Genomic DNA, 69,315 nt, shown 5'->3' with positions numbered 1-69,315 from the left:
GCCACAAGTCCTTGTTGTCAGAGACTAAAACACTATTAGCTTTAAAGTTTGACCATAAATAATTCCTTTTCTTATTTAACCATTTTGAGTATGAATCAAAATATTTTACACGCGAATATGCAAATTATGAATCAACATAATTTAATTTTTTTTAATCAGAATTTTAGGATTAGAAATAGAGAGAAGAGGAACCCCATGAGAGAGAGAAAGAGAGTCAGGAGGGAGGGAAACAGTCACGGTAAGTTTGGACTTCGGAGAGAGAAGGAGCAAGTCATGAGAAACCCTTCGTTAGAGTATATTTTGTATTTCGAAATTTCGGTTTTTAAGTAAAGTGTAAAGGACATCCGTCTAAGAGCGGGGCTGTATATATATATAATTCTAAGTCGTTCAAATTAATAATACTAACAACAAAAAAACATCAATAAATATAAAACTATGAACAAATTTCAACTTTATTATCAATAAATTATTGTGCATAATGTGTTGGAACCACACTTCACCAATATGGAATAATTGAACAACACAAAACTTTCTAGATAACAGTATGAATGAAGAAGATGATGTTTCACAGAATAAAACAAATAACAATAAAAGAAATTACTCTTGATGATTGAGGCTTGCAATTAGGGGTGATAATTTGGCCCTCAGGTTCTCAACCCGCCCCGACCCGCCTCTCAAAATTACATGTTCAAGCCCTCAAAAGTTGGCCCTCCCAAATTTGAGGGGCGGGCTAGGGCCTAGGTTCTGAAGCATGAGCCCGGCCTTCATTGAGCCCTCACTTGGCCCTCATACGTTTACTTGTTATTTTATATTATATTTATCTATTATACTCTAATTATCTAAGTTGTATAAAAAAAATCACTAAATTAGTTTTCAATAGGGGATAAATTATAATATAACATAATACATGCATTTTTTGTAATTGATTTAATGATATGTATATAAGTCATACATAAAAGCAAATCCAACCTAACAAGTAACAACATAGTTAAGTATGAAAAATATAGATGTTTTAAAAATATCATCTCTTCCACCATCTCTATCTATTATTATTTTTTTCTAAAGACATAACAATTAGTTTTGTATACTTAGTTAAAATTGATATACATAATCAAAGTATGATAAAATAATAATAATAATAATAATAAATAAAATAAACTAGTCAAATATAATTAGATCAGGACCCGACCCTCATTTGGCCTTAAAAAATGAGGGTCGAGGGGCGGGTTAAGGGCTTGAATTTTCATGTTTGACCCGGCCCTCAATACAAAATAGGGGCGGGCTGACCCCGCACTCAATTACGAGGGCTTTTATGGTTTGAGGAGCGGGCTAGCCCGGCCCGGCCCTTTTATCACCCCTACTTGCAAATGCAATGTCCTAAAGACGAATTTCACCCCTATCCGAATACTCACAGTTTTTCAGGTGTCGTCTTCCCAGGATACAACAATCAGTTACTTCGAAATCATAACACCACAACTTCAAAGCCTTAGCGAACCTTTTAATAGATTTTTGTACTCTCAGACAAGGAGAAAAGACATGGACAGTTTTGGTCACTCTCAAAAGTTCTTTTATTTTATTCAGAGATTTTTTTCAAACATTCTTTAAATGAACAAGATAGGGGTTTAAATAAAACGAAAGCGTCTCTTCAAACAACCACAATGTCTATTCCAAGAGTTACTTTGTCTCTTCAAGCATGTCTTTCCAATATAATGTTTAAAGAGTTTTATAACAAAGATAAAAGAGAATGACAATTATAAAAAAAAAATAACCGTCAGTAACTTCTTGATAACTGTCTATGACATCCGAAAATAAAAACTAAGTCCCAACCATACAAGTCAAGTCCAAGACCCCAAGGCCCAATCATAGATCATAGAATATTTAATATATTCTATGTCTATTTTGTTCGGATCCAACTTGGATTCTAAAATGTGTACCACTAGGCCAACTTCTTAAAATTGTTCAAGCACATCATCTTTCATACATGTAACTACTTTCTATTCACATTTAGATTTTCCAATATAATGTTGTGATGAATGTTGTATCACATAATTCTGAACGAGTTAGAACTTTATATTTATATAATAGGAATCGTGATGAATTAGAAAGAATCGTGAAGAATTGGAAAAAATTTACATGCACTTCAGGCTTACGTTCGCTTCATCGGCTAGTCGCCTCGCCGCGCATTTGTCAGTCTCGTCATCTCATGTTCTGTGTAGGTCCAGAAAACCAAACGGTCTTAGACCCAAATCAACTTTAAAATTGACAATTTTTGGAATTGCTAAATCAAGCCGAGAATTACTGACTAGATGGTTATACAGGTACTACCTTTATATTCGCCAACTTGGATTGAAAAAAATTAATGAATAATATAGATCCAAATTTATCAGAGTTACAATATAATATAGACCTCAGGTATAGGCAATGGGAAACAATGAGAAGTGATCTGAACACCAACGTTGAAATGCATCCACCAATTGGCAGCAACAGATTACGCATAACCCAAGACCTGAGACCTCCCTTCCATTCAAGTATCTTCCATGCATCCCTAATCCCTTATTAAAATGTAGAGTTGAAATTGCAAGAAAATGTTTCCCTCCGAGAGATTATAGAATTCCGGAACTCAGCGTGGCATCTGTCCGTCAGTCAGGAAGGACAGGAAGTTGCACTGAACAATTGGTTTGGTGTGACTGAATTGGTCAATGCTTTCCTTTGATCAGGGTCTAGACTCGGGGTTACGAAATAGCCTATAGTTGTGCACTTAGAAGTTCGTTCCAAGTATCAGGAATCCCAGGCAGGCACCAGTGCAAGCAATCCTGCATACCCTCTGTGGGTCTAATGGTGTACTTTGACAAGTGGCCTTCATCTCTCAGCTGAGAAATAGCAGTAATATCCAAGATCTTAACCTTCGAACCCTTTACGGCACTCTCAATAACAGGGTCACTAGATTCATCTTGCAGGACCTCACTTCCACCAGCCAACGGAATGCTATTATCACATGTCCCCCCAGTGTTCCAATCCCCATTAAAAAAATGCCTAGGTGAGATTGTCCGGAAGAAAGCTTTGAGTTGTGGCTGCTGAAGAAGCTGTGAATCCAACCACTTAACAACACTATGAACTGTAAAAAATTTTGCATTCGCCATTTCTGCCAGCTTCTTATCATTGTTAGGCCTGCCATCAACATACATCACCCAACGGTTGCCTACTAGCTTACCTCTATTCCAATGATGCCCTGTATTAAGTACCAAGACATCAAACCTGTGCAGATAGTCTCGCAAGAATGCTGTTGGACGATCGAGATGCATGGCATACTCAGTTTTTGGATCAGTAATGTTAAGGGGCTCCAGGTCGCAAAGAGTTGCAGACCAGTAATAAAGAATGGTTGTATTGCTGCTCGGGAACCGATAAGCCCAACCATCAGGACGAATGGCACCACGAGCTTTGACGAGGCCATAGTGGCTTCCAATATTGTGTACATCTGGGATCTCTTCACCCCCAGTAACCATACATATAAGTGACTGAAACTGTTGCCTTCCCAAAGAATCCCCTACAAAAGCAATAGTTTTGTCCTGCATCCTAGCATCCAAAATCTCCATTAGGAAAACTCACCAATATAATTAGTCAGAATTCTGGAAAAGTAAATTGTTTGACCAGAAAATGAGTACACAAGAATAAGTAGCTTTTCTCCTACAAAGTGAAAAACTTGAACAACAAAACAGTGATGCATACCTTCTCAAGAATGTTGTCTTTTCAAATTCAGGCATCCTGCAATTTTCAGGCTGCCATTTGAAGGTCTCATAGGAAAAATCTGTCCGCTGGGTGAGCCTACAAGCCCACATCTCTGACAGCCACTGCTTACACCCAAACCCAGAGTACAATGGCCTCCTGCTGTCGGCAACCCATCTGCCCTTTGCATAATTACAATCTGTGGGGGTAAACAATCATAAATCATGAAAAAATATTCAGCATAAAATAAAAATATTCCGATTTTTAAGGGCAACGGGAACGTTACCAAATATGCCCATGCTTGTTTGATTTAAAAAGTAATTGGCAGCTATAACATTATTTTTGGTTACTACAGTTTCTTTTGATGACACAAGAAGGATATAACAACTTGTTCACTTCAAAAAGAATGTGGTAGAACAGGGATAGTTTTATTTTATAACCACTCAGACACCCTTACTAGTTTAACTTGCTGAGCTTAATTATAATAGCAGAAGACGTCAATGAGAACTTTAGTTATAGTTCGCATCATACATTATCAATCAAGCAGTACAATGAAACAAAATAAAGAAATGAATGCCCAATCGATCTTGTACCTTCTGTAATTGACGAACCCTAAAACTAATCAACATCTATATAAACGGGACTATTTGCAAAATATTGACTAGTGATGACTGACCGCAACTTTAAGTCTATATGCAAGATGATTGAGAAAAATTGCCTATCGAATAGCTCATTTCCAGTGAAGTAATAAAATAACCATCAGAAAAACAGTTATAAGAATCATACAAACACTCTACCTTTACTATCAACAAGATAGTCCCTGTCATCATTTCTCCCTTCAGTAGAAAGCGTGGTAGAAAAATTGGTTGGTGCATATAAACCTTCTGCAGTCTGCTCTTTTCTTGTTTCCCCCATCGTGAATGAATCTGAAAAGACTTTTTCAGTGTGCACCTTTGAGTTTACTGATGATAATGGGTCCATGGGATCACCCATTAGAATCTCTACACCACAGCGAAATAATTCAAAATGTGAACCAATCAAATGTATCATAGATATATCTAAACAAAGAGAGAGAGAGAGAGAGAGAAAAAAAAATATATATATATATATATATATATGGGGAGGGATAGAGGCACCTTCATTATGCGCACATTATAGTCACATTGTAAATTAATTCAAGCAAAATCATGGACTTAAAAATTGAATTAAGGGTTGATTTTTTGTAGATATGATATCCCCACCATGGAGAACATGCTCACAAAAATTTAGCTCATTCAAGGAAGTCTAACATTAGAACATGCTCACAAAAATTTAGCTCATTCAAAGAAGTCTATATATATATATATTTCACTAGGGCACTGCAATCAATATATGGACAAGTGCATATGCTTTGAAAAGAGCTTGACTCCAAAAAACCTTCACTGGTAAAGATTCTTGAGTGTATAAAACATGGGAGATTTGATTCTGGGGACATTAAGATAAGATTAGGATGGATTAATTCTCTGGACCTGTTTTTAGATGTTAGATATAGAACAAAGACGCATTTGCCCACTTAGCCGTTTGAGTGGCAAATTTATATGAGTTTAATTATATAACAGGCCAAATGAGACTCCCCGAGAATTGTTAATTGCACATGTTGACCAAAAACTACTTACTCTCTTCATAGTTCCATTACTTCACAACTCTAGGTAAAGTGGCAACATTGAGAAACTACAGCTGATCTCCTTGAAATGACATCATTGTGTAATATCATTTAAAAGTCAAACATGTTTAAAGCAAATAAACTGCACACGGCACATTGAGTGGAGTTCGGTTTGAAAGTAGTTGAGTGTAATGAAAATTAAGTAAATAGGCAAAGGAACACAGAGTAAACGAGTAATTCCAACCATAAGAATGTCCTAGCAAAGCACCTAAATTCCAAGGCTTGCAAATTGGAAAAGAGTATTCAAACTTAAACGAAGTAAATCATTGAAGCGTTGGTGAGCAGAAAGAAAAACAGTATAGACACACGTAGAGTTACTCGAGTATTAAAAGTGAATGGCGTAATGTGATGGGCCGAATACGCGTACAGTGGCACGGCGATCAGGAGATGTAAAAGCACATTCATTTCGAGGCAATACTATCAAAACCAGTGCTAGTAAGAAAGAACGAATAGTGTCATGGTGACGCTGTCAAGCATATGCATACCAGCACAAAAAATCAAACATTTTCAAGGGCATAATGTACCAAGTACGGTACGGACAACTAATCCATTTTCATTCCTCCAGGTTCAGCTTCTAAAACCACATTTTCAATTATAACATGCTAGAATTATTAAATTATAATAAAGAGGTGAATGAAAAACCTGAAGAAGGCATTACAAACTGATCTTGAGCAGACATCAATGAAATAACAAGTGGGGTTTTCTCCAGAGCCCAAAGAAGAACAGTTGTACCAATAAGGACAACTAGAAAGATACTAAACTTCTTAGCTCTCCTCCTGTACACGTTGCTACCACCTTTCATTCCTCCTCCCATATACACAACCTTAAACTACATTCATTAATAACCTTAAAAGTGTGGTACTGAAACCTTAAAAGTGATGGACAACCTCTGTATTCTTTGATTGATTTTGATTTATTGGCTGATTAAGAGAGAGAGAGAAAAGGTGTGGGGTCGGGTCAGTGTTTTGGTTTCGATATCTGAGTGAAGTGGTTAGTTATTGGATTTGTTTGTTTTATATACATTTGACCAGATTTGATTGCTTTGACCCAATTCGGTTCATTAAAAATTGCTAATGGAGCACTAGAGGACGTTGTCGGTGAGAGCCACACTCGATATTCTGTTGAATGAAGAATCACACACCCGATATTTCGCGCACGAAGAATACGCAGGGGCAGTTTCGTCAGTTTGAACTTTGACTTTTCCATTATGCGCAAGTTCAAGAGGTATAATTTTTTTTTAATTTTTTTTATTCAAATAGAAATTCTATTAAGACAAAAGTGTTTTCCAAATAATTAAGACAAACGTGCAACAAGCTGTACCGCAAGTCTTTTCCGAATGACAAATTTTATCATCCTAAATACAAACTCGTTAGAACCAGTTATCATTACGTTACAGTTCATAACTTTCTACAATCTCTTAAGGAGCTCAACAGATTATTGTGCCAAGAAACCAAAAATGTCAAAATTAAACGGAATGAAACAATGTTGGTTAGCTTTACAAGTTTCTTTGTGTTTCTCAAGAGACTGTCATTTTTTATTTTTTTTATGAAGTGAAAAATTTTATTGATAATGATAATGAGTTTTACAAATAATTAAGACAAACGTGCAACAAGCTGGGCCGCAAGTCCTTTCTGAATGGCAAATCCTATCCTCCTAAATACAAACCAGCTGTCATTACGTTGCAGTCCATAACTTTCTGCAATCTCTTAAGGAGCTCAACAGACTATTGTGTGCCAAGAAACAAAAAATGTCAAAACTGAATGGAATTAAATAATGTTGGTTAGCCCTACAAGCCTCCTCATGTTTCTCAATCTTTTCTGCCGCTGCTCTATTAGCTGCGTCACCCACCTCAAAGACTCCATTCCCAATCCCTACCAACGGAGAGTCTCCAGTTACATCAACACACGCATGCCTCCCCTCAGACCAACTGTAGATCAATACATTCGCAGGTCGAAGTGTCGATCTTTCCTCATTCGGATCAGTGAGAAAATTGACGGGAGCCTCCTTCTTTACTTGTACCTCAGCCCTCCAAAATACATCACATAAAATGTCTCTAACATGATCATGTCGATATTTGAAACCTAAAAAGTGTCGACAATGTGATGCATGGTCTCCGAAAGCATCTAGTCTACTATTTTTGCAAACAGGGCATAGACCACCGTCAGAGTACAAAGGAATCATGAGACGGTATTGGAGAATAAAACGATACTCCACCGGCGACATACGCTGTCCAAGTCCCTCTATCGGAATAACAAGTAGAAAATCATTTGCGTGTTCTGACTGCAAGCATCCAATGACTTTTTTTTTTTTTTTTTTTTTTTCAAGTGAAAATTTTATTGACAATGATAACAAGTTTTACAAATAATTAGGATAAACATGCAACAAGTTGCGCCACAAGTCCTTTCTGAATGGAAAATTTTATCATCCTAAATACAAACTCGTTCGAACCAGCTGTCATTACGTTGACAGTCTATAACTTTCTGCAATTTCTTAAAGAACTCAACAGATTATTGTATCAAGAAACCAAAAGTGTCAAAACGGAACGTAATGAAACAATGATGGTTAGCTCTACAAGTCTTATTGTGTTTCTCAATCTTCTATGCCGTTGCTTTATTAGCTGTTTCTCCTACCTCAAAGACTCCATTCCCAAGCCTATCAACTGAGATTTTTTTTTTTTTATTTTTTTATTATTTTTTTTATTTTTTTATCAATGAAGTGGCATAGTTTGTTGTGGGTTTGGGATTCCGGAATTTTGAAAAATCCAAAAACGAAATTCCGAATCCATGAGTAGATGCAGTTAGCAAGAGACCAAGACGTCAAGAACAACACATCAAATGCTAGAGGTCACTAGATACCAATGCTTAATTTTTCAAGGGAAACAGTTATCATACAGTTCCTACTGCAGCCAAAGCTACAGCCAAACATTACAATTGAACCATTGCATGTATGCGATATACTAGTTCAGGCTGCCTGGTTCCATACTTCCACTCGATTCAGAATCGGGAGTTTGGTACTTAACTTGTATTGTCCAAATGCACTATAATCATGTCCCTGATGCGTATCGAGCAATCCACACTTGATCCATAAAATATTTCATAAAATCACTTGAACATTGCTTGGTTTAGATCCACACCACTTGAAAGAACGAAGGAACAGAAGAGCAAGAAATGCAGCACCCATCAATCAGAAAATGAATTGGCGATCCCATGACACGCATTTATAATAAACTTGGGACTTGTTTACAATGAAGACATGCTTTTATAGCAAAAACAATTGAATGACCCCGAGTACAATCCTTGCTTTTGTACAAGGTCTAGATGGTAGAAATGCATAAAAAGAATTTGTAAGAGCTACTCTACAGGTATCATCTTACGCCTCATGAATAGCAAGCTCATACACCTATGTTTTGCAGCTTCATTCAGTTAAATGGATGTTGGGATCAACTCTGCAGTCCAGCCTAGAGAAGGGCAGTCCAGCCTAGAGAAGGAATGCAAAAAGGGCATGGAAGATGGATTTTGGGGTTCGCCACTTCTCCAAGGGATGATGATTTTCTTCACCCGCTCTTAACAAATTTTGCCTTTGGCCTACTTTCCTTCCCTGAAGAGAAGTAGAAGACGAACAATAACAAAATTGTAAATTAAGCATCTCACTCAAGGGACTTCAAACACAAAATCAATACAACTCCGATTTGAACTCTAAGCCAGGAGAATGTACCAGTATGCATGCTGTTTAATTCTTACCTGTGCAGCATCTTTGAGGGCCCCCCAACACTCTACGCGATTGTACTTGTTTGAACTAGAATGAAAATACACCAAAACGAGAGCCTCCATCAGCTCGGGATGTTCTTTGAAAAGTTTTGAATCACCATATAGAACAGCTTTAAGTACCTACTTTGCATAACAACAATGTCGTGACCATCATTGCAATCAACTCAAGCGAAGCCAACAGTATTGCTGAAAGAGAAACACTGCCTCCCCAATCTCTTAAGCTCATGTATTATTTTTAAGTATAATTGAACCTCTCCTAAGTCATAACCATTATTCCGTCAATTATAAGTTTCTATTTTGACTGAAGCCAAGGTGATATACGTCATGTCTAGCACAATCACATTATGTGATGCAGATATTGAAACTTGAAAGTAGCATAACCTTGTACAGCTGGGAGTTCCTATAGAACATTATCATAGAAAAGGAACTCACCAAAGGCAATTCCTTGGTGAAGATATGGTATCTGAACTCGGCTAAGAGGTCTGTCATAACATTGGGACCGCTTACATGACAGTGAACGTGAAGACACGTCTCCTCGTTGACACTATTCCACTCAGCCACAACATCGTCCCTGTTGTACCACCCTCTCAACTGCCACAAAAACATACATAGTTAAAACCAATAAAAAAAATTCCAGACTTTCTTATGCAACAGAAAGAGAGGAATCATATACTAATATGAGAGACTCTGAGTATTCCCATATTCTCATCGATCTAGTTCAAAACCATCCGATAAAAAACCATGGTCTAGCACTCTAGCATGCACCAGTTAAATACAATACATCAAGCACGCATTGTGTATGTAAACTTCATAGAGTATGAACATTCACCTGATCGAGGTTGATGACGTTGGAGATGGCTAAGGTCAGATTTGCTGTGAGGTCACAGTGCGAAAGAGCGTAGGTTCGTGGGATGATCCCAGTACCTTTATGCATCTCATCTTCCATGAAAACCACCTTGAGCTTTGAGGACTCAAATCTTGCAGGTGGTCCCAAGAGCTTAGCAGCCTAAGAACAAGTATATATTAGCAAGTCATCCAATTTTGCAACTCTATGGCATTGTATAGGCTACATTGGCATGGCTCGGTTTTGAGATCCTTTTACCATAAGAGTGCATAGCATATACTGCAATATGCAAATCTGCATTTCAGTTTGGCTATGTGTAAGTTTTATTCTTAGTAAGCTGTTAAAGAAGCCCTTCAGCTACTTCCTTTTCGAGAGAGAAGTTTAGACACGAAAACTATAGCATTGGAGATTGTATGCTGTTAAAGAAGGTACTCAATCTAAAAATGCCAAACAGAATCTTGAGTTTGACCAGAATTTTCTGTCATGTTGAGATAGCACCACTTGAGTCAAACTCCAAAAGGAATGAAACTAGTTTATATAAAGAACCTATGCTTCCCATGGGGGATAAAATGGAGTAATATAGTTCAATACTCACTTACTGGTATTATATTCTCTGGAACATATTACATTATTACATCCAACTTATATAGATGAAGATGAACTAATTCTCCAATTATTAAGTTTAGCATTGCAACTTAAATCCAATTTCATTTTTCATGAAACAAGATAAAAATAAATAAATAAATAAAAATAGTAGAGTGAACTAGTGAAGCACCTGGAAAACAAGGGGATTGTAAGAGACCTTTCTCTCTGCCAGAGAACAAACCAATACTTTCTGTGGTCTTCTGGTTGAAGTAAGAAAATTCTTGTTGCTAATGAAGTAACTCCTATTAGGTGAAGAAGAAGCCATCAAAACATATCAAACTCTTCCTTCTCTTTCTCATACTTCACACTTCTTTACTAAAACTCCCTCTCCATTCCATCTCTTCTCCATTGAGTCTATTTTTTGTGTGTCTTACAACAAAATGGTAATGGTGGAATTGTTGTGGATACTAATTTTTTAGAATTTCACAATTTTTGAGTTCATTTGTGGACTCAATTCAAAGACCATATAAAAGTATAAAACTACAAAATCTGTTGAAAAAATATACACTTTATACACACCACACAATCACACATGTTTGAATGTCCTTTTCCCTATGTTTCACTTCTGTTTTCTTTCTTTGAGTGTATGCGAGACATGCAGCTTATGACACGTCATTCATTTTGGCTGAGTTTAGATGAGTTGAGGATAATGTTATACGCATGACGTGGCAACACATCCTCCATCTTGGCTCATCTGAGATAACATGGACTATTATAATTGGACTAGCCATCATGGCGGGGATTGTTTATTTAATATTGAAAAAATTTGTTTATTATTTGTTTTTTTTATTGGAATTCATATTTTTATTAATAACTCTTATATTATATAACAAACATTAGAAATGGATAACAATAAAACTATTGATAAACATATATAGACATTTGAAATGAAAAGTTATACTCTACAAAACATTCAAACAGTATCGAGTAACTAACAAAGTTTACCAAAACCAAATAAACTAAAAGTTAAGCAAATGCGGAAATCCTACTATTTGGTTCTAAAAATGGCTAATAAAAAACTTATCTCTATATATACTACAACTACCATTTTGGAATGAAAAGTTGTTGGTAACAACATCAGGATTTCAATCATATGTCAATCAATATCATTACTTGCAACAACTATCACGACACGACACGACACTTCTGTCATAAACTTTCATATATAATCGTCGTCCGAGAATAAAATTGTATTGTCCAATGCTCAGACCTAGCTCCTATCCGCGTTCACATTTCAAAAGTCATTGATAATTAGATTTACATGTTTCCTGAGACACCTGGAATAAAAAAGAACATTTTTCGTTATTAGATTAATGCTCAAAACATTTGAGATCCTAAACTGAAACCGAGTGACTAGTTTATGTTCAATGATAAGGTACTAATTTTCATGTGTGCTAAACAACATAGCTCTAATTAAAATATTACACAATAATTCTTTCCATTATGCTAAGCAAGTTTACATAAAAATCTTTTCCATTACCTGAAATAGTTTAAACAATATGCTAAGCAGTAAAATTCTCAAACACTTTCGATCTTATTTGCCACATGGAGAAGCGTCAGTCATACAGATGGTACTTTACCACTTTATCTCTGAAATACAAAATAAACCCATAAAAATAAAATTCAGGATGGTACTTAACACTCAATATATATAATTCAGGAAAGAAGAAAGTAAGATAAAAATAAAAATTCACTTACATGATTTGAAGAAAGACATTTAAGATGAAAGCCAACAAAAAAGCCTCCGCTCAGTCTTTGGCCTGCTGAAGAAGAAAGTAATGATAACTTTGAGATCAGCTTTGAGTACGTAGTCTTTTTGCACTTACGATTCAAGACTCATGGGTAAAAAAAAAAAACTAAAATAATGACATGCATGATTTAGTTTTTCTCATTATCAAAACATGACAACTATACTTCATTCATGCTAGTACAAATGGTAGCCTGAAATTCATGACACCTTAAATAACCAACTTACCATTTCAAAGGAAATATCATTTGTAGCTATACCATTAGGTATAGTAACATTCTGAAGAAGGAATTTGTCTTTGCAATTCAAATCTGATGGTGTCTCCTTTTGTGCTTGCATCGTCACTAAAACAACAACGTAACAACAACTTATAAACTGCAACTCCAAGCATAAAAACGGATCAACACATCAATCTAAGTCAATTCCCTATTTGGTCATAATTTGACAAAATTGTCCAACCAAAATCAGAGCAACACACTACAAAATGGCAAACTTTGTATCAATCACAAACGAATTCCAAAGGATTTTCACCTTCATGTGTATAATGATTTTATTGTAAAATACTGAAATCTATCAAAGCAAAACCTAAACCATCTAAAACAACCATGTCCAATGTTCTAACCTAATTATCCTAGACAAAACCACTTTTAACAAAAGATCAAATCTAACGAAGCTAACCTTAGCTAATATGAGGTCCTTTAATTGGAGAGGTTTGAGTTGAGATAAATCCAGCGTTGCCTCCAAAACTTTACTGGTAAACCACACTTTAAAAATAATACGACAATAGAATTAAAAAAATCTTTAACAGTGTCCCATATAAGATATGTCCACTATCTAATGTAGTGACTATATACAAAAAAATATACATATAAAATTACTCTGCGTTCATATCTGAAGCCTAAGCTCATAAGCACATACGAAGGTATCCTTCCATACTACATGTTAACAGTAACCATGACAAGGAGTTCCTGTAGGATTGAACATGTTGCCATTTTGTTCTAAAGTTTATCACTAAGAATTTACTTTGCAGATGAATAAGAATTTTAATAATGGTTTAATTTAAGCATAACGACACACACATATCTCAATTAGTAGAAAATGAAAAATAATGAAATCTATCAAGTGTCCTAGAAAGTATTTAGACGGACTTTTGTAATGAATCCAATACCATAAAGAGCTTCATATTGCTCATGATAACTTTTTAGTTAGACTTCTTACCTGAGATCATTACAAAAATGTAACTCATCGCCCACTAGATCACCTAAGATCGCGATCAATCCCTTGAAACATCAAAAAATTAGTTAAGGAAAAAAAAGTATATTACTCATCGAATTTCTTGTTAAGTCAATGTCATGGTGTGTCTTGCTAATTCAAGGACATAATGAAGATAGATTATCTATAAACTATCAACTCTATGCATTAAAAGAAATCGGATATCTATTTCTAGAAAAAGTTCAATTAAAGCTAATTGCTAGTGATGATCTAACATTACTTATATACACCTGAAATTTAGTTTTAGCAACAAAATCAATCAATTATTAGTTGTTCGTAGCTACCTGGAATTCAGATGTAGGAGCATATGGTTCTCATAATCCGTGCTCTTGATCAAAATCTAGGAATAAAATAAGTGAATAAAAACTAAGAAAAAATATCTAGTGTGTGCGTCGCCAATATAACTAAATATACCTTTAGAACAATGCAACATGTAGGCATGTAGCTCTTTCCCGTAGTCATGTTCAACATATGAGAGCATAAAATTGTGCAATATAAACCCTTAGCTGTAATAGACTCTGAAACCCACCTATATCAAACTTCTTGCGGTCAATGTCAACACCAATGACACGTGAAGCACCAGCTGCTTTTGCACTTTATGCAATCTATTGAATTACAACCAAACAAATAAATAAAGAATAAATAATGAAATACTAACTGTAGCCTATGTAGAATTAGAAGGTAATATGAAACAGTCTAAAATTGACTTACTGCAAGACCAACGGTATCAAGACCAAGCACAGCCACAATGGAACCTGCATTCATCCATTATATTCTTGTGCGATGAAGATATGGATGCAAGTCCCAAACTAATAGGTCAAATAAAAACATATGAGAAATTGATATGGTCTTTTAATGCTATTTGTGCTATTTTAAACCTCTAATACTAATTGTGATATTGAGGTGGATCTATTGACAGTGACAACATTGTGTTGCTCTCACCTTTGTTTGAATTCAGTTTTCATCTTGCATCATATCATTAAAAAAATTCTTACTTGATTGAACTGTCTAGAACAACCTTTGGTGCCTTCTTCTTCATTGTGATTGGGGGTTTCCTTTTTCTGTTAAGAAGAAGAAGAAAAGTTACATTCTTTATAGTTTTGATTTGAATAGATTTCAAAATGTTAAAAAATAAATACTAAAATAAACTTACAAATCAATGGACTGCAAAATGTATAAATATATTTCGTTGATGATATATATATATATATATATATATATATATATATATATATATATATATATATATATATATATATATATATATATATATATATCGATCAATTTGGTGTGCTACTAAAACAGAAGATATAACTATCAAAACGTAAACCCACTGGGTGTCTCCATTCAAGGCTTTAATCACGACTGTTGCTGCTACTTCCTATTAATACCTCCTGGTTTTGTAAGGCATAGCCTACATATTAATCGAATTAATTCATGCAATTAGTTTATGATATACAAAAGGTGAAGGGTTAAATATTGTCTCCTACTTTTCATAAAACTTACATATTAGAGTAAAAATTGTTTTTGGTATTTAACAAACACTATAAAAGAGCAAAAATATTTACCTGAAAAAATCCTCGCCAATGGATCTCAACACGGTCCCCCGAATGTAATTAGTCTAAAAAATCCAAGGCATGAATATTATGAGGGGGAATGTCTATTGGTGGTGCTCTTATCCTATCCCAGTGCACACATTTCTCTATCACTGGTGCTGTGAATAATGAGATGGATATCTGAAAACAGAGCAAACATCCAATGAACAAAATAAGTTCCAGAAGGTACATACACCCACTCAAATGAGCTAAAGATTTACTGAAAAGTGTCTATAGTGCTAGTGCTAGCATTTTGGTCATTTTCTATCCATCATTCTATAGCTTGAAACAATTAGATGTTTTGAGGCTTTAAATTTTAAAATTGATGTTGAATTAGAATAATAACAACATGAAATCAACTGTTGTGAAAACGAAAATGTAGGATAAACTTTAATACCTTGCTTGAAAGGTGTTTGAAGCAATCATAGCGAAGTTCCGCATCATAACATGACAACATATACTGAACATGCCCATTTTGAAATGAAAAGACGGAAAGAAGAACCTAAATTTCAGTCATTTTAAAACCATAACCGTCAGACGTTGAAACTCATAAACCATTCATTACAAATCAAGAGTCAACCATTGTATTGTGATAAGTGAATCAAAACTAAAAATTAAAATAAGAAAGAAACAAAGGTTGAAGAGAAAGGGAGTTTGACAAAAATGGTCATTGTCGATTTGAGAAGATAGATTGGATTGAGGACGACGATGGTTTCATCCATTACCCAAAACAAATCATACAAAAAGAAATCTCTAACCAAAAAATACGAAAAGAATAACTCAAAATTTAATATAGATCTCAATTTCTTGAAAGAATAGTGGAAAAATAAGATTGGGTGTTGATTGAGATAGAGAGAAGATAGTTGATGAAGGCTCCTCCGAGGTTTTGTAGGAGTTTAATTATGAAGAGTTTCAAAATATATGAAACTTGTCGGCTATTTGGGTTTTTAGGTTTCGTAGTTTAAAGTAGAATGGCGTTTTTTTTGTTTTTTGAATCAATTTTGTTGTTTTTACAATTCGTAGATATATCACGAATCCTTTTTTAATGTGGCGTGTAATTGTTTTCTCATAATTTTATGGATCTCGAAAACACATAACCAATCTCGAGCAAATCCAATGTCTGGTGTAATTTTTAGTAGGAACTGACTTGCAAATAATCAAAATATTGTCCTGATTTTTAATTAATTTTGGATACCTACTTAAAATTTTTGCTGACGTGGCTCACTATGAGCATCCTCAAAGAACCGATATTAATTAATGTAGATAGGATATGTGATTGAACATTAGACAGCGTTGCATCGTGACTCTTTAATGCATTGCACTGACGCACAGGGCAGGGCAGCACCAGCACCAGCACCAGCGTGACCTATTTAATTACTTAGCTTTTTTCTACAGCACTTGCACATTCCAAACATTAAGAACAAGTGTTCAGTTAAAAACTTAAAGTACATAATTCCAATTCAATATATTTTTCAAGAATAGGAAAATAACTTCATTGCATACATTACATTATCCAGAGAAATGAAATTTTTATTAATTAGTATAAACAAATCCCCCCCCAATACAAGAACAAAACAAAAATAAAATAAAAATTTTGCTTTCCAAAAAATCGATGGAAAGGAGGGGCAGGGGGGTATTTTAAATGCTATCTCCTAAAAAAATAAGCCTAATTTGCCTGATTGAATGGGCACCATCTAGCAAGACACAGAGGAAGTGGAGTTTCGAAGAGATGCCCTTGCAGCACAGACCCACTGCCTTGGAGTATCAATGTCATCGGTAGTGACCATTGGTATATGCCAATTGCCTCTTTCCGACTCCTGCATTTTAAATACTTTTCAATTAATAAACATACCACAGGCACATGTAATGTAAATAATAGAACTTTTTTATTATGTAGCCGAGACACAAGAAAATATTGATCAATTACCTGTATAACCATGGAATACAGTGGGGGCATTTGAAGTGATACACCTTCTCTAGACGCTGTGTATCGAACCTGCCAAGATCAATATATGAATTGGCTTAGAACAATAGTACTGCAGAGTATGTTCCAGTTAGAGATTTATATTAAAAGTTCAAAAAGTATTTACACAAGGGCACATGGCTTGAATGTAGTAGATGGGCACTCAGAGGGATTTGAGGATTTTTTTTTTTGGAATTTTCGGTGGGGGGCTCATGCCTAAACACCTCCTTCAATGCCGATATCAAAGTTTACTTGCAAAGGGTGGAGACGGGGAGTGTGAGTTCTGACAGCCCGGGAAATAGTTAATCATGAGAACATTGAAAAGGAATCAAAGGTCTACTATACAGCCTTGATCTGCTAAAGTATAGAACACACAAAACCATATAGATTTCAGGACAAATCATTAAAAAAAAGTACCTGGTGTTTTTCTTTCCATCTAGGGAAAAAGCTAGTCCCAAGCAGTTGGAACAAATGGTCCCTCATCTCATCATTTGTGACTAGCAAACACTTGGAACTAACAGCTGCATAAAGCCAATACCTAAAGTAGTATAATTAAAAGCTTATGCAGACCAATACACATATTAAAGAGTAAATTGTATAAGTGAAAAACAAAATGTAGCGCAAATGTAGAACATTATATTTCTGTTTTCTGTTTCCTGTTTCTTTTGCTTAGATTTTTTTTTAAAGTCAGAATATACGAATCATACCAATCATCATTTGATCCCGTAGGGGTAGTATAAAGTACCCCAGATCTTCGCCATTTCTCTAAAAGCTTCTTGTTGTTTGGGTTGTTGGCAGGACCACCAACTACACGGCTATTATGCAAAATAATAAGTGGTAATCTCTTTGTTGGACTTAACCTTTTCACCCGTTCAACAACAGAATTTAGCTGCCACAGACATGAAAAGATATAAAATACAAATTCCGCTACAAAAGCAAATAAACAAATTTAATAAATTATGATCATTAATCATTTACCTGGAAAAAGCTGAACGAATGAGAGTTGTTAAGACTCACGTTGGCACCATCTATAACAGCGTCAAACGGACCATTTCGTCTAATCCAATCCTGAATTAAGTTGACCTTCTCATTACTCAAGATGTCACTGACAATCTTCTAAATAATAGCTGCCTAAATCATGGAGGAGCACAAATTGACACCAAGCACTAAATGACTGAAAATGTCAATCTTTCTTTATTTCCTAGCGCAACTGAATTTGCTAGTAAAGAAAATGGGGTAGGTTAAGACTAAAGCAGAAAGTATAAGTTCTGTAAGGCAACCCTCTCACCAAATGTTTGATATAAAGGCCAGATGTTCTCAACAACTCACGCTCTAAGCAGGAATGAGAAATTAGTGTCTTTCAAGTTTCAAGTTGCATGTCAAATTCCCAACTGGAGAGCAGCCATGTCAATTTACTCTCGAAGTGTACAACCCAACAGCCAAGAACTCTCGTTCAGTGCTAAACTTACAAGATAATAAGCAGCTATTACAGATTGTAAGTTGTAGCATTTGCATTTGAGGTTTCTTTGCCATGCTATAGGCAACAAGAACTTGTCACTTTCTTGACTATACCTGTATTATATACATCAAGATATGGACTCTCCCCAAAACACTTAAAATGACACATTTTAGACACAACACACAAGGTTCCTGAAAACACCTGGACAATCTTTGGTGAGTTTCACTCTAAGACAAGATAACTATGTGTAAAACTTTAGCTATAAAGTACCTAACAGCCCATGCATTGTTTATTCAATAGACAAGTGTATTCTGTGCCTCTTTAACATCCCAAAAGCTTAATACTGTTGTCTAAATAAGATTTTCACATATGAAATAAAAAAAGATGACCAAATACGGTAACTACAAACCTCAAAACTGTTGAAGTTAGCTTGCACTTCTTTCTGACAAGCTAAGCGAGACAATTCTTTAGCAAAGTTTTCTGTCTCCAAAGGATCAATATCAACACACACAAGTGTCTCCCCGCAACACCCACAAACACCATTCTCGTCCATCTCGGATTTAACCACCTTCCATTCACCCTTCCCCAACCATCCTTGCCCATGCCACCCACCTCCACCCTTCACAATCCCTTCCTTCACCTTCTCCACATCCCAACTCTCCAACCCAACCTCCGTAGCTGCTCTAGACTTAAACCACTCTTGAACAATCTCAGCAGTAGATTCCGATACCTGCCTCACTGAACTCCTCAGACGGTGTAGCATCTCATACACCTTTTCCGCCTTCCCAACATCTACACTAACCCTCAACAACGCAGCTAGTTCCTGCTCCTCTGGACATATTCCAGAAGCCAACATATGAGCATCAACTTCATAAGCCTTATCTGCTTCCCCTTTCTTACAAAACCCAAGTAAAGCAGGCTCATAAGACCTTAACCTCGGCGGTATATTCACACTCATCATCTTCTTCACCAACTCAAAAGCCATTTCAGGGTCTTCTTTCATTGCAGCTAACCTAGCTACACTAGTAAATGTAGCTTCATTTGGAGCTATCCCATCAATACCCATTTGCTTAAAAATCTCAAAACCCCTACTTAAACCCAGTTTCTCATCACTTACACTATTTTCTAAACTACCCGAAGTATTCGAACAAGAACAAAGATAAAGCAATGAGTTATAATGAGGCTTACTTATCAAAATTCTTTCCCTTCTAGCTTCGTCATAAAGGCGTAAAGCTTCCACAAGGTCTCCGTGTTTAGAACACATATCAAGCTTTAAATGAAGAACTCCTTCAGGCGATTGTCGATATGCTTTGTTCTGCGCTTTCTTCGACATTGTTCTACCAATGGGCATGGGCATTGTTGCACATTGTACTGAAGTGGATAGACTGTGGTTTTGATTCATGGGCAAGTTGAAAATAGTGTTTGGAGAAAAGAAAGATGGGTATTGCAGGAAATGAAGAAAAACACGATTAGTGTTGTGGTTGGAGAGGAAATAAGGTGTTCTGGTGAACAAGTTGAATAAAGTTGAGTTTTTTAACAGATAAGAAGGTGAGATATGGGTTGAAAATGCCATTTTAAAATTTGAAAGTATGTAGTAGTTTTAATGTATTGAAAGTGTTTGAATGATTTTGGGAGCTGTGTGTGAATCATCTTCCATTGAAGGGGAATTTTGGAGGCTGTTTCTTTCTTCCCCCCCAAATCCAAAGAGTGGTTTACCGAATGGCATTCGGAAGGGCCCAAAAGTGGGCCTGGAGTCTGGACTGCCCGTTGGGATTGAGTTACTGAATTTCGAATCTGGATCGATGTAATTAGAATAGGGCCTTTTCCATGACATAGAGTATTTTTCATTTATGGCACAGATTTTTGGATGCTTATTGTGGGAATGTGAATATGAGAAGAGTTCATCACAGTTCACAGATTTAACAAGTAAAAGCATCACTAGGTGGTGGTAGTATCACCTGTATGTTTGAAGCTGAAATTCGAGGTAAGTATCTGTAAAATTTGACCAATTTTAGGTGGAGGCAAATAACAGTTGCAAACTTGGAATAGGATTTACCTTGTGATATTGATACTGTCGCGCGACATTCCCACTGTTGCCCCAGGTTAAAAAAAAAACACACCCCACACGACATTCCCACTGTTACACTAAATTGAAAAAAGTAAAAAAATAACTCGCGTGACATTGTCACTGATGCACCACGTCTGCATCTGAAAGACTGAAACCGCAAATTTGCATCCAAGATGCGGCTAGACAGGTGATATCTCCACATTTGCCTCCACCTAGAGATGATTTTTTACAAAATTCCGATGGTGGAGGAAAATATGTAAGTGATACCTCCGCTAGAGATATGCCTCTAACATCCCACTCCAAAGTACTAAACATTTTCAGATAAAATCTCACACTCATGCCCAGCACAAATGCCGGTACCCGTGAGATTGAAGATAAGTGGCCCGAGGCAAAGCTGTTAGCTGTGTGCATGTTTCGTGCATGAATGCTCATAGGTCATACTAGCATATATCGCGATATTTGGGAGGGGATATCTATCGAGATTTTAGTGAAATACATATAAATATCACGATATGTTCGGAGATATATACAACTGCAAAAATCAGTGATATTTCGATGATATTTGGCGATATTATAACAATTTTATTTAATATCTACAATTATATTTCAAATGAATATAAATAATCTATCATGATAGATAAAAAAAAATCTACAATATTCATAATATTTGTTGATATTTTGGATATATCTACGATATTTGCTTGTAAAACAATATCAAATATTCCCAAAAAAAAATAATATATCTACAATATATATCAAGAAATTAAATATCGATAAATACCTATATATTAATATTTTGTACTATGCATATTAGTACCCGAAACAGAAAAAAAAACACGTGACCGTCGTAGTCCCATATTAGTAATAGTACCGTACCAGAAACAAAACATGTGGCAACTAGTGCTACTTATCAATCACGTATTTTACTATTAATAACATCATCATTTCCCTATCTGAAAACACTACTTCTTTCTCTCATAACAACGACCTTTTTATTCTTTCCCACTCCTCTCTCTTTTTCTCCAACTTCAACCCACACACCTTCGTAGAACAAAACTCAGATCCATTATCTAGTACACTTGTTCTTACTCTACTAATGTTTCTCAGGTATTAATCTCAGATCTTTGCTTTAACTTTTCTTCATGCACTTTCGAGCTACTTCATTTACTTGACTAATAAATATATTATATCATGATGTAAACTTGATCTTTAGCTTCATTTTATAATTAGTATATACCGCAATGCCGTTTTGACGGAGAATGGAGGAAGATAATGAAGTAAGCATGCTGGCCCTATAATATGTCAACGCCTCACTAAAATTATTCAAAACAAGGACAGGAATTCAAGTACAAATGAAATTTGCACGAAATGTGAAATATCGACGTAAATAAATATCGACTGAGTTGAGCATAATGCATTAGCAATTTCCACTTGCTCAGCATATTGTATAGCGTGCTTTATCAATATGAATCTTGCTGGAATTCAGTATATTTGTTTTACTCGACTAATTTTAACTTATACCAGAATTTTATATCACTGTTCCATTTATGTCCAAGGATCAGATAATCAAGTTTGTGATTATTTGATTTTTAGCCTGCCCTACAGGTGACAGGTGTACACTTTTGAGGAGAATTTTACTGGGAAACGGAATGGCTTTAGGGAGAAATTTGAAAATGGAAGGTAGGAGGTCACTCACCTCTTACTACACAGCCCCTGTAGTAGCTATTTTTGTTGCTCTTGGCATAGTTGGTGTTTGGATGATGACGTCTTCATCCACAGTTTCTATGCAAGAGTTTTCACCTGAAGGAAAATTGACGGAGAAACAAGCTATATCTGGGGGTAAAAATCAACCAGTCAAAACTAATACTCGTGATTTACCTGAAGAAACAGTGGAAGGAGACACCAACACGAGCACTAATCTAGATGGAAGCGACACTGAAGACAAGCAAAGTGAAAATTTATCGGACAAACCGACTCAAAATAAAAATAGTGATAATGGAAACCCTGAGGAAATATTTGAGGCTGAAGATAAAGCGGGTGGGAAGGGCAAGGGAGAGGATTCAAAGACGGGAGATGGCCCAGATGAGGAGTCAAGTTCATATTCTGGAGAAATAAAAAAGCAAGGTGCTCCTAGTGTTAGTGGAAAGATAGAACCAGATGATGATTCTAAAACACACAAGTCTGATACAGTGGAGGGCCAGGTAGGAGCAAATGACCAGACAAAAGATCAGCTTTCAAATGAGGCTTTTCCTGACGGTGCCCAGTCGGAAATTTTGAATGAAGCTAGCCCTCAAAATGGGGCATGGTTGACACAAGCTATAAAGTCAAATAATGAAAATGAAGAGCGACAGTCGTCTGTGATAAATACCAGCGGCGCTCATGGGTACAATTGGAAAGTTTGTAATGTCACTGCTGGTCCAGATTACATCCCCTGCCTTGACAATTTGGAAGCTATACGGAAGCTTCGCACTACTAAGCACTATGAACATCGAGAGAGGCACTGCCCTGAAGATGGACCGACCTGCCTTGTTCCTCTCCCTAAAGGATATAAACAGCCAATTGAATGGCCACAAAGCAGAGAACAGGTACAATTCATTTCTGCATTCACATACAAATTAGAATTATTTCAGTATTTTAGTTAATAATTCTAGTTGTGCGTGTCAAATGAAAAAGGAAATTCCAAGTATTGCTGGGAGAAAAAAGAAAAGAAAAAAGAGCTTTGATTGGTGTGTTGGTTGCAGATATGGTACTACAATGTTCCCCATACCAAGCTTGTGGAGGTAAAGGGTCATCAAAATTGGGTAAAAGTTTCTGGCGAGTATCTTACTTTTCCTGGTGGTGGAACTCAGTTTAAACGTGGCGCCCTGCATTATATCGACTTCATCGAAGAGGTGAGTACTCAACATTTTCCATAACCTTGGTCTATTGTTGTCGTGCAATAACAATTTCCTTATAACATCAACAGGCATACTTGATCAGTTTTGCGCAGAATGTTTGTTTCCTAACTTTCCTTTTGTCTTATTCCCCTTGTAATAGTAGTATTCTATGACCCTTTGTTAATTTTCTCCTTGCTTTTTATTCCCATGATATATTCTTAGCTGTGTTTATACTTCAACTTATTTAAAACATTCATCTTCGTGTAGATTGCACCTGATATAGCATGGGGAAAACATACTCGAGTTGTATTGGATGTTGGATGTGGAGTGGCGAGCTTTGGAGGATTTCTCTTTGAAAAAGACGTGCTTACTATGTCACTTGCGCCAAAGGATGAACATGAAGCCCAAATACAATTTGCACTTGAAAGGGGAATTCCAGCTATATCGGCTGTTATGGGCACTAAGAGATTACCCTTCCCTGCCAGGGTATTTGATGCTGTTCATTGTGCGCGCTGTAGGGTCCCCTGGCACATTGAAGGTATTGCAAGCTGACAATCTCTTTTTTATGCCGTTTGAATATAATAAATATATGATGAAAGCTTTTTCCTTCTAACAACTTATTGGGAAATTACAATCTGCAGGTGGTAAGCTTCTTTTAGAACTAAATCGTTTGTTGCGACCTGGTGGTTACTTTGTATGGTCTGCTACTCCAATTTACCAAAAACAACAAGAAGATATTGAAATCTGGAGAGGTAGATATCTTCGTTACCTTTTTACTTGAGTGAGAAAAGGTAAGCCAATTTTAACTGATCCAGTTTCTGTCAAAATTGACTCCAGAAATGTCTAGACTCACAAAGAGCATGTGCTGGGAAGTAGTGGTGATTAAGAAGGATAAAGTGAATCGTGTAGGAGTAGCAATATACAGGAAGACGTCTTCCAATGAGTGCTATGAGAAGAGAAAAGAAAATGAACCTCCTCTCTGCCAAAACTCTGATGATCCTAACGCAGCCTGGTATGTATTAGTGGATTTTTTGTTTATATTTTTGGATTAGTAATTGATCATTTTCGAGAATTTTTATGCATGTTTTCGCCAGTGCAGGAATTTGCTGTTGCAGGCATGTATTCACAAGGTGCCTAAGCGTGGGTCCCACTGGCCAGAACAATGGCCAGAAAGGATGAAAATACCACCATACTGGTTGAAGAGTACTCAGCTCGGCGTCTATGGCAAAGCTGCACCAGAAGACTTCTCAGCAGATTATGAGCACTGGAAGCATGTGATTTCAAAGTCATATATGAATGGCATGGGAATTAGTTGGTCTTCTGTGAGGAATGTCATGGATATGAGATCTGTCTATGGAGGGTAAGAAAAATGAGTTAGCTGTTATCTGTCTCCTCAGTATTCACGGTGTCAGTGATCTATGTACGATGAATGGAAGAAATTGCCCTTAAAGTCAAGCCCTCGCCTGCATGTGCGATTAGGTCTTGTCTGCAAACTACGTTTGACTGGTTAACAGGCATCAGTGTAGTGGTACAATAGTGGTATTCTGCCAAGTAGGACCCCTGTTTTCGATGGATTCTCATGCTAGATAATTGGGCTCAAGCATAGGGATGTAAAAAATACCCATGGGGACGGGGATCCATGGAGACCCGACCCTAATGGGGAGGGTATGGAGAAGTGCTAAATGGGGATGGGGGCGGGTATGGGGAATCCCCGACTCCTTGCAAGCGGGGATGGGGCGGGTACGGAGAATGGGGTCCCCTACCCAACCCCGCCCCAATTAAGTATATAGTGTGTAATTTCTATATATTATGCATATTTGTAAAACTATTGCAATAGTAAAAATCAAACTTGATACCTCATTCTTGAAACTATAATCATCTTTCCATTAGGCTAATGCCAAATTTATAAAGTGTATATAATTATAGGCGAAAAATAGTTTATTTAGGTGAGTATAAATAAGGAGAATTTTTTTGTTAAGTTGGTTAACGGGGAGTGGGGCGGGTATGGGGAATCCGGTACCTAGGTGGGGCTGGTATAGGGAATCCCCGACTGCTTCTAAAGTGGGGATGGGGCGGGTATGGGGAACGAAAATAAAATCGGGGATGGGGATGGGGATGGGGAAGGCAAACCCGCCCCCGACCTGCCCCATTTACCTCCCTACTCAAGCATGTATCTGACATGTTGAAACTTGACAGAAGAAGAAATTGCTATTGTTTCTTTCTGCTCCACTTTTTGTTATATTACCGAAATGATTGATTTTAAGTTCTCCATCTATCATGACCTCTTATTCTGATAGTGCGTTTCCATTTCTATATTTGAAGCTTTGCTGCTGCTTTGAAAGACTTAAAAGTGTGGGTCATGAATGTTGTTCCTGTCGATTCACCGGACACACTTCCCATTATTTATGAAAGGGGTTTATTTGGAATCTATCACGATTGGTGTGAATCGTTTAGTACCTACCCTAGATCCTATGACCTTCTTCATGCGGACCATCTCTTCTCCAAGCTCAAACAGAGGTTTGCTGTCCTTTCAGGCTTTTACAATATCAAGCCTCCATATGAGGATCACCCATACTAACTGATGATTATTCTATAGCTGTTCTTATTCATGTTTTTTTTTTTCTTTCTGGCTTTAGGTGTAACCTAATATCCGTGATTGCCGAAGTCGACAGGATATTAAGGCCAGGGGGGAAATTAATTGTACGGGACAACTTTGAAACCATCAGTGAGGTGGAGAACATATTCAAATCAATGCACTGGGAGATCCGTTTGACTTATTCAAAGGAAAAAGAAGGATTGCTTTGTGGTGTGAAGACTATGTGGCAGCCTAAAGAGGTAGAAACAATTACATATGCCATTCAGTAGTCTGTTGTGTTTCTACCATTCTTTCTTCTTTTCCAATTTCAGTTTTGATAGCTCTAATTTTGTACTTTGATCAATCATTCCCCATCATCCGAAAAAGAAAGAAGAAAGTAGACAATTCTTAACTTTAAAAGGGGAAACTATATATTTACATTACTAAATACGATAACAAATTGCTACATGTGTGAAGTTGTACCATTCTTTCAAATGTAAAACTAGTTCTAACTGAAATCACTGAAAATCTAGCAATGTGATATCTACAAATCACAGCTCTTGAACCCTTTATTTGTTTATATGTGTCATTTTGTGTTTGAGATAATTTCATTGAGAAGGCAGTAGACACCCGAACCAGTGTTTTGATCGCAAAATCAAAAAGACCACCGCCAGAATCTCAAGCTACCAGATTATGTGCCCCAGGATCAAGGAGCATGACTAAAGCCTGGGTATCAGTCGATAGTTCTTGTCTGTTTAGTAAGATACCCAGAACAAAACCAGCTTAATATATCTATTGGGGGGCATGGCTAAAGCCCAGGTATCAGTGGACAGTTGTTACCAGACCACCTTAATGGCTTAATCCTTCATGTCGGGTTACAGTTTTTATATCAGATCTACATTTTGGAGAATTGGAATCACACTGGCTAGAATCTGCAGAGTGTCCAATGGTTTCAAATTTTCATTGTATAAAAATAGTCAATTGCCGGGGGGGGTTGGTTTGTCATCCCTAACTAACCCTATTTTTTATCTGCCTAGATGTTTCCGTACTTGGTTAGATTTACTGAAGATCATGTGTCTATTTCTATCCAGGTTGGTAATTAATAAAAAAAAAAATCCCCCCATACATTCCAAAGCTTAATCAGTTGGGTATGAGCATCTTAGGGTTTGAAAGGTTGCATTCAGGAGTTGTATTAAGAAAGACATGAGTGGGAAGTGATACCTATATTTGTGACTTAATAGAATTGAACTTCTTTTCCTCTACAGCCATCTCCCCCCCTCTGTAACTGAAAGGCGTTTCTACGAAAACTTTTGGAGATTGTGTGTTTATGCTAAGTCCAATGGTGCAATGGTGTGGCAAAACACCAAATATGACGGGAATTGTGATATAATGGTGTGTCAAAACGCTAACCTGCCAACGCTATTGGTATAACTTTACCTATATATACCGCCCGTTTTAACGATATAGCGTATGGTCTACACGCCAATACGAGTGGCAGCCAGAAGAAATCGAATCTACACGCCATACTATGTGGCGGCTGGAATTTTGGTTCCGTAGCAAAAGAGGGAGATAGAGTTGAGAGAAAGGGTAAAATGGGGAGGGGGTTTGAAACAGAAAAATCTACACGCCATTACCAATTGGGGATACAAAGCAAAAATTTTTTTTCCACCCGCCACTACACCCCTATGCCACTGGCAGGTAAAAAAAACAAACCATTGGATTCGCTTATCCCGCTAACCCTATCCACTGTTGTATTGTGGCTTGGTGTTTTAGCGCTCCAAACCATTGGACTAGGCCTCAGAAAACCAAGCAGACTTACACAGGATAGTCCGTGCTCGGATCGTCCAATGTTATGCACACAGGTCAATATTGATCATTTTTCAGTATAAACACAGAGTTAGAATAATTTCTATGTGAAATTAATGCTTAAATTTTATTTATTAATGGTCCCAGTCACTTAGAGCTTAGGGGTGCAAATGTGCAATGTATACTTAGTTACTTACCAACTCATTAGCCAGACACCCCTATAAAGATAACATATCTTTTATCCGACAAGACTACAACTTCAACAATAATGGAGAATATCTCACTTCACCTGACACAACTGATGAACACAATCTTATTTCTTTAAGAGTTGGCCGTGTTCTTTGTTGGGTTAAATGTATACAAAGTGCAGAGGTTCTTCTTACTTTTTCTTGACTTCACTTTGAATGCTCGCCTGGCTTGTTTCACATTTTAAAACAATCACCAATACCTTTCCTCTGGTTTGAATGATTGGATATTCTAAAGTGATGTTTTAGTTAATATCTTTTTAAGTGCCTGCGAGAATTTAGTTAAACTGTGCCCTCTGCCCATGCATGTTGACATGTTGTTATCCATGTATCAAAGAGATTAGAGATTGTCTACCCACAAACACAAAATAAAAGTACATAATTAGTTAAAAAAATTAAGGAGACACGATTAGTAAGAATTTTATGATCATTCTAGCTAGTGCAAGATCATATATTAAGGTTTTCAAGTTGCACTAAGACCAAAACTCGTAGTAAATAAACCAATTATGGTGGTTAATAGATTAAGCAAAGTCCCTGAAATTCATACACTTTAGACTCCCATCCCTAGTAGGTAATAAGAGCAACAGCATGTGTTGCTAATACTTTCCACTTTTTAATTATCCTCTTGTCTGCCACTGTTACATCTTTACTTGAGGGAACTGGTTGGCAACCATTCATAGATTAATCAAACTGTCTACTTCTGCACGAACTCAAGGAGCTATCTAAAGCTACCTTTAAATGCTTGAGGAGTCTTCTGACAGTCTGAGTGCAGAAAATGTTTTGTTCATGGTGGTACAAGGGCTTGGTGTTGAGTCTCCTTGCTTTCATAGTTCTTTCAGAGTCATCCAGATTGCCCAAGGCAGTCTGGGAACAAATGTTGCCCAAATATATTCCTTCACCCCCGTCAGCACCTTCAAGAGGCTCCAATTCTGTATCAGCATCACATTCTACAACTTTGAAAGTGGATCGACACCTCCCTTCAAAGAAAGTAAAGGTTTGATAACATCTTCATTAGGGACTTCTACTGTTCTAGGTTCATGCTCCTACATGACTGCAACACTTTAGAGTCGAGATATTTGACACGATATTTCCTGAAGTCGCCCCTATTTTTGACGCATCACTGTCCAAGTGTTGTTCGTAAATTGGATTCACTCCTTGGGTTGTCAGATAGCAAAGGGGCGCCAGAAAATCATCTTTTCATGGTCCCTGAAGGCGCCTCTTGTAACATAATTGGGTAGTGCTGCACTATGTAATACTCACCATTTTTATTAACACATCACTGAAGAAAAACCATCCTTGTAGTCTTGCATCTATATCTTTATACTGACTCTCCTATGTGATTCATAGAAATATAAAGAAAACTCATCAGATTACGGTGAATAATGATAATGTTGGGTGTTTACACTCCTATTGTATGTCATCTTCCCTCATATATCTCTTATTTTTCGTTTATTTCCTGAAGTAGAAATGAGTTTGTACACGTACACCAATCAATACTTGCAGCTCACATTCAAGTAAGTAACTACGCAGACAGTGTTTTTTTTTTGTGATAATAAGACAATCTTGTAAGAGGTTAGAGTAATACCATAAATAAGTTTTAAGAGCATTGCCCGTCCTGGGCATGTTTTAGGAACCAAAACCTGATAAGATGCCGTACAACAGTGTGAGCTCTACACTAAGAACTTGTCCGAGTATGGCTTTGAATTTCGGCGTAGTATTTCCATATGGGCTCCACTATGGTGAGTCCTTATTTTGGGCTTTCGTGTTCTCATGGTTGGGCTTAGACTGCTTATGCGGGGTTTTCTTTTTGGGCATGTTTGGCAGTACGAATGGGCCAACGTCTAGATGGGTTAGGGTGCGGTCCTGATTTTTTTGTTTGGTTCTTTTTTATTAGATCTTATACTGTGGACCTTACGTTACTAATTGGCTGGCCTAACCCCAAAAATGTGTATATTGGTATCAGACTGATTGGCTACGATTCACTAACGTGTATAGTGGGAAGGAGGAGAGAGAAAAACAAAACCATAAATTGTTTGTCTTCTTCTCTCGTTTTTGGTCTCTCCTTCTTCACTCGGCCCATATAGTCGATCTCCACTTCCAACTCCCAGATAATCTTCCATTTTCCTCTCGCTCTCTCTTCCCTTCTCTCCCTCCTAAGCAAACATCCCCTCCCTTATGAAGTTCTTATGTTCCTCCCTTTGATATGGTTTCCATCATCAGCTCTATAATACCAAGAGACCTTTCAAACATTGTCCTCTATTAATGGCTAAAACCATTTTTGTTTAAGAACCTTTAGAAATCCCATGATTTAGATAATCAAAGAAAGGATGATATATGTCAATAATTTCGGAAAAAAAATAGTTTTTTTTTTAGAATTCAATTTGAATTGACAATTTCCTACGAAGTTATAGTTAATTATAATATGTAATCAAGAACTTCCCCTCGATTTGTTTAGGCTATGGATGTTGTTTGCGGATTTTGAATTTTTTTTTATGTCAGTTTCTTTCATTAGCAGTAAATGTTATAAGCTCCAACCAAACATTCATACAAGCTATTTGTATGACAGTACAATTGTGCAAATGACAACCAAACACTTGTTGGACTAATTGTTCTAGAGTGCATTTCAATAGACTTTGGTGACGTTGAACTACTACCAAACGTTTTGGTGCAAAACAGAGCCTTTAGCACTTCCCAATTCCCATTTTAGTTTTGCACTTTTGCTAGAATCACACACACAGTAAACTGTAAACCTGTTTGGCAGCAATCGCAGCATGAACAAAGAGTCACTATCCATGAATAGGTGATGTGGTGGACGTGTTTAAGTTGTTTAAGTGTTTGGTTGGCCAAAAACGTGAACACCTTATATAACCCGCAGAATTGCGGGATCACAAAAACGGGAATAGACAAATGCCCACAAGGAAGATACGGTAAAACACATTTTTGGGAACAAGTAATTAGGAGAGAGAAAGAGATAATAAAAAAAGAAATACAAATTAATTTGCTCGGAAAACACTTCGTCCTCACCCTCTAATCTATCTTTCTCCAGATCTTATCAGTGTAGCACGCAGAAGGGATGCTAGGCATGCTTGTCATCTCCATTTCTACAATTGAATTGTATTGTATTAAAACAGATGTCATTAGAAAATTAAAAGGAGCGGAAGACTGTTGGTCAGACACTCACACTATACCATTGTAGTTGAATGTATATGAGAAAATAATAGTAAAACAAAATCTACATTTTTAGAAACTTACAGCACTATGGCTTTATCTCAATTTTAAAAACCATGAGACTTAACAAAGCTCTATGACACATGAGTTGATGGATCTGATTGTTCAAAATGTTCCAACAGAAGCAGCCCCACAATGGTGCCATTGCTGCCACTTTGGTTATCTTTTTCGGTATAGTGACAAAGATGTTGATTGGACGATTACAAAACACTGTAACTCTAGCAATGGTGTTGTATTTTGTTCTTGTGATCTTTTTTTTTTGGTAAAGATAGAGATATATATTTCTTGTGATCTTTTATTTAACTATTTTTTCAACAAGAGACAAATTTATGTTGGAACTCGAAATTAGATTTTAGCTGGTTATGGTGACTTTGCCACCTTTGAGGAAAGTTGAAAGAGTACTCAAGTTGAAATCTTTTAAAGGGCAGAGGAATCTGCCTTGGTTTGGTTACATATTCGCAAGGCGATAGACGTTAAATAAGTCCAAACGAATTTATATAAGTAACTATAAAAGGATGACAGAAAAAATCTGCCTAGATCGAAGACTAAAAACACACAGCAAAGTTTTAGTAGTTTTTTTGTAATTATCTTGGAACAAATATTGCCCTCCAGCTAGTACATGAGGATGCATATCAACTGGTTCATTCATTAGGTTTGAGGTGTTGTGCGTCGTAGGATCCACACATACCAAATATCTGATATTTTCGCTGATTTTCAATCTACTGTATTTTCACGCAAAATGTCCTTGAATCCATATGCTTGAAGGGTGTAAATTATTAATACGAACATCTTCAATTTCCCTTGTCAGAAAACTAAGAATGTAACTATCTTCTATGTAATAAAAAGGGTCGGGCAGCGTCTCATTTGGCGGCTAACATTGTATTTCATAATTTATGACAAGATATTTTAAGTGAGCTTAAATAGTGTGATGGTTAGCTAAAAGTTGTTGGATGACAATGGATCAGACTTATAAGTCAACAAATATTTGTTGGGCCTATGGGAAAAAGGCTTAAAGGGTATGGGCTTCTATTTGTTCATCGCCGGGCCGTAAACTATGAATGATCGATTCAATTGTTGTTTGAAGTGCTCAGTTTCGTTTCTAACTTGTAACAATGCTTAGGCTTAAGCCTTGTGCCATGTGCATATTGTCGCTTTGGTTCGCGCCTGTGCCCATAGAACAAAATATCATGATATGGATGTTTATCGATATGCAATTTCTTGATATGTGTCGTGGATATATCTCTCTCTTTGGAGATATTTTACATTGTTTGATATGCAAATATCAACAAATATCGTGGATATTGTGGATATTTTTTAATATATCATGATATATAATTTATATTTATTTGAAATATGATAGTAAATATTAAATAAAATTGTTATCTAAACAAAATATCCCAATATATTTTAAAATATCAAAAATATCATCAAAATATCATCGATATTTACAATTGTATATATCTCTAAACTTATTACCATATTTATGTATTTTTTATTAAAATTTTAATATTTATCACGATATATCATGATATTTTGTACTGCCTGCTCCTATAACTGCATATTGTTTATGATTTTGGAGTCTGTAGCCATTCAATTGTGGTACCAGTATAGAGTCTCGGTGCTTATAGATGTATTTTCGTATGTCATTAAGGTATAGAACCCAATGGATTATTGTTTGTTACTTTTTTAGAAGGTTATTATAATTTATGGCAGCTCAAGAGTTGGATCTTCTGGACTTAACATGCATCACCAACCAAATAAACTTTAGATGATCTTTAATTAGATAGATTTTTTCGATCGAGAGCAAATATATTATTGTACGTCATCTAGTTTTTTTCATTTTGGTAAATTTTTGTCAGCTAGTTATGTAAATGAAAATGATCCCAAAACAAAAGTAATGAAAAAGAAATCAAAGTTCACTTCAATCCAAATGAAAACTAATATAATATGGTAGAACTTATATACAATTCAATATAAATGTAAGTTCATCAGATATGGTACAATATAAAGAGATGGGGGTCCTTGGAAACAAGCAAAAATTTCACTATAGTGGACAAAAATTGGAAGAGAAAGGAGATAAGAGGCTGGTATAATTGTTTTCAGGAAAATGATAAATGTTTAAAGGGCGTCACTCGTCTCAGTTGTTGGCTGCTTAACAAGATTCCAACCTCCTCTTCGACCTCTCCAATGGGCGGTCTTGGCCTTTTTCCCCTCCCATTTCCCCATACTTTATTTACTCTCTCTTCTATTCAAAGCTCATTTGTTTATTTATATGTTGTTTTCTCTGTTTTTACTTATAGTCCCTTTCATTGTTTTTCAAAATTTTGAATTTCCAAGATTTATTTATATGTGGAGTCAGGGGTCAACTCTACTTAGTCCTAAATCAAAGTTAAGTTTATATAAGTTTTTTTTTTGGTAAAGGAAAGTTAAGTTTATATACCTGATTTTAACTACTATAAGCATATAACAAAATATCGTTTGAGATCAAAATATCATAATGATGTAGAGACTATTTTTGTTTTTGTTAGATTAGGAAAGTGTTTCTTAGTGTTTTAGAAGGACTCTAAAATGATTTGATGAAATTCTCTATATAAAGAGTTTTATGGACGAAAATTGTAATAAATTATTCAATATTCTCAATAAACTAATATTTCAATTAATTTTTTTTTATGTTCTAATAAACTTTTAATATCACTTCCGCTATCCCAGAAATTTGGTATTTTAAAAACATTAACAACAAATTGAAGACCCTCAATTTCATATTTATGGTGAATCTTACAAAATTCCATGTTATGTACAATGAAAAACTGGCAGGTTACATTTTGTTTTATAATCTATATAAGAAATTGAAAATAAGCTAAAAAATATGAAAGAGAAGTATTGTACTATATATATATATATATATATATATATATATATATATATATATATATTTTTTTTTTTTTTTTTTCCCCTGTTTTACTGGACAAAATGCTGAATATAAAATGGTCTAAGTGAAATATTTGACTCGCTTGACTTCCTGAAAATTCAAGTTGATCCACACATTTGGCTTGTTTAATAATTTGATGACTCACAATTTTTATATCATTGTGAATGAAATCACTTGAAAAGAATTTCAACTTTCAACTATCGAGTATCGAGTATGACAGACAAGTTTAAGAACCATGGTCCCTTTAGTTTGAGTTCTATAAATACCATACACTTTTCTGCTCAACACTCTTCATATGTGTCTCTTCTTATGGACACAAGTGCTCCTACCCTCTTGTGCCTTCCAATGGAGCTCAAGAATCAGAGAGACAACAGAGTTATGGTGTTTGACTCATCTTTGTTGCAAAAACTGAACAGAATACCAAGAGAGTTCCATTGGCCACCTCGAGACTTAGTTAATCCAGTTCAAGAATTGAGTGAGCCCCTAGTGGACCTTCAAGGTGTCTTCAAAGGTGACCAACTAGCCACCTCTCACGCGGCTGAGCTCATAAGGGAAGCTTGCTTAAAGCATGGATTCTTCCAAGTGATCAACCATGGAGTCGATGCTGAACTCATTACTGCGGCGCATGATCATTTGGACGCGTTTTTCAAGCTTCCCACCTGTCAAAAGCTTAGGGTCGTTAAGAAGCCTGGCAGCACATGGGGCTACTCCGGTGCCCATGCAAACCGATTCTCGTCTAAACTTCCATGGAAGGAGACACTCTCTTTTGGATATCATGAAAATGAATCCAACCCAATTGTAGTGGACTACTTCACATCTGCACTAGGAGTGGAATTTGAACAGACAGGGTGAGACAAATACTAAAGTTCTTAAATAGTCACATTTTGACTTTTAATGATAAACTCTATAGATTACTTAGTGGTTTGTCATGGAAGCTAGGCATTTTTTTTTCCAGTGGACATACAGTTTTCTTAGAAGTGCACTACACATAAAATGAAAATAATAATGGCGACTAACTTGCTTTTTGTAGGTTGGTTTATCAAAAATATTGCGAAACAATGAAGGGGTTATCTCTAGTGATTATGGAACTCTTGGCTCTAAGTCTGGGAATTGATCGATTGCATTTCCGTAAATTTTTTGAAGATAGTAATTCTATAATGAGATGCAACTACTATCCACCTTGCCAGGAGCCCAGTCTGACCCTTGGAACTGGCCCTCATTGTGATCCAACTTCTCTAACCATACTTCATCAAGATCAAGTTGGAGGCCTTGAAGTATTTACTCAAAATAGATGGCAAGCCGTCCGACCACGACGTGATGCCCTAGTCATCAACATTGGTGACACCTTCATGGTAGGTAGTTTTTATCATGCATCTACAATGTCAAGAATATTACTTTTAGTTTTTGATGATTTATTCGATTATCTTTATTTTGCTATTTCACTATTTATTGATATCTAACAGCAACACCTATTGCTAAAATTATCAATGTACCTAAAATATTAGGACATTGACAGAATGTGAATGTCCTCTAATAGTTTTGGGTTCTAATATCGTCAAACCATTAATCAAGATGGACGCTTGAAACCACATAAAAAAAAAATTAAAGGTATGATGGTCTCTGATCAAAACTGTGCTTTAAACACGCTTAATAGTTGTTCATTCGACGACATTGAGGAGCCCATTAGGCAGTGGGTAATTTAATTAATTATGCAAGAGACAACATTTTTTTTTTATCACTGTGGGGGTTCAAAATCTCGAATAGGCCAAGGGCTCGTGTAAAGCCCGTATGATATATGATGGCATGTATACAGATATGTACGTTTGAATATTCATACGAGTCAGGAATCGTTTACTTAGTTAGCAGTGTGATTTTGTTTGTTTGATATGTAGGCATTATCCAATGGGAGATACAAAAGTTGCTTGCATAGAGCAGTAGTGAACAGAAGCAAAGAGAGGAGATCACTGGCCTTCTTTGTTTGCCCCAAAGAAGACAAGGTGGTAAGACCACCACAGGATCTTGTGGGTAGAGAAGGGACAAGGATGTACCCAGACTTCACATGGTCAGATTTGCTAGAGTTCACACAAAAGCATTATAGAGCAGATGTTGCAACACTCCAAAGCTTCACTCACTGGCTTCTATCTTCCCGACCTACCTAACTACTTACTTGGTCCTTTAGTACTTTGGATACTTCTGATCATTGACTCTCTCTAATCTCTCTCTCTCGATTTCCTTTTCTAATATTATATGTATCTTTGTGACTATATGTATGTATATCTATCCCACTAGAGAGTTGTTGGTATGATAAAAAGATGAATAATATGTATATGTTTCTACTCATATTGTGAATATATATATATATATATATATATATATATATATATATATATATATATATATATATATATATATATATATATATATATATATATATAAAAAAAGGTTTGGTGTGGGGCCTGTAGGGTCCTATCCGGCGGCTACTATTGTATTTCACAAGTTGTGACATGACATATTCAAAGTCTTATGGGGGATATGTCCAGTTTACAATGTTAATTTGAAATAGTACTGAGTCATTGTTGACATGTTTACAATGTTAATTTGAAATAGTATTGAGTTCATTGTGACTATATTCAAAGTCTTATAGGATATGTGACATGACATATTCAAAGTCTTATAGTCTTATAGGATATGTGCAGTTTACAATGTTAATTTGGTCAACAATGGCTACTTTGTGGGCTGGGCTTTTATCATTTTGTTGGTTGGGGTTCTTTTGGGCCTAATTTGAAACAGTGCCATGAGCACGGGCTATATACTAGTACCTAATAAAACATAGGACATGCCCATAGGACAAAATTGGGGATTAGTTTAGCTTCTAGTTTGGGTCGGCAAATAATTATGGCTTCAAGGACAAACTGGATTGACCACTACTGAAAAACAATATTACCCTCATTTAAGTTTTTATCAGTTAAATCAAAATCAAAATCAAAATGTTGTGGCCAATGGGGAAAACTCTCACGTGACTTTTCAATTTTGTTTTGACCACCTCAGCACACTTACACTTTATGTTAGGACTAACATGAGAAATTTAATTTATTTCATGTTGTACACATGCATAGTGGTGTTTGCATGTTTGTTGGACACATACATGCTGATGTATGCATGTATGATAGTAGTGTTTGCATGTGTGTTATGCACATGTATACACATGCATAGTTGTGTTTGTATGTGTGTTATACACATGCATAATGGTGTGTGCATGTTGGTATACACATGCAGTGCATATCATATATGCATAGTGGTGTTTGCATGTATATCAGAGAAGGTCATAATTGGTATTAACAAAAAAAAAAAAAAAAAAAAAAAATTGACGTCAGCCCGAAAATGTCCTTATAGCAAAATTATTAATGATAGATGCTGATTTCATCCCGTTTTTGTCCTAAAACTGTAATTATTGGTCAACCAGGCCTAAAACCGAAATTATTAGTCAATTTATGTGTTTTGGGCCTAAATTTATGCTAATAAAATTACAAGTTTTGTATTGCATTTGTACCCATAGTTCAAGATTTCAGAATCTTCGGAATTCCAAAAAATCCAAAAACCTGAATTCCGACTCTTATTTCATTATATTTCGAGTACATTTCGAAATTCATGTTTTTTTTACTATTGATTTGGAATTTCAAATTTCTCAAAAATTGAAATATTGGGCGAATTCCATCGGAATCACGAACTATATATGTATGTATCATCCACAAACCTTTTTTATGAATAGTTCATTTGTACAATTAACATGGGAATAGTGCATTTTTTGGTGGAGAAATACCGCTATCTCATGGCAGACATATACTGGTCCACATTTAGAGCTGGAAATGGAGTGGGTTTGGTCGAATTCTCACTCAAAACTCTTTACCATATTATGATCCATACAGATTCGGATATCCATACCCATTAAAAAACACCAAAAAGTACACTATTTTAATAATTTTCATATATAAATGTAAAATATAAATTAATTTTTAGGCATCAAAATATAAATCTTGTTAGAATGATTCGGATATTCGGGTCAGATTCTAGTTACAAACATAGAAACCATATCCATTAAAATGGTTCGGATATGGTCGGATTCGGGTTGAATCCCATACCATTTCCAGCCCTATCCACATTAAGGGTGATAAAAGGGTCGGGTCGGGCTAGCCCGCCCCTCAAACCATAAAAGTCCTCATGATTGAGGGTCGGGTCAGCCTGCCCCTATTTTGTTTTGAGGGTCGGGTCGAGTAGGGTCGGTCAAGCATGAAAACTCAAGCCCTTAATCCGCCCCTTGACCCTCATTTTTTAGGGCCAAATGAGGGTCGGGTTGAGCCCGGTCTAATTATACTTGACTAGTTTACTTTTTTTTTTTTTTTTTTAATCATACTTTAATTATGTATATCAATTTTAATTAAGTATACAAAACTAATTCTTATGCCTTTAGAAAAAATAAAATAGAGATGGTGGAAGAGACGATATTCTTAAAACATCTATATTTTTCATATTTAACTATGTTGTTAGGTTGGATTTGCTTTTATGTATAACTTATATACCTGTCATTAAATCAATTACAAAAAACGCATATGTTATATATGTAATGTTCTAATCTATCCCCTATTGGCCGAGAAGGAGAGGGAAGAGTTTCGGATCGATTATTTGGAGTCTATTACCATATGTTGTACGTTATTTGGGTAATATGGAAGAACATAAATTATCATATTTTCAGGAATAAAGAATGCTCGGTCTCACAAACGGTTGGGGAGATCAAAGGGGTGTTGTGGTATTGGATGTCTAATTATGAGGAAAGGCGACAATACCAATTCAGGAACTTGATACTAGATTGGCCTCATGTGATAATGGTCGACTCTGGGGATGTACTATTCTAGGGATGTTATTTTCTTTTAGTTCCCTGTATGTTTTTCTTTCAGTTGCAGAACTTGTGATGTTCTCAATCACCAACTGTAACAGTGTTTTGCACGTCCTGTCTAATAAATTCTACTTATCAAAAAAAAAAAAAAAAAAAAAAATCTATCCCCTATTGAAAACAAATTTAGTGATTTTTTTTTTATACAATTTAGATAATTAGAGTATAATACATAAATATAATGTAAAATAACAAGAAAACCGTATGAGGGCTATGTGATGGCTGGTGAGGGCTTAATGAGGGTTGGGCTCATGCTTCAGAACCTAGGCCCTAGCCCGCCCTTCAAATCTGTGAGGGCCAACTTTTAAGGGTTTGAACATGCAATTTTGAGAGCCGAGTTGAAGCGGGTTGAGGGCCAAATTATCACTCCTATTCCACATTCATGAAAAACTCTACTATTTTAGCTGTTTACTTTTTATTAAAATCCAAATGTAGATGGTAGCTCAATATCGATCAATTCTATAAATCCATCTGAGAAGGAGCTAAAGTTAAGGGAAAATGAGGTGATGTTTGCAGTGTACTGTGGTTGAAGTCATGTACCTAATTAAGCACTTCAGTAAGAGTTTTAAGGCTTGAGCAATATGTACACATTATACAATATTTAAAATTGGTTTTGAACGCGTTTAATCATAGTACGATGAAAGTTGTAAGCTGTATTAGAAAATTTATATTGACAAGAAATATAATATATTACTCAGCAGAAGTATCTAAAGTTGGCTTTTTAATAATGGCTAATTTTTTTTTTTATGAAAGTAAAAATATTTCATTAATATCCGCTCAAAATTGTACATATACATAGTATATTAAAGATTGGCAACACACGTATAGACCACCCCCTTCCCTCGGTCATGCACTCACCATCATCCCATTATCAGTTGGGGCATGCATTGCATGGGCAGACTCGGGTTATCATATGGGTCAGCACAACTTTCTATGGTTTGGGTGGAAGTCCATGTTGGGGACAATGATACCAATCGATCCCCACTACTAAGATAATTTGCATTTGGACCAATTACAATCTCCAAACAAAAATCTAAACTTTCACTACAACCAACCTAGCATGCCTAACTCTCTAAACAACTATCACAAATAAATAATAATGCAAAAAAAGTAAAACATACCACAACATAAAAATGTAACGTGGTTCGGCCAATGATGCATATTTCCACAAGAGTTAATCATTTTATAAGTGTGGGAATGAAGATTACAATCACTCCTCTCTCCTTACAAGTTTTTATGGATACAAGAGTTCTCTCTCAATTTTGATCTCTCTCAAAATTGGGTTTTTGTTTCGTGACTTAGGTTTTTCAAAACCTTACTTCTGGTTTTTATAGTAACCCACAATTTCGTGGTTACTGTAGAAATAGAAGTCTGCAAATATAGACATGAGCGCGGGTGTGCTCTCGGCAAGCCAAAATTGAGCGCGCGTGCGCCCTCTGATTTTTCCTCAAACCAAAAGTCCAGTAACTTTGTTTCGCGAGAGGCTAAAAAAAACTATTTTCTTTTTCATGACAAGAGCGGGTGTGCTCTCGGCAAGGCCAATCCAAGCGCGCGCGCTCAGACCTCTTCACACGAACAATTGTTTTCTCTCCTTTTTCTCATTCTAATGTGGGGATAACTCCAACAGTCTATGTATGAGAGAGATCCTCAATTAGTACCGACTATAATGATATAAAGAGTGAAACAAATACAACAATCCAAGTAAAATCCATCTAATCGACTATTATACTAATTCCATTTTATCACTAGTAACCGCATTCGTAGAGACACCACCCAAACCTTATCAATGATCCATCAAGTCCGTATTCAACCCCCATGGCATCATTACATCATGATTCATTGAGTTTTAAGCAATTCATCCCACCTGCAAATGAGATCTTTGAAGTTGTGTTCTTTTCTAGATTCGATCATAGTTTGTCGTTTTCAAACATAACCAACCCCAAATTGTTCCTTTCATTCGAGCGACCACTTGACTGACCATCAGTTTCTTATCCTCAAAGATGATTTCATTTCTTGTATTCCAAAGTGTCCAACAAACCGCGTAGGAAAGGATCTGCCATATGCATACTCCTAAACCACTCACATTTATATTCGGCCAATTCATGATTATCGGGGATATATATATATATATATATCATCAACAATCCTTTAGCACTAGGGAATGTAATAAACCAAGTTTACGGTTTCCACATAATCTTCCAAAAGAGACTTCCAAATCATGATAGAGATTGGACAAGAGAAGAAAAGGTGGGGAGAGATTCATCTATAGGCATTACATAAAACACACAAACTATTGGGAGGATCCGTACCTTGGATTTTGAGTGTCACATCTCTTTCAATGGCTAATTAATTATTATGTCTGCACTTCATAAATTAAGATGGAAACTGTGCATACTGTCCAAATTAAAAAGAAGGGTACCCTAAACAGAATAAGCGGTTTTAAACTTGAGCAAAAGTAATTGATCCTGATGACCAGGAAATTACATATACCAATTCATGGCATTCTTTTTGTCCAAAAGTAATGTACAGCAGAAAAAACCAAGTCACGAATACAAGGTTTTGAGCATTCTGATTATTCCATCCCTCGCCGTATGGTGAGATAATTCTCATTCTCCAAAAGCTGGGTAATTTCATTCAAGTTCTTGTTGTCGACAGAAATATCAATATTCTTTTCCATATCATTTCAATCATATCAGCCCAGATATTTTTGATGTTCAGTTCTAATGTCAAAACTATACATATATACTCGAGTACAAAACTGCAATTTGGTTCAGGCGTCAATAAATTAGATATCATTTGATGTTCACATTTTGTATCTGACTCTCAGAGTACATCCAACAGCTTGAATTTGTTGAAAATTAATCTATTCTTATACTTGGACGAATATGATTTTGGGTGATTTTATGTTATCAAAATAAATTTTAGTACTGCATATAGAAAACAACCAAACTGTCGATCTGAGATTTGTCTTAATAGCAAAAGTATTTTGAAAAAACAAATGTGCTGCTTTCAGCACGGAACATAACACGAAAAAAACATTATATATATAGTGAGAATGCCAACCATGGTTTAACAAAAAAAAAAGAATGCCAACCATGGATGCTCACCAATTTACAAGATGTCAGCTCTTTTGGCTCTTGCCATTTCATATCTTTTCTAAGCGTATGCGTATTACCAAATAAATATCAATTGCGCGCGACCTTTTCATCCGTAAAACTGTAAGAGTCCTCTTATAACTTTGAATTTCAACCCTGTTAGCGCCTTCTAGTACGTGTGTGGGAATATCTACGTACAGAACGTGGGTAGCCAGAAATTTTGGAAGGGAAGTGAAAGCAAGTACGAAAACTTGAAGGGGAACGTGACCTGAAATATTCACTGCATTTTTTTTTCTCACTCCCTATCTCAATAATTCTACACTGACACGGAATTTGACACAGTTGACCGACACAGTGACGCGACAATGCAACATCAATATTGCAATATAAAAAATCATCACTGCAACTGTTACACTATGAAAACCACTGCAACATCAATATTGCAATATAAAAAACCATCACTGCAATTGTTACACTATGAAAACCACTGGAACGTCAATGTTGTACAGAGAAATATCACTGCAACATCAATATTGCACTATGAAAATCACTGCAACGTCAATATTGCACCGAGAAATATCACTTCAACATTAATGTTATACCATGAAAACCACTGCAACATCAATGTTGCACTATGAAAAATCAATGAAATGGATGATTTGATGTGAAGAAAAAATAATAATGGAAAGAGAATAAGTGTTTTGAGTGAAAGAAAATAGATTTTTGACTCTTATTTTCACCACTGCAACATTGATGTTGCAACATGCCACGTCACTGTGTCATTTTTCCTGTGTTAGTGCAGTATTACTCCTTCTTTTCTAGGACAGGATTATGTCTCCTAGGACAGTATATATGAATTTACTGTTGTTTTTCTGTGTCCACATAAAAAGAGTTGTTAGGCCAAAAGGTCTTTTGTATGTTTGCAAATTGCAATCTCCCAAGGCATAGAGTGAGAGTCACTACTCCACTTTCCAACTTCAATGGACATATAGAGAAGACAATTTTGTGGCTGACGCTTTTGCAAAGATGGCTTGACTAGGTTGCTAATCTAGAATGGTGGCTTCATCCAACAATTCATCAACTAAATCTTCTTGATAATCGTTTTAGCATATCTTTAGATGTTAGGTCTATATAGTTTCAACCATAGTACAAAATATCTCGATATATCGTGATATTTGGGGATATCTAATCAGATTTTAGAAAAAGATATATAAATATCACGATATGTTTAGAGATATATACGACTGTAAATATCGGTAATATTTCGATGATATTTATGATATTTGGAGATATTTTGTGATATTTTGTATATATAACAATTTTATTTAATATTTACCATTATATTTCAAATAAATATAAATAATGTATCATGATATATTAAGAAATATCTACAATATCTACAATATTTATCGATATTTTGGATATATCTACGATATTTGCATGTGAAACAATGTCAAATATCCCCAAAGAAAAGGATATATCCACGATACATATCCAGAAATTGAATATCGATATGGCATATCCTGATATTTTGTACTATGGTTTCAACAACCACATTTATGTGTAACTAGGTTATTATTTAACGATTTTATTGTAGTATGTACATTTCGTAATGTTTGACAAATAAATAAATGCAGTTACCAAAAAAAAAATGTTTGCAAGAATTTATATCGAACAGATTAGTCATATCTTAATTCAAGTTATGATATGATGACATGCTACAAACTACAAAAGCACCTGAAAAAGCAGATGTGCAGACAACAAAAAAGGAAGTATTGAGTAATCACTAGAGCATAATAGCATATAACGCACGATGTTTTTAACATTGCATTAATGCTGCAGGTTACAATTTTTTTTTCGATAATTGATAATTTGCAGGTTACATTTACCTCCATCAATTCAACAACATCATATTCATTCTTGAGAGACTTTGTTTCATATTCATTCTTGAGAGACTTTGTTTGTTTATGAAACCTTTATGTTTAGTTTGAAACAAAGAGTGTACTGTAGAATCTTTGGTATCACATTACTGCATGAGGGATAGCCCACATACAAGTTACAACACTCGGAGTTCAGATGCAGGGGCGACGCAAGACAATCGGGGGCCCTAAACAAAGTTCGAATGCCAATGGATAATGGATGGCAAAGAGTTTTTTTTTTTTTGTTGTTGAACTCTGAGGGAAACGTTGGAGAAGGGCGGTGGAAACAAAAGGGTCTATTTAGAACTAACGTTATTTCCTAGTTATCTAACCCTTAATATTAGGGCTGAAAAACAAGGGAGGGTTCTAGGGACATATTTTATCTTGACACGTAAACAAACTCAAAATCGTTAGGACATTTATAAGACTCGGATTAGGCTAATATTTTGTAGATATGATCTCTTAACTATTCTAAACATTGTCACAAATAATAATAATAAAATCAAAAATTTCTAAATTTGCTAAATATAGTATCAAAAATGGTGAAAATGATCGGTCTACAATTATCCAAATTTTGTAAATTGTTAACTACATTTGGCAAATTTGGACTTTTTTTTATTTTTTTGATTATTTGTGACAATGTTTAGAATAATTAGGAGATCATATCTACAAAAAATTAGCCTAATCCGAAACTTATAAATGCCCTAACGATTTTAAGTTTGTTTACATGTCAAGATAAAATATGTCTCCAGAACCTCTCCAAAAAACAATAGTTGGATAAATTACATTGGGGGCCTTTGGGCTGCAGGGCCTAAGCAGTTGCCTATTTTGCTATGAGGTTGAGTCGGCCCTGTTCAGATGCCCTCTTCGATCTGCCGCCCTCAAATATATAATTCTCATGTAATTAAACCTAGGATATGGCATTCTAAGAATAAAAACAATAACCTTTCAAGGCTTTTTGTTCTCTCAAACAGACATTACTCACAAGGCCTAGCTTGTCCCATTGTCTTCACCCTGGATATATACAATCTTGAACCTTTTAAAGATATTGAACCAAAGCAAGTGGGTACGTTAGGTGTGTGGACTGTGGACCGAACGGTTTAGTCTCACATAAAGCACCTACAAAAGCTATTCTTCAAACTTAAACAGTGGGCTAGCGCTGAGGCTAAAGCCTCGTACCACGTAGGAGCCCCAATTGCTGGGGGTGGGGGGTGGTGGGCTAGGGTGTGAATGCATGTGGGCACCTACACCTGGCCACCCAACCATAGTGCGTGAGCCCAAGGTTTGGCTGCTGCCCCAAACAATTCTAATTTTAGTCACAATTCTTATTTTATCAGTTTATTGAAAATTAAAATCTTAACCCTTGATTCTCTTTTGAATATGTCCATATTCCTACTATATGAACAGCCTTTGAAACTTCAGCAAACATAACTCATTGTGAAAAAATGTACCTCAAACATGAACTAACCTTGAAAAGTAAGATGGGTATAATCGTGCATGAGGGATGTCCTTGTAATGTTCCTAGAAAGACAGAAACTGGAGGTAGCAAATAGTGAAGATACAAAACTAGAGACAAGTTGGTACATTTGTTTGGATCGATAAATAACACAGAGAGTAAGAGGGAAGATTTGGAGAGAACTAGTCTATATCCTTTACCGAGTCTATTGCTGGACAAAGGTGTATTTGTAGTTTTGTACACATCAATACATCATCCTAGTGGATTTTCTGCTGTTTTTGCATTCTTTTTAGATGTTTTACACTTCCATCTACCAGCTAAACTTCCTGCACATGGAACCACTAAACTACTCGACATGAAAACCAATGGATTTATGGATGCCACCCAAAATGTTCGGTAAGTACAACCTCAAAAGAAATTTAGAGAAACCTATATACTTGATCAGCATCCAACATGTTGGTTGTTGGTCTTTTGTCGTGCCGACATGCCGGTCTTTGTTGTTCACCGTTCATGCGAAATCAAATTATTAGGCTCCCGATACACAAAGCCCACTGAAAAGTCCAAAACATTTTACAACATAAAGCCCATACAGCCTGGGCAATTTAAGAAAACAGCCCAAATCTAAAAAGCCCACAACCAGTTGAACATTTTTTTTTCTCAGGCACCAAAACCTGTCAAAAAAAACAGCTTGAAAAGAAACAATGAAAGAAGGCATGAAAATTACATTGAAGAAGAGCAACAACAAACGTTGTGTGTCTCATTACAAAAATCTTCCTTTCGACCAAAACGAAGAAGAAGAAAAAGATTGCCCCTTTACTCAAAGTGGAGAAGAAAAACATACCAAACAGCAGAACCCTGACTTACAACTTGCTGAATCATTTAAAGATGAAGGAAATAAGCTAGCTGAGGTGTCCCCTCTTTTTTCTCTTGTTTATATTACTGTTTTGGTTCAGGGTTGGTTAATATCTGTTCAATACCATGGGGCATGGACCAGCTCGATTTCTAACTTTAGATTACATTTTGGAGGATGGGAGATACAAGGAAGCACTTGGGAAGTGGGAGGCTGCAATTACTCTTATACCTGATAAGGCAGTTTTACATGAACAAAAGGCACAAGTTCTACTTGAGATTGGTGATGATTGGAATGCTTTAAAGGCGGCAGCTAGTATGTTCTTTTTTCTCCTCTACCTATTTTTATCTTCTTTCCATTTAAAAAAGTTTTATTCAGTCATGATTTCCTACTTTAGATGTTCTGCCAATGTTATTATTGCTAATGACAATGTGTTGGTCTCATGATCACCAGTTTTAGATTAGAAGTTCACACTTTTTATTAACGGACTGTTTCATTGAATGAAAATCCAGCTTAAAATCTATTTTTTGTAGAATAGCATTTAACTGTTAACCTTTAGTTTGTTTCCCTAATCTTCTAACACACCATTAGATCTTTATTGTTTTATTGATAAGCTACTTGCTATGTAGGAGCCACCGAATTGGAACCATCGTGGGCAGAGGTACATGGACATTATTACCAATTTACCATTGCGCAAAACTGTTAATTATGTAGGTTTCTTGTATCTGTTGTTGATTTATTGTTGCAATTGCATGGAGAAGGAAGGCACAATCTGGTGTTCTGAATCATCGAGAAATCTAATGAAGATTGAACCATTTTTTTTATAGACCAATTATACATGTGTGCATCCCATCATACTAGTATTAGCTCAACTACTTTTCACTTATTTTGCATGGATATGATAAGGGTAGCGTTCTGAATAATCGTAAAACGGCTTGTGTAATACAACTCGGGGCTTTGTACATTGTAGCTAGGATTCTAGGAACAAGGTTAAGATCTTGCATTAACCTTTTGTATCTGTTTGTTAGAAGTGAAACATGATGAATTGTCCATGTGCTTCTATTGAAGGACTTGTAAATCCAAAAACCTTATTATGAAGTGCTACCGAAAGGAACTCTTACATGCTGGTGGACCTTTGGAATACGTTTTAAGTGTGTGGATTAACTTCATATTCAGGCATGGATCACACTTGCTAGAACACAGTTGAACTTTGGGGAGCCTGATGCTGCTATAGAAAGCTTTGACAGGGCTTTAGCAATAAAGGTAAAGATATATATAAATCGGAAACCTTTTTCTCCTCCTCCCCCCTACCAGTATTCTTGATAAATTTATTCACTGTTGTATGCAGCCTGATTCTAAGGAGGCTCGAGATGATAGACAAACTGCATTGCATCTTGTGAAGAGGCGAAAGCAACTTCAATTATCTGGTCTAAGTTCAAGTGATAGTCGTTTTATTGTTGGAGATGTCTCCAGAGCTTGTGAGGGTATATGAATAGCGAGCATATGTGACACAGAGTTTGTGATTTAAATAGGTTATAAACAACGGACAAACATAGATTACTATAACTGCATATGGTTTGCGGCCTTGATGTTTCATGCTTTCCTTAGAGTGTAACTAATGGTTGAACATGTGTGTCGAAGAAGCATAGGTTGATGACAGACCTGGGTGCAATAGTTGTATAGAAAAAAGAGATAGTTTCTTCTCTTTTTTATTTTGTAGAAACTCTTGATCTTAATATCTAGAGACTAGGAAGTTGTATCTATTCTTCCAAATGTTCTATATACGTTAATACAATTTTGATTTGGGTTGCCAGCATTCCAGCAAGTGGTGATATGTTGTGGTAGATCCTGTAGCGGTAGTGGTGTCCGAGTTGCCACTAAGATAAGGTTATTCTACACACAAATATTTCACCACATCCTTTTACCTCACAAAGCAGAGTTTACTGTAGTATTGACAGTCAATCTATTCGGAAAAAAAAAATCTTGACAGCCAGTCTGTCTTTTAAGTTTCTACTTTCTAGAGCTTCTCTAAATGGTTTGAGATTTAATGCGTTCAAACTCCAAACGGAAAGACGGAAGTTCTTTATTCTTTTTTGGCATAATGAAATATGATAATAAATAGATTTTCTTATGGTCCTCATAATCCTATAGAATTGTCTGGAATTTTAATTCTTTTCCCAAACGGTCAGCAATTCTATCATAAGGAAAAATTGGCTGTGAATAGAATTTCTTATTTTGACTGCTTTAGAGTTTCCAAAATTCTATAGCAACCGAATCTTTTGAACCGAATTTGTGAACACACTGACGTGGCACTCATCAGGCAGGGAGTGCGTGTGTATTGGTCAAAGAAGTACTGAAAATCAAGGTCTCTCTGCTTGCCACGTCAATGTGTTCACAAATTCGGTTCAAAGGTGTGAGTTGCTGTAGAAACACTCTTAGAGTTTATAGACTCTTCATGTTATTTAAAAACTCACAAAAGCCGTTAATTATTATCTCAAGCTACTGAAAAGTTACAGTTATTTGCGCAATAGTTGAACGAGATAATAATACCATGGGACGCGCCGCCAATTTATTATCGGGTTTGTGAAAAAAAAACTCAAGTCAGGTTTGGAAATCCAGAATTGTGGGAGTTTAAGAGTTGGAAATCCCATTGTTTTTATATTCTTCTCGAAACCGAAATACCAAGTTTTATCTTTAATTCTTTAAAGACTAAATTGCCAAGAATCAGAATATATAAATTAATTGTAAACACTGGGTACAATGGTACCATGATACAAAAGAATGCTCTAAGCTCTAAAATTAAAAAAAAAAAAACAAAGTAAAGTTTATCCCAATCATTCTTCTAACGCCCTCAGCCCGCATTTTCACTATCTTCTTGTTTGTTAAATTAAAAGAAAAACAAAGTAAAGTTTATCCCAATCATTCTTCTAAAGCCCTCGACCCCGCATTTTCACTATCTTCTTGTGACTGTTTGAATGAATATGACTGTCAAAGCTTGGACTGTTCATAGGACGATATTCTGGAAGTAGCCTACCTGACTTATAACGTACTCCACATGCATTACATAGTGTTCTTGGTCCCAATGGCCCTATCCTCCATTGTGGAGTCGACTCCACGCCACAATGGGTGCAACTCCTTTTCTCATAAGGATAATATGTATGTTCATTCTCCGAAACCCTCTTTTTAGACACCTTTCCACCACTAAACGGAGTGCTCCAAGAAGGCGCACATGGATATGTATTTTCATTCTCCGAAAACTTTTTTTCAGATAACTTCTGACAGTCAGAACTTGAAAACGAAGGGCTCCAAGAAGGCGCCTGATAAGGATATGCCTTTTCAAATAACTTCTCAGCATTAGAACTTGAAAAATAATTGCTCCAAGATGGCGCAGGATGAATAATGCGCTTGCTCCTTGGCTTTTTCGTTGGTACTACTTTTCTTTCTTCAACCCTTACAAAATTTTCTACAAGCGGAGGTCTTGGTTCTTTGTAATCTTCCTTTTCTTTGTTCTTTGTTGGTCGCGAAGCACTTCTTTCTTCGCTAATTATACTTAAATCGTTGAAAGATATCCAATCGTCTTTAAAATTTGGGAACCACTCCAACTCCGCTATAGGATCTTGAGGAACACATAGCTCACTCTCAAAAGTGCCAGAGTTTACTTCTTCCTCATCGATTCCCAAGTCCTCCAAGTTGAAATCAAAAAGGCAAGAACGACCTATCGTACCAACTCCCATAGTGTTATCTTCTACTGCCAATGTAGACGTGAAAAAAATAAGAAAAAGATTACATATAATAGTCTCAAACCTATGAGCCATTAATGGAAGTTTTGAAAGAATAAAGAATAGAAATAAATTGCTTTCTTAGTAAGGAAGGCAATAGTTGTAATCCGCGTTAAATAAAAAAGGAAGTGGCTATCTATTTATAACTGTTATTTTTTGTGACTCCCATAGCCTTTTCGTTGTTGCAACATATTTGGATTCTTTACAATTAGGATTCGATGTTGGAATCTAAATGGAATGTTATTATGCAACGTCAATGTACTTAAGCAAGCTATAACACGCTAATCCAAGGGTTGTTATTTCGACAAAATAAAAATTCCTCTTCTACTCCGACATACTAATTTGGATAAGGTTTATTTGTATTTGTATTGGAATTGGAATTGGAATTGGAATTCAATATAAGATGAGTGGTTTAGTAGGTCTGCCTAGAATAATTGAAGGACCATTTTATTTACGAGATTAAATGAAAATTGTAATCCATAGGATCATATATATACTAAGAATTTGATGAATGGTTGAATTCTATTAGTTGGCAAAGATGCAATTCTCAAATAGGGGGAATTTAAGTCAATAACAATTTTAGAGGTTTAGGACACTAAAAGAAATCATGACGTCATAATGGTATGATTCTACTCTAGGATTAGCAAGCCGTGGGAATTACGCGTAAGGATTTATCTAGAAGCAGTGACCCCTCTTTCTAAGCAAACACCCTATCATATTCTCAGCTTTAACGCGGTTTACAGCAAATGTTGGAACCCACGTGGTGGCCAGAGATTGGATGAGACACTTAAACCTCGTATTGCTAGAAACGCGGCGGATAGTTTCTCTTTTAAAGATGACGTCTGGGAGCCACTAAAAAGACCACTGAAAAATGCAAATTAAATAGTCAATTCAAAATTCAAAATTCCATTTCCACGAGAAACCAGAAATTACCTCAACAAATGTTTGGAATAAAACAAGAGGTGAATTTGGATTTGGGCTATTTGATCATTTATCTTTTTTTTTAGTAGACATGTTTCCTGATAGATTTGGAAACAGAATTGGATATGGATTGAGAAACATAAACGGATTGGAAACAAAAACGTAATGGACGTATAGAATCCAATCCATATCTCGAAACTGAAACAGTTTCCTATAAAAACGGATTTACTAGTGCTCTATGTTTCTAGTATCTAAATAAACTCCTATACCAACAGCTATAGTATTTGCGCAAAACTAATTTCTAAACTATATTTTGGGCAATCATAAAATACTATCAGTGGTTTTTTTTTGCAATCATAAAATACTATCAGTGGTTTTTTTTTTTTTGGTTTATCTGCAGTAAACAAAAGAGAGTATAAACTGTTGTATTCTGGAGGTTGACGCGCTTGTCTGCATAAAAAAGAAGGAAACAACCTTAAAGAAAGCGTTTCGATTCGTGTCTCAGCCAGCCTTCTTTATTCCCAATTGGCCCATCTGTGTCAAAAACTCAAAGACAGCATGAAAAATTGGTTTATATCGTAAAATATCTACAATATATATTGGAACGTGATATATACTGGAAAATTCAGTAACGAATATATCGACCTAGTCACCTAGTTTTGGAGAACTAGCTGATTCGCGCTGAGCAGGACACTCATTTAACTATTTAAGTGTTTGAGAGCTCCACTGAATTGTCACCCCTATTAATGGACTTAGTTCCTTCAGAATTTAGCTCCTTGGCCACAGTCGAGGGATTATTCTCCAAATGATTGCCATGCGAAACTAAGAACATACCACTCCGATGGACTTCTGGTCAAAACCATTGGTTGGTATTAGTTATGGTTAGTGAAACTTTCATGATTACCATTCACATATCAGATTACCTGATTACTGATTTACCGGAAGTTCAACCACGATCAGTGAAGCAAGTTGGACAAGTGGGACAAGTAGGACCTTCCACAAAAGGAAAAGAAACAACAACGCAGTGAAGAAATTTAGCAAAGTACTGATACTGATACTAATACAAAGTCCATATGGCACTACAAACAATTTTAGCTTTCTCCTTCAGGAGGAATGACTATGAGTTCAAAAAAATGTTACAAAGCTCTCGGCTCCCTTCTTCAAGGGATTAATGAGCGGGTCATCCGATCAAACAGAGAGCAACAAATGTTTTAGTGTCTAATGGTACACCGGCTATGCCATTAATTTGATATCCCGAAATTGAACCTAAGACAGTAAGCAGGTGAAGACAGTACGACCAATTTTTGCGATATCAAGTACAATTCCAAAATGTACACGGGCAAAATCCTTCTCACCAGAGGTCGATGGTAAAGGAAGCAATTACCTCTCCGTATTTTCTTTTGCATTTCGGGGTCGCTTTTTTATTGAGTCAACCTCTCTTCATTTTTCAGCTTTTCTGCTGCATTTAAGAGCATATCGACAGATCCTACAGCTCCGTTCACTTTCCCTGGCACGCTCGCCTTCTGATGTTTCTCATTATTCTGATAGACCCACTGCGCACACGTATCAACAGATCCTGCTTCTGCTTTTATTTCTCCCGTGTTCTGTTGTTTCTCAAGAGTCTCATACACCCATTTTGCCTTGCGTATTGCCTGCAGCCGTGTATCACAAACTTTACAAAACCATTTACCCTTGGGAATAGAAGCCAGAGGAGGCTCCATGCAATATATGTGGTATGCATTGTCGCAACCATCACAAAGGACAATCTTTTCATCATCTTGATCAACGAGGCAAACCCTACAAAGACACGAAGGACAGTACCAACGAGGTCCAAAACGTTTCAACTCAAGATCCGAAAGGCACCTCAGGTGAAATTTATGACGGCACAAAGAATGCTCACATTCACGGTATTGATTATCCTCAAACTCACATCTACACAGCTTGCAACCATTGCTCACTGTGCTTTCGCTGGACTGCTGGGATAAATCTGCTTCCATCCACGAATTAGAATTTGCATTCCTGTTGCTAAGCAACCCATTAATGATTGAATCCATTTTACCTTCAGCCATATGAGTTTCAGTACATGGGTTGTTGGCTCTCTCACAAAGAACACAATTCTCATGTGATGACTCTAAACCAGTGCTGGCACAGTTCATACAATACCAACTTCTAGGGGAATTCTCACTAACTGAAACCCCAACACCGAAGACGTGATACATCTTCTCACATGAATCACATACGATACAGATCCTTTCATCTGTTTTGCCACCACAAAAATTGCAGATATTACTCTTCTTCAAATCAGCTGGGTGCGGTGTACTTTGTCGGTCAGCTTCCAGTAAAGGACAAGGTTTCGTAATATCCAGGCCCGAACTGCCCATGTTTCCAGGGTGAACTTGATTGAACTCCTGAGAACAAAAAGGCTGTTAATTCTTTCTAACGTAATTTAATATAATAACACTTCAAAAGCGTATGTTGAGTAAGGTCAGCATGAACAAAAATGTTAGTAGCATTTGGATCCTGAAGTTGCAGGGACTATCATGGAGAGGAAGTTTCTAAACCAAATTATTATCCACAAAAACAGCACTTGCCTCATTTTTTCCTTCCCAATAAGTGCCATTTACAGAACCACCAACCTGAGGCAACAAATAAGTTTGATAGATTAAATAACAAACGAACTCATTGAAGTGGAAGATAAGCAAAATCTCCCTGCATAAACACACTGTCAAGAGGACAAGCTCTGTCCTAAATTTAATTCATAACTCAATAAAAGGATCAGTGTAACAAGTCCCGATGTCTAAGTTTCTTACATGCTTGCAGTATGCTCTCCTCGACACATCTGACAGGCCCTTTGCAAGAGAAACCATTTCAGCACCAATCTTATGAAAGTTCAACCATAGCTGTAAAATAATCAGATATGAGAAAGCTATACAAGCAAATTAAAAGTGCTTTCTGTCAGATTAATGTATATTAGTATATAACATGGTGAAGGGAAAAGTAATAATGTGTGTGAGAAAGCACAATTTAATTACATTTACAGCCAGTGTAAACTTCAATGCAGACTGTATTTACGTCTGGTGAAGGATGAAGTAGTAAATTGTCATTTTGAAAAGAACCAAGGACAGGGCACATATAAAACATGAGCCTGGCCTACTACATCAATTAAGGTTGGTTTTACAGCTTCCTGAGACTGATACATTCTAAACTGCCAAGTTTTCATTAAATTAAGATATTGAAGCATCAGAGAGAGTATGGAGCAAAAGTTCCTAAATTGCAACAATGTATTGCCATAATTTATGTTTTCGGGCCAATCAAATACATATTTATAAAATATATCAATAATTTATTTTAGATGGAAATCACTCTCTCAATGAAGTATGCTAAAAGAGCAGAAATATTGACTATACTTGCTACTATATGTATTTTTTTCTGGTTGCCCTATCTTTACCATGACATAGAGATTACAAGACCTCGAAGACATTAACACTTGAGCAATATTTCTAAGTAAAAAAATTCTCGACTCCTCAATTTCATCAAGATAAAACTAAAAAGCCTTTTATTTTTTGACAGTGAAATAACAAACCACTGCACATCTTTACACACCACCTACCAACTACCACATGCCATTTATCTACTATATATACCAAGAATAACCCAGTGAAAGGCATCAGTTAACAAGGCTTCTAAACTAGTCCTTGGAACTAACAGCATATTACTTTCAAAATTTGATTTGATTCAAGAAGCTCTTCAGTTTTAAAAGCGTGTTGAGCTTTCTTGATTAACAGATATCATAGTAGCTCATATGATGGCATAAGTGTTGAGGTAAAAACAAACAACACAACAACCTTTTGAAGTGGATAATTGAAAGAGATCAATCAAACAATACCTGATGAATGTCTTCAGTAAAAAGTCGAGCAGAATGACCATAAGCCCCATTTTTCATTCTTGTATTGATGATACTGAATTCTGAAAATCTTTCAACCTTAATGCCTTGCAAATTTTCAGAGAGTAGTTTACAGAGCTTAACAAAATTCTCCGAAGCTATGACATCATGAAAAACACGCTGGCACAGCTCATTTGTAGCATGATCGTTAGCTTGTTCATTCAGAGTGTTACAGGATCCATTTGATATATCCACGTGCTCCTTGGGAGAATGCTGCTGAAAAACAGATATGGAAGTAAGGACCAAACATATTGTGCTGATTCTGGAACTTCTAAGTATCTGGAAAGTATAAATATATCCTCTGCCCCACTCAAATGATAATCCATTCTTCAACATTAACACAGGAGCTAAATGGAGATCCTACTTCAATTTACACAATAGAAGAGTAACTACTGTCATACTAGTGGCGATAACTTTATTGACGATGATATACCTAGATTTAACTTATAGAAGGAAGAATGATGAGTATACTTTAAACAAAACATAGGGGGGGAAATCATACAGAATTCTCCAAGCCATTTGCTTTGTACTCTTTCAGGGTACAGAACTCAAGAATAATTACGCATCCAGGAAACATTGTATTTTGCAAGAGTCCCACCATGCTTGACAAAGACCCTATAAACAGTATTCCTCATATGAATGGGATCAGATAATCCCAAAGCCTTTGGGATTGTCTTCACAAAGACAACCTTCTTTGAGAATTTAGTCAAACCAGAAGTTGGGTTTAAGAGTTCACTCTCCCTCGGTACCAATTCCAAAGAAGTTGAAAGCCTGTGAAGAAAAATTAACTAAAACTCCTCAGTAGAAGAGAAAACTCATGCAACCGCTTCTACTTGACTTTACACTTGCCTTTCATTCTCATCTCGTTCTAAATTAATCAGGCATTACTTAACCAGTCACGAATCTTCCCTCCCCAGTGACTAGTGTGTGTATCTATGATCTGGTTCAAAGAAAAAACTCTACCATATGATAGCACCTTCTCAGATCCTACTCCTATAGACCAGTCTTACAATAGGTATCGTGTCACTATAATTTAAAATGGAAAGGGTTGGAGTCACTAATGGTATAATAACAGCTAAACATATCCACTGCAACCTCCCTTACAACCCATCTGGCCACCTTATGACTATTCAATTTACTCCCTTATCATGAGTTTTCTCTGGTGGAAATAATAAAGTAGTGACAGACATCTAAAGCTTGCACATAGCAACCTAAACTCTGCCCCAATCCTTGAAATAATATCACCATATTTGTTTAAATAGAAACTATCATCGTTACCATAGTCCCCACAAAAGGAGCATTCATTCTAAGTATACATTTGTGGTTGCAATTTGCAAAAGAGCTAGCCCCAAAGTTATTACCTACGCAACAAGTTTAGTTTATTGTGTTTTCAAGTCAACTGACTAATAGGAATTGACTCTCTTAAGTTCACAATGTACACTCAGTCACACCTTCATTAAAGTTCCATTTCCTTCCACCAAACTAAACAACGGAGCGATGCAAGTATAACAACTTCCAGTTGGATAAACAGTTAAATTTCGAAATAGAAAACAAACCTTGTCCATTAACTGAACTCCTGCTTCTAAACAAATCCTTGTATCTTCCAGTATATCCTCGGAACTCGAATGTGAATGCTTCCTCCTCTTATACGTTCGAACCCCATTGACCGGAAACTTGTCAATCTTCTTACTATCATTATTACTCCCTTCACCATTTGCACATAAACTCCCATTGTTATTTGTTGTACATGGAACTAATGTCAAGCTTACAGCATCACTTCCATTACTTATTCTCGATTCCAAAACCATCTTACACCTAGTTTACAAACTAAAGTACACATAATTAGATCTTTTTGAACAATGGGTAGAGAAATTAAGCTCAAAAACATCAAAGATTCAATCTTTACCAAAATATAACAAGAATAACGGAAAAGATGTAATGTTTGAAACTAGAGACAATGGAAATGAAGCATACCTGGAGAATTTGCAAAATTATGTGAGGAGAAAACGCCTAATTTGTGAAACCCTAATTTTTGATAATGCGTGTCTGGACCTCATTTGAGGAAAGATTTTGAAATCTTCAAGTAAGAGAGAAGAGAGAGAGAGAGAAAGTTTTTTCACTTCTGGAGTTGAAAATAGTCTTTTTTTACCTCAATGCTAAAAGTCAGACCCAAGTCACCCCTAGGACTGTCAATTTATTCGTTTTATTTTAATCAAATATAAGTTTGCTAACCTATATTGGTCTTTTGAGTAATGTGATAAGCAAAAGTCTTAATTAATTTTTAAGGCCTAGTTATTTTATTTATTTATTATTATTTTAGGATATAATGACTTAATGAGGAGATATAATTCCGGTGGGGCAGAGCCTATTTCCTGGAGGGTAATTGCCTGAATCGGCCATAATAAATACACATTATTCTCCAACCGGCTATGTTTTTCAATTTTGACCAATTCAATGGTTTTTTACCCTTTTGCCCTTCCGTATAACATTCTCTCTCCTCTGCAACACACTCTCTCTCTTCTTGTACTTCTGATGTTGACATGCACAGTCATATCTATCCGTTAGATTCTCTTAGCGATACGTACCAGTGATTAATGATTGTTGGATTTCAATCCAACAAAAATGAAAACGGACATTAGCTATTGTCGAAATCAGGAACCAGCAACTTATGGACCTACTATCAGCAACTTTTACGTTGTTTTTGTAATTTAAAGATGACCATATTTACCTCGTTTTTTGTGCCAACCTCAATTTTTTTTTACAAAGCTCCAAAGCTATACTTTTTCTTTTGGTTCTTCTTTTTTGATCTTCTACTCTGTCTTCTCCTTTTCGATTTTTCTAAGGATTGTGATGGATGAAAAGAACTCAAACCTCGATAATGGTCAGTTTTGATGTTTGTTTAGTTGTCTTTAGTGTTGGTTTGTTTCTATGTAGGTTTATATTTCGATTTGCTTCTTTGTAGTTTTACGTAGAAGTGTGAGTGTTTTTTTATAAGGTTTCCATGGTGGTTTACCATTTTCAAGTTGATTTTGTTGTCATAGTTATGGTATTTATACAAGGGTTATACAATGTCATAAATGTAGAACAATAAATGAAAGAATTTTACTGTCGTTTTATTAAAAGCTCCTACTTTTTAATGTGCTAACTTTGTATTTTTTCAGGTTCATTCGATATGCTTATTTATTATGATGGCGAGATGAAATCTGACAAGCATGGTGTGATAAAGTATTTAGGGGGTGAGGTGAAATTGAGAGTGTTTGATGTGGATACTCCCTTTGAAGGATTCGTGTGTCTTGTTGAAGCTGTGTCATCGCGCATAAGATTGGGTTTTTCTGTTAGGTATTTGATGAACAAGTCCCCTTGTAGAATCGATGAAGAAACCGACTATTTGAACATGATTAAGAAGCAGAAGAAGACTCCAACGAAAGCAATGAAAGTTTGGGTTATCAATGAAGCAATCGTCATCACACCATGTGGTATGGGAGTAAGACAAATTAGAAGATCAAGTCCTGGACAACCTACTGTGAAGAACAAAAAAGTTCGTACTGAGCTGTTTAAAACAGATAGTGTTACTCCTAGAGTGGAGAATAAACCGGTTAGTAGTGAGCTATTTAAACAAGAAATGGTTAGAAGTGCAAGTCCTGGATCAAGTTATGGAATTCCTAGTACGAAGAAGAAACAAGTTTGTAGTGAGCCGTTTAAACCTTCTCTGTTGCCAAAGAGTGCTTGTCCTGGATCAAGTGGCGGAGAACATTGTATTAAGAAGAAACTCAATGAAGAAAATCCAATTACTGATTCTCCAAGGAAACAATCTTTTTTGAAAGAAAAAGTGCTAGCTCTACAGAAATATTTTTTCAATCAATTTAAACTTGCGGACGAACCAATAGGTAAATCACTAATTTTATTTTAGTTATTCTTAGTTCCAATAAATGGTTTGGTTGCTGACAGTTATAAACGTTGTGTTCCCTAGACAGTCCGCTAGAACAACCTTCAACTGCAACTCGTCAATTGCAAGATGTGGAAAATGAAAATGTCGTTGAAAATGTCCCACACAGCTTGGAGACGTTCGAAAAGGTCATAGCAGGATGAGGGATGGGGAACAAGTAGTACACCTGTAAATATGTTAGTTACGCATAAATGTCTGTTCAATTACTCACATTTAGTAACCATTTTAGATTTGTTCCCAAAGGGAAGCTCAAGTGCAGTTGGTAGTTTCAAATCAATAGAAGAAAGGATATCTCTTCCAATTGTCATTGAAGGTGAGCAGTATAAACATTATAGGGGATAATTATAGTTTAAGTCACTGATAGTCCGTGCACTAATGGTTGACCTATTATAATGCAGATGATGATCCCACTGGTATTGAAGATGCTGATCAACCAGACTATGAAGAGTTTGATTCTCAAAATCCATATGGAGATACAGCTGACATTCTTGAAGAATACATAATTGCCAGTTCTCGAAGTAATGAGGAGGTTGAATTTCAAAATGAATATGAAAATGAAGTTCAAATACTAAATGATTTAGTTGATACAGCTGGTATTCCTCAAGAAAACATAATCGGCAGTTCTTGAAGTAATGAGGATGTTGAATTTCAAAATGAATATGAAGATGTTGCTGCGGGTGAAGTTGTGGCAGTTGAAGATGATGAAGATGATCAAGTTGAAGAATACGATCGTGATGATGGCGATATATGGTCGACTCCGAATTGAAGTCAAGAGTATTTGTGGGGGGACACACCTATGACAGTTGTGAATGATGGCGATGAGGAAGGTGAGATTGATTTCGAATTGGAGGGAATGGTTGATGCTAGGGTTATTGGTGCTAAAGATCTGAATTCTGAAGACCTACGTCAAGGATATGATCTTTTGTGTGGTTCTCATAGTCCAAAAACCACTACGAACCAAAGTGAGGTTGTAAGAAGTTTGTACCCCCTAAAGTAGGTCAGCACTACGCCACTTGAGATGATATTGTGAAAGACATGAAATCTTATGCAATTACACACATGTTTGATTTACGTCGTTGCAATACTACCTCCCAAAAGTTGGTAATCGAGTGTAAGGCAACTAACTGTCTATTTCATTTGTATGCAAAACCTGCAACTGGGTCTGATATATGGGTGGTTATAACTTTTAGAGATGCACACACTTGTGCACAAGATAAGGTTGTTTCAAAAAATTTACAAGCAGACGCAAAGTGGGTTTCAGAAATTATTATGTCCAAGCTTAAGGACAATGAAGAACTGACTGCAAAGAACCTTCAGTTGGAGGTGAAACAGTCATAACTAACTGATGTGACATATAAAGTTGCGTGGAGGGCCAGAGAAATTGCGTTAGAAAAGGTCAGAGTACTATTGTAACTATCAACAACTATGAGGATAACTAGTAGCAATATATAAAGTCTTAGTACAATTCTCTATTTAGGGTATACTATGAAGAACATCTAGTTGTAGCACTGAATTATTCTTTATAGTATGCTATGCTATGAAGAACATGTATCATCTTTTCGATTAACTTGTATCTGTCATGGCGTGTAACTATTAGGCATATGTAACCTGAGCTTGTGTATTTTGTTTCGATGTAGATAAGGGGCAGCTTCAGTAAATCATACCAGATGCTTCCAGTTTATTTTAAAGAATTGAAGAAAATTGATCTAGATTGCCACACTGATATAATAACAACAAGCGAGCACAGGTTTGAGCGTTTGTTTGTGAGCTATGGAGTAACTATTCGTGCCTACAGAAGGTGCCTTCGTCCGTTGATTATGATTGATGGAACTTTCATGAAGGGTAGATACAAGTCTATCATCCTAACTGCTCTTTCTGTTGATGGAGATAGTCATTGCTTTCCAATTGCAGTTGGTGTAGTCCCAAAAGAGAATAATGAACATTGGGATTGGTTTCTTCAAAAACTCAGAGATGTTGTAGTTGGTCCTACATATAAGTTTGTTTTATTATCAGATAGGCATACAAACATTCTCCAAGCAGTGCCAAAAATTCTTCCAAATGCGAACCATTGCTTTTATGCACAACATAACTCCAACAATGTTAGCAAAGAAGACACCAAAGGGAGAGTTAAGGTCGCTGCAGAAACTTATGATAAAGCTGACTTTGTGAGAATCATGTGTCGCATTTGGTGTAGGGATAGTAAAGGTTACGCAAAAATAATAAAGATTCTGAAGGAACAGTGGTCATTTGCCTATGCTGAAATGAGAAGACAAAGCTGACAAAATCAGCTGAGGATGTAATCATTTCCTCTCGTTATGTTAGTCGGCTGTTCACTACAATAAGGGCTAGTGAGCACGTGATACTTTCGGTTACCGGTAGGGCGCCTGATCTGATTGACCTACTAAAAAAATGTTGTACATGTGGTTTTTTTCAACAAGTTGGTATTCTTTGCAGCCATGCAATGAAGGACATTGACGATGGTCGGTTTTGTGTATATGACTTCTGCTTGCCATGCTACTCAAAGGAAACGATGATGGATACCTATCAAGAGAATTGGACGCCGATGAAGGGCAAAGAACAGTGGCATTGGGGAAGTTACAACATCATGGTTCGTCGTCCCACAGATGAGGTAATGCCTGGCAGGCCCCAAAAGAAGAGGAAATGTTCTAAAGGGGAGGGTGTGCCAGTGCAAAGGAGAAGGTGCAGCCGTTGTGGTGCCCTTGAACACAACAGAGCAACCTGCCCTAATGTAACAGATGATGCTGCTTGGATTGACTTTTCAGCTGGGGTTCCGATTGATTTTACCAACGAAGATTACATTTGAGTTAACCATCAGCGACGTATATAATAATATCAGCAACTAATCTTGTAATGTTATTTGGATTTTCTTGGCCCTTTCAATGACTATGTAAGTTATTTGGGAATCAATGTAATGGTATTTTGTTGTTGGGTATACTTGCAGGTGTTTTGTCTATTGAAGTTATCAATATGTAGGCAAAAAAAACAAATACTATAAAAAATACTATAAAATTAAGGGTTAAAATTAACGCTATAATTGAAACACTTGGGATTGTAACTTGAAAATTAGAGACGTTATCTAGGGCCGTTATCTAAACAAACCACTACGTTCAAACCCCTTCAAAATAATGTTATTTGGATTTTCTTTTGCCTTTCAATGCCTATGTAAGTTATTTGGGAATCAATGTAATGGTATTTTGTTGTTTATACTTGCATGTGTTTTGTCTATTGAAGTTATCAATATGTAAGGTAGCAAAAAAACAAATACTATAAAAAATACTATAAAATTAACGCCTCAATTGAAACACTTAGGATTGTAACTTGAAAATTATCTAAACAAATACTAAGTTCAGGTGTTTTGTCTATTGTTTAGATACATTATCTAAAGAAACCACTGACTTCAAAATATTATGTTTATCAGAATGGAGCACTGCGAAATTAGACACATAAATTCCAAAATAATAACGGAATAATAACAAACATCTGAAAATGAGAGCATTTCGATGTCCCCTAGTTCTTATCTTCAGCTATGTTCTCCTGCTGGTCAGCAGACCCATCTTCAACATCTTTACCTTTGTTGTTTTCTGCATCCCTAAAGACGACTTCGGTTTGTCACACCCAATTTTCGGACATCTGGAAAAACATTATTTGTCCCTCGACTCTTCGATCTCGAGGTGTGACGACTCTCCACTCCCAAAACCCATAAACTTTTTAAAATATGCGGATAATTAAAACCAATAAAAATTTCAATTATACAAAAGTCCTCTTCATTACAAAAATTCCCAATTAAGATTAGGTTACAAATCTCTTTTCAATAACTCTTTAATTAAAATATACAAATGAGAATACAAAACATTGTCTAGACTGAAAAGTTATATCACCTTAAGGGAAAACAAAACGATCCGAGATGTAACGCTTAATGCAAACCGCAGTGGCGGCCCAACCCTTCTTCAACACTAAACCTGTCAAGACTTATCAACTATGTTCATTTAATGAACACACCCTATAAGCAAACATGCAAATCGGGTCAGCATTATAAAAATGCTGGTGTGAGTAGCCCTAAAATACAACATATAATTATACATATACATACACAATCCATAATGGCAGTTAGTTCCTCCATCGAGGCGCCTTAACTTTTAACGACTAATACAACATCCTTAAGTTCAATAATCTAGGCCGGTAGTTCCTCCACCGAGGCCTTTAACTTCCCACTAACCACACAACAAACTATACACATCATAAATAAGGCATGTAGTTCCTCCATCGAGGCGCCTTAGGTTCTAACTAAACAAATAACCAACCAAACATATTACCATAATTAGATTATTTCGGGCTTTCTTTTGCGTGTCCCTAAAATCACGCGTCGTATCTATGTCTTACCTAGTTTTGGCTACCACAATCGCGAACCCAACGCCGAACATGTACATCCACATGCCTCCCTTACATAATGAGCCACTCCGTATGCGTAACCACCCTGGCGGGATGCCGCGACACCGTAAATCCTCACACGGAAGCCAAATCTATGTAAGCACTGCCACTATTCGGCATAAAATATTGCGCATCATCGTTCTATTTTGCGAACGGAATAATCAAGCCACTATTCGGCTACGCCAGGAGGGCCGCCCGAAGGCCATTCAGCTTAAGCGAATAAAAGACGCCCGAAGGCCATTCAAATTTTTAACCGAAACGCCGGAAGGGCCAATCACATGAGTTGTGGTAGTCGGGTTTAGGATTTTCGATTACGTAATTTATTGGTGTCATGCATCTATGACTCATAAACATTTCTACTATATCACGTGCAGGTCAATTACCTTATTGCACTAAGCCACAATTTCTAGAAATATCTCAATATATCTCATAACCATATTTCATACTTTCACGTGCCAATATTTTATTGCACTACACCACACTCCCGTGGGCAAATATTCACCAATGCTATATTAGCATCTCACATATAAAATAATGGAGTGTATATACATTTCTCCAATATATTGCATTAATATAAATATCCCAACATATGATATCATGTCATAATGCTTCCACGTATCACATACATTTTTATTATAACGTATTAGGAATATAATGTCTCCTAACATCTCAATATCATCACGTGTCAAAAATACACAACATCAAGGTCAAATCTTTCTTAGATAATGACCACCAAATATATACTAGCTTCCACAAAGATTTTATTACTATATGTGTCCATATAATATACACATAAAGCGAGTACAATTAAACAAATCCGCGTCCACAATCAAAGCCCAATATATTTTTACACACTACTCACGTCAAATCTAAATTAGATAATTTACCAACCAAGTTATACAATATCCGACAGTATTTTATTACTATATATATCCATATAAACAAACATATGAAAAACTGGAAAAGTCAACATTCACAGTCAACGGTCAAAGTCAACGGTCAACCGTCAAAGTCAACGGTCAAAAGTCAACACCTCATGGTCAAGGTCAAACTCAACATGTCATGGTCAAAGTCAAACTGTCCTGGTCAAAGTCAAAGGTGAAAGTCAACCGTCCATGGTCAAAGGTCAAAGTCAAACCACAAAGTCAACGGTCGATGGTCAAAGTCAAACCGTCTAGTCAAAAGTCAAACTGGTTGTTTTAGGTGTTCGACAAGTCACAGGGTCATAGCCGTGGTTCATGGCTAAGGTCAAAAACATGGCTCATGGGCTCATGGCTAAGGAAATGGTTGGACCTAACTGGTCGAGCCCAAACCCCAAGCCTTAGAACCCGAAAGTCTAAACATTGAAATACCCATATAGATCTATTTTAAGTCCAATGGACCTGGTCTCGAACAATATTAAACGGGCCTAAAACTTATATCGAATCGCCCAAACGGTTAAGTGGATTCGCCCAAAAACGTTAATATAAACCGGTCCACAAAACAAAGGCTAAAAAGAATTGGTCCAACACAAACCGATGTGGTCAGAAAATTAAACTGAAATTTCGCCCAACTACCATTGAAATTTCGCCCAAACAAACAAATCGGTTTTGGCCCAAATAACTTAACTTGGTTCGCCCAACCAAAACATAACCTCGGGCCCAAATAAACCAACCAGGTGCCCAAGCCCAAATCGAAATCCACTGTTTCATCATCCCTCCACCACAAAGCTGACCCAAATCCGCCACCACCAATTCTAATCGTCACCCCTCCAAACATACCCCGAAAATGCTCGGGGAAAAACCCCCACAACATTAACAAAGCCGAAAATCCCAACTCTTAAATCCAATCTTTCCCCAAAACTAGATCTACAATTTTTCCCACCGCCATTAATGGCCTCTCCAAGCTTTCCTAAGCTTTAATAGCACCTATTAGCAAAGCACTCCATCCCAAATTCCAACATTCAATAATCAATTTCCATATAACCAAAACAACTATCCCATAAATTGGATCGACCCTTCCTCCCAGACTCCCGTTTGCCGACGCCATTAACGCGTCTCCTTCCAACCTCAATCAAACCTCCTAACCCCATTACCAACAACCCATCATCCAAACACCCAACCAAAACCCAAACAATCAATTTTAATATAAACTGGCGATTTCGGCAGCCATTAACGCCATTCGAGCTTCGACCGCACCATTAGCACCCTTCAAACGGTTGGGTTTTGATCCCTAACCAAAACCCACACTATACTATACTACCCATCTCGATTCCACATCACCACCACCGAAAGAACTAACTCGACCTCCTTGTTCAAAGCTATCCACACAACAACAAAAGAGTATAACCAAAAAGAATGAGATACCAACACTTCCAACACATATACTGGGACCACTGTTTTGTTTTGTATAGAAGTCTCTCAGCGCCATTGATGACCAAATCGCCTCAACAAAGATCCACAAGATAACAATTTAACCAAAATAAATTATAAAAACTGGTTGGAAACACTTTCGACAAGAATTAAGTAAATACTAAACCGACAAAAATCATAATTTTAGCAAAGTGGTGAGAGATAAGTTCTACTCACTGTAGGAGAATGCTCCCTCTTAATTTCTCCGAAGTCCGAGCCGTCAAGGCTCCACCCTCGAGAAATCCAACTTTCATCATCTCCTCCATTTTCATTATTCTATTATTCTCTGAACCCTATTTTCTAGAAAAAAATGTTTATATACTTGGGTCCGAAACCCAAGCCCAACACCGACTCGGGCCCAAAAACCAGGCCCACGTATCCCGAGTCCAATCCGACGAATTTTGAAAATAAATAATTAAATTAATTAATAAATAAATAGAAAAATACGTATTTAAAAATACGGGTGTTACACAGTTGTTTCATCATGATTCTCTTTATCTGGTTCAATATGGAGTTGGTCCTCAGTAGCAGCTTCTACATCCTCCTTCACTTGCTCAATTCCAGCTGTTGCATCTGCTTCACTCTGTTGGCATTAGTTAGCCTCCACTTGGACCAACTCAGTAGCAGGCTCAACATCCTCCTTAGTAGCAGGTTCAACATCCTCCACAGCAGCAGGTTCAACATCCTCCTTAGTAGCAGGTTCAACATCCTCCACAGCAGCAGGTTCAACATCATCCTTAGTAGCAGGTTCAACATCCTCCATAGTAGCAGGTTCAACATCCTCCTTCTCACATACAGCCTCCTTAGTAACAGGTTCAACATCCTCCTCAGCAGCAGGTTCAACATCCTCCTTCTCACATACAGCTGCATCTGATTCACTTTGTGGGCATTGCTTTCCCCCCACTTGGTTCTGAGTAGCAGGTTCAACATCTTTGTCCACTTGCTCACTTCCAGCTTCATCATCCTTTATCTCAGTAGCTGCATCAGCATCCTTGGGCTCTTTGTCAATTCCAGCTGAATCTGATTCACTCTCTAGCTATATACCAATGCCAACTTGCTTCAGTACCTCTGTCCCAGTAGTTGCTACATCCTTGAACACATGCTTCAGTATCTATGTCCCAGTAGCTGCTACATACTTGGACATTTGGTTCTCTACTTGCCGACTTTCTTCTGTCAACCTCTTTTCAAATTCTGTTCTCTTCTTAGACACTTCATCTGGATTTAATCCACAGGATATAATGTCCATTCCAATCTTCAGCCGCATTCTAAATGGTTGCACATCAATATTGTTTACCCTCTCAGGAACACCTCTAAGAAGACTATCAATAAAGGCAAGGCAATATAACTCACAGCTGTTGGAATCTGGTTGTTGTGTGACACTAACAAATTCACGAGCCCATGATGTGTTCAAATCAATAGTGGAGCTTGGATCAACACACCTGAGCACATAAAGAATCATTCTCTCCAAAGCTAGTTGTTCATCAGAAATTTGCTTTCCACTAAGAGAATCATAGGTGCACACTTTCATCTCTTTAAAGTTAAAGACATCAACAATCCAGTGACTACCATGAACTTGAAGAGGTACAATTACTCTCTTACCCTGTACTGGGTGTGGTTGATTTCTAATCCTTCCGTCAACGGGGTCCAAATACGCTTTCACAATTTCATCTGTATGGTACAAACCATTAACCACTCTTTCCTTTGGGCTTGCAGCTCGAAAACTTGGGTCTTGTAGCTCGAAAACTTAGGTCTTGTAGCTTATTCTTGAATATCCCATACTCTCTTATCATGAATTTCTACATCCACAAAGTGATGATTAAGCTTATCAAACTTAAGTAAGATTAGTGAGTAAGCTTCAACAAAAACTTAGTATTAAAGTATAGAGAACTCACAACAAAGTAAACATCCTCCACAACAGTATACACTTCATCTTCCGGAATGGCATGTTCCTTACAGTGCTGCTTATACCACCTTATTAATAGCTTGACATATAAGCTAAGAACCTAAAAAATAATCAAATAGGAATTAGTAACAATTAACTATCTGTAGTAGTTTACTTTGCACATTAATACCAAGTTGCTGATAGTTTTAGAGCAAATTACTAATGGTAGATTCATTACCTCACCATCCACCCATTGTTTTCCATGTAACGAATGAAAATTATGCACTGAAATAACTTGATCATACCCAAAAGCTCTCATATCTGGAGAGTTCTATTGATTCTTCTTCCTACTGCATTTTCTCTAGTAATAATTGACAACATTTACCTCACCTGTGGTAGTTGTTTTCTTGTAAAAGGTTGATAGAGCAACCTTGATTAATGAGTCACAGTCCTTTCCCATCTCCTCTTCCCATAAACTAGTACTTTCTTTTCCCAGTTTTTTCTCCCTCCTCCTTCTTCTACGACCACTCTCTGCACTTTTCTTATCCATTTCCTTCTACGACCACTCTCTGCACTTTTCTTATCCATCTCCACATCAGGGTCCTCCACATCACCAGCATCATGTTGACCATCAGTGTTCTGATCATCATCTACAGCTGCCACATCATGTTCAGTGCTTACTCCTTCTGATGGTGATAGGGCTAGCAATTCAGTTATGTCAGAGAGCTCTGCACTTCCAGCCAATAGAGAAACAAAATTGATTTTTTCCATTTCTCTATTCAAGACTGCTTCCCCATCAAGATCACCAGGAGGAAGGACTAAAACAGATGCCAAAGGATATAATACCCCATCAAGATCCCCAGATGACAAAGAAGAGTAAAAAGGAACATGATCAAGCATTGAAGATTCAGCATAAGGTACTATAGCAGTCTGTACCCCCACTAGGTCCTCCTCCAACTCCACCAGGTCCCTCTGGGTATGACCTCACTAATCTCCTGCAAAGCACTTGCAGCAACTGACTCCAAATCATTTTGGCCTCTTTGTTGTTATGCAACATCTTCATCTTCGTCTGACTCAGCCTGAATCAACTTCCTTATTTGTTTAGGTGTCTCAGCTTCCTTAAGCTTCAACTCCCTTTCCCTTGTTCTCTCACTGATTTGATATTTTTTCTTCAAATTTTGCCTCTCACTAGCCTTTATAGCCTCATTTTTGCTTGCCCTAGATGGCTGAACTCGAGTACCACAAACTTTGACCACTTTCCTTTTCTTTCTTTCATACTGAGCAAGTATTGAA

The 69,315-nt window shown here is 36.4% G+C and overlaps 8 protein-coding genes and 1 long non-coding RNA gene across 21 annotated transcripts; 3 read left to right on the top strand and 6 right to left on the bottom strand.

The window, feature by feature from the left end:
• Positions 1-2,310: 2,310 nt before the first annotated feature.
• Positions 2,311-6,524, bottom strand: LOC147502884 (protein trichome birefringence-like 14). The gene is made up of 4 exons (XM_086607715.1): positions 6,068-6,524; positions 4,521-4,724; positions 3,727-3,922; positions 2,311-3,573 (listed from the first exon to the last, which is right to left on the bottom strand). Exons 1-4 carry the CDS (start codon positions 6,237-6,239, stop codon positions 2,745-2,747), a joined length of 1,401 nt encoding a protein of 466 aa, XP_086463841.1. The 5' UTR covers positions 6,240-6,524; the 3' UTR covers positions 2,311-2,744.
• A 2,087-nt stretch (positions 6,525-8,611) lies between these two features.
• LOC147502883 (STAY-GREEN-like protein) lies at positions 8,612-11,308 on the bottom strand. The gene is made up of 5 exons (XM_086607714.1): positions 10,812-11,308; positions 10,022-10,198; positions 9,625-9,783; positions 9,166-9,312; positions 8,612-9,022 (listed from the first exon to the last, which is right to left on the bottom strand). The coding sequence occupies exons 1-5, from the start codon at positions 10,944-10,946 to the stop codon at positions 8,903-8,905; spliced, it is 738 nt and encodes a 245-aa protein (XP_086463840.1). The 5' UTR covers positions 10,947-11,308; the 3' UTR covers positions 8,612-8,902.
• Positions 11,309-11,528: 220 nt separating this feature from the next.
• LOC147502882 (uncharacterized) lies at positions 11,529-15,407 on the bottom strand. 9 transcript variants are annotated; one of them, XR_015221830.1, is made up of 11 exons: positions 15,269-15,404; positions 15,035-15,114; positions 14,643-14,761; positions 14,412-14,509; positions 14,230-14,305; positions 13,647-13,708; positions 13,107-13,192; positions 12,657-12,772; positions 12,380-12,444; positions 12,162-12,271; positions 11,529-11,958 (listed from the first exon to the last, which is right to left on the bottom strand). It is a non-coding gene; the product is annotated as an uncharacterized LOC147502882 (long non-coding RNA). The 9 variants fall into 9 exon arrangements; XR_015221831.1 differs by having other exon boundaries at positions 14,696-14,761; XR_015221827.1 differs by lacking the exon at positions 15,035-15,114 and having other exon boundaries at positions 15,269-15,407.
• Positions 15,408-16,709: 1,302 nt separating this feature from the next.
• Positions 16,710-20,455, bottom strand: LOC147502881 (proteinaceous RNase P 1, chloroplastic/mitochondrial-like). 2 transcript variants are annotated; one of them, XR_015221825.1, is made up of 6 exons: positions 19,127-20,422; positions 18,237-18,326; positions 17,966-18,147; positions 17,676-17,779; positions 17,223-17,291; positions 16,710-17,112 (listed from the first exon to the last, which is right to left on the bottom strand). XR_015221825.1 is itself a non-coding variant. In XM_086607713.1 (6 exons), the coding sequence occupies exons 1-6, from the start codon at positions 20,288-20,290 to the stop codon at positions 16,990-16,992; spliced, it is 1,749 nt and encodes a 582-aa protein (XP_086463839.1). In that variant the 5' UTR covers positions 20,291-20,455; the 3' UTR covers positions 16,710-16,989. The 2 variants fall into 2 exon arrangements, 1 of the variants encoding a protein (XP_086463839.1); XM_086607713.1 differs by having other exon boundaries at positions 17,676-17,796; positions 19,127-20,455.
• A 1,294-nt stretch (positions 20,456-21,749) lies between these two features.
• On the top strand, positions 21,750-26,704 carry LOC147502880 (putative methyltransferase PMT26). 2 transcript variants are annotated; one of them, XM_086607712.1, is made up of 9 exons: positions 21,750-21,892; positions 22,391-23,370; positions 23,527-23,676; positions 23,929-24,199; positions 24,303-24,413; positions 24,499-24,673; positions 24,761-25,021; positions 25,984-26,178; positions 26,298-26,704. In XM_086607712.1, exons 2-9 carry the CDS (start codon positions 22,435-22,437, stop codon positions 26,524-26,526), a joined length of 2,328 nt encoding a protein of 775 aa, XP_086463838.1. In that variant the 5' UTR covers positions 21,750-21,892; positions 22,391-22,434; the 3' UTR covers positions 26,527-26,704. The 2 variants fall into 2 exon arrangements, with proteins under 2 accessions (XP_086463838.1, XP_086463837.1); XM_086607711.1 differs by having other exon boundaries at positions 21,751-21,892; positions 22,379-23,370.
• An 8,027-nt stretch (positions 26,705-34,731) lies between these two features.
• LOC147502879 (gibberellin 20 oxidase 1-B-like) lies at positions 34,732-36,782 on the top strand. Its single transcript, XM_086607710.1, has 3 exons — positions 34,732-35,292; positions 35,475-35,796; positions 36,337-36,782. The coding sequence occupies exons 1-3, from the start codon at positions 34,754-34,756 to the stop codon at positions 36,601-36,603; spliced, it is 1,128 nt and encodes a 375-aa protein (XP_086463836.1). The 5' UTR covers positions 34,732-34,753; the 3' UTR covers positions 36,604-36,782.
• A 9,254-nt stretch (positions 36,783-46,036) lies between these two features.
• On the top strand, positions 46,037-48,528 carry LOC147502878 (Tetratricopeptide repeat (TPR)-like superfamily protein). The gene is made up of 5 exons (XM_086607709.1): positions 46,037-46,770; positions 46,889-47,027; positions 47,342-47,373; positions 47,889-47,975; positions 48,061-48,528. The coding sequence occupies exons 1-5, from the start codon at positions 46,564-46,566 to the stop codon at positions 48,202-48,204; spliced, it is 609 nt and encodes a 202-aa protein (XP_086463835.1). The 5' UTR covers positions 46,037-46,563; the 3' UTR covers positions 48,205-48,528.
• Positions 48,529-49,639: 1,111 nt separating this feature from the next.
• LOC147502877 (GATA transcription factor 4-like) lies at positions 49,640-50,446 on the bottom strand. The gene has a single exon (XM_086604638.1). It carries the CDS (start codon positions 50,444-50,446, stop codon positions 49,640-49,642), a length of 807 nt encoding a protein of 268 aa, XP_086460764.1.
• Positions 50,447-52,445: 1,999 nt separating this feature from the next.
• On the bottom strand, positions 52,446-57,531 carry LOC147502876 (RING/FYVE/PHD-type zinc finger family protein). 3 transcript variants are annotated; one of them, XM_086607706.1, is made up of 6 exons: positions 57,330-57,531; positions 56,912-57,182; positions 55,299-55,571; positions 54,223-54,312; positions 54,004-54,048; positions 52,446-53,820 (listed from the first exon to the last, which is right to left on the bottom strand). In XM_086607706.1, exons 2-6 carry the CDS (start codon positions 57,161-57,163, stop codon positions 52,834-52,836), a joined length of 1,647 nt encoding a protein of 548 aa, XP_086463832.1. In that variant the 5' UTR covers positions 57,164-57,182; positions 57,330-57,531; the 3' UTR covers positions 52,446-52,833. The 3 variants fall into 3 exon arrangements, with proteins under 3 accessions (XP_086463832.1, XP_086463833.1, XP_086463834.1); XM_086607707.1 differs by having other exon boundaries at positions 56,912-57,170; positions 57,330-57,505; XM_086607708.1 differs by having other exon boundaries at positions 55,299-55,568; positions 57,330-57,504.
• Between the last annotated feature and the right edge of the window lie 11,784 nt (positions 57,532-69,315).

The sequence above is a fragment of the Coptis chinensis genome, chromosome 4, assembly GCF_015680905.1.
Source record: "Coptis chinensis isolate HL-2020 chromosome 4, ASM1568090v1, whole genome shotgun sequence".
Lineage (NCBI taxonomy): Eukaryota > Viridiplantae > Streptophyta > Magnoliopsida > Ranunculales > Ranunculaceae > Coptis > Coptis chinensis.
This window is presented reverse-complemented; position numbering and strand designations above follow the sequence as displayed.

Excerpts from the sequence above, each read along its gene's own strand:
- LOC147502884 (XM_086607715.1), bottom strand. The coding sequence starts at position 6,239 with ATGGGAGGAGGAATGAAAGGTGGTAGCAACGTGTACAGGAGGAGAGCT. Across the intron at positions 4,725-6,067 it reads GTTTGTAATGCCTTCTTCAG|AGATTCTAATGGGTGATCCC; the intron begins GTTTTTCATTCA and ends GCTGTGGTGTAG. Across the intron at positions 3,923-4,520 it reads CTATCTTGTTGATAGTAAAG|ATTGTAATTATGCAAAGGGC; the intron begins GTAGAGTGTTTG and ends TTACCCCCACAG.
- LOC147502878 (XM_086607709.1), top strand. The coding sequence starts at position 46,564 with ATGAAAGAAGGCATGAAAATTACATTGAAGAAGAGCAACAACAAACGT. Across the intron at positions 47,374-47,888 it reads TGGAACCATCGTGGGCAGAG|GCATGGATCACACTTGCTAG; the intron begins GTACATGGACAT and ends CTTCATATTCAG. Across the intron at positions 47,976-48,060 it reads ACAGGGCTTTAGCAATAAAG|CCTGATTCTAAGGAGGCTCG; the intron begins GTAAAGATATAT and ends TGTTGTATGCAG.
- LOC147502880 (XM_086607712.1), top strand. The coding sequence starts at position 22,435 with ATGGCTTTAGGGAGAAATTTGAAAATGGAAGGTAGGAGGTCACTCACC. Across the intron at positions 23,371-23,526 it reads GGCCACAAAGCAGAGAACAG|ATATGGTACTACAATGTTCC; the intron begins GTACAATTCATT and ends TGTTGGTTGCAG. Across the intron at positions 25,022-25,983 it reads ATGAGATCTGTCTATGGAGG|CTTTGCTGCTGCTTTGAAAG; the intron begins GTAAGAAAAATG and ends CTATATTTGAAG.
- LOC147502876 (XM_086607706.1), bottom strand. The coding sequence starts at position 57,163 with ATGGTTTTGGAATCGAGAATAAGTAATGGAAGTGATGCTGTAAGCTTG. Across the intron at positions 54,313-55,298 it reads TTACTGAAGACATTCATCAG|CTATGGTTGAACTTTCATAA; the intron begins GTATTGTTTGAT and ends ATTATTTTACAG. Across the intron at positions 53,821-54,003 it reads ATTGGGAAGGAAAAAATGAG|GAGTTCAATCAAGTTCACCC; the intron begins GCAAGTGCTGTT and ends TTTTGTTCTCAG.
- LOC147502883 (XM_086607714.1), bottom strand. The coding sequence starts at position 10,946 with ATGGCTTCTTCTTCACCTAATAGGAGTTACTTCATTAGCAACAAGAAT. Across the intron at positions 9,784-10,021 it reads ACGTCATCAACCTCGATCAG|TTGAGAGGGTGGTACAACAG; the intron begins GTGAATGTTCAT and ends TTTTTGTGGCAG. Across the intron at positions 9,023-9,165 it reads CCCTCAAAGATGCTGCACAG|GGAAGGAAAGTAGGCCAAAG; the intron begins GTAAGAATTAAA and ends ACTTCTCTTCAG.
- LOC147502877 (XM_086604638.1), bottom strand. The coding sequence starts at position 50,446 with ATGGGAGTTGGTACGATAGGTCGTTCTTGCCTTTTTGATTTCAACTTG.
- LOC147502881 (XM_086607713.1), bottom strand. The coding sequence starts at position 20,290 with ATGGCATTTTCAACCCATATCTCACCTTCTTATCTGTTAAAAAACTCA. Across the intron at positions 18,148-18,236 it reads ATTCGTTCAGCTTTTTCCAG|CTAAATTCTGTTGTTGAACG; the intron begins GTAAATGATTAA and ends TGTCTGTGGCAG. Across the intron at positions 17,113-17,222 it reads TGTATTCCATGGTTATACAG|GAGTCGGAAAGAGGCAATTG; the intron begins GTAATTGATCAA and ends TTTAAAATGCAG.
- LOC147502879 (XM_086607710.1), top strand. The coding sequence starts at position 34,754 with ATGGACACAAGTGCTCCTACCCTCTTGTGCCTTCCAATGGAGCTCAAG. Across the intron at positions 35,293-35,474 it reads GTGGAATTTGAACAGACAGG|GTTGGTTTATCAAAAATATT; the intron begins GTGAGACAAATA and ends TGCTTTTTGTAG. Across the intron at positions 35,797-36,336 it reads ACATTGGTGACACCTTCATG|GCATTATCCAATGGGAGATA; the intron begins GTAGGTAGTTTT and ends TTTGATATGTAG.